General features: G+C 52.6%; 1 protein-coding gene across 1 annotated transcript; it reads right to left on the bottom strand.

The window, feature by feature from the left end:
- Positions 1-12,942: 12,942 nt before the first annotated feature.
- Positions 12,943-43,393, bottom strand: LOC309806873 (death-inducer obliterator 1-like; the record flags this gene model as incomplete). Its single annotated transcript, XM_082625887.1, is given in 24 exon segments — positions 12,943-13,175; positions 13,178-13,231; positions 13,234-13,591; positions 13,593-13,724; positions 13,726-13,897; positions 13,899-14,002; positions 14,006-14,383; positions 14,387-14,462; positions 14,464-15,049; positions 21,202-21,397; positions 22,204-22,293; positions 23,019-23,172; positions 23,620-24,148; positions 24,372-24,507; positions 24,771-24,875; positions 25,035-25,151; positions 25,681-25,840; positions 26,088-26,565; positions 36,811-37,024; positions 37,813-38,025; positions 39,961-40,282; positions 40,946-41,382; positions 41,386-41,783; positions 43,217-43,393. Coding segments are annotated over 23 exon segments (5,640 nt in total). The 5' UTR covers positions 41,782-41,783; positions 43,217-43,393.
- Positions 43,394-50,933: the final 7,540 nt, after the last annotated feature.

Below are 50,933 nucleotides of genomic sequence, written 5' to 3'. Positions count from 1 at the left end.
GTGGTGATGTGCATTCCCGAGGTACCGTACAAAGCCAAACCCTCTACGGTGGAAGAATCACTTAACACACATTTCAGAATGGTGATAACTTCTCAAAAGACATAGAGAGGAATTCACAAGTATTGGTAATATTTTGGTTCCTCAGCTGAGTAGTCAGTACAGGGACTATTTTAATTTTAACCTTTATACCTTACAAATGCTCACATATACTTTCACGAGCAATGTCATAAGAACAATGGAAAATTAATCACTGGCGTGGGAGAAAGAAGGAGAGCTCCATCCCTACCCTGTCTTTATCAGCTCTTGAAAAGCTGAGTGTAAGCTGTGTTATTGTTGGATAACTCGAAAAAGAATGTTTTCCAGGAAAAACGGATTGAGGGTTAACATCAGGGGTAAGCAAAGTTTGCCTTCAGAAGTTTCTTTCTTTCTAAGACTTTCTGTATCACCTTGTGGCCTCTTGCTCCCAACTCAATCCTTTGCCCATCTGCAGATGGTCCCCTAAAGCTCTGAGCGGATTTCAGACTCCTGCCTCACTCATGAAGTATGAAATAAGAAACAAACAAAAAAACCCTAAATTTGCTGTCAGTATCGAAAATGTACCTAAGTCTATCATGTTTCTGTTTAAGGAGGTTACTGTTAAGAAAAAGCAGCCCCTAAACTCAACGTTTCCAGGCCAAGGATAAAAGTGATGTTCAAACTTCGCAAGGATGTTCCAAGTGAGGTGACTGGGCAGAGGGACAGAAGGATTCCTAAGATGCAAGCAGGCTTCCCAGATCCTTTCATTGGTTTATAAACCACCGCTCTCCCCTCCCCCACCAGTGGCCAAAAAAAAAAAAAGGGGGGGGCAGAGACATCAGGCAGGAGGAGAAAGCACCTGCCAACTTCTGTTTTATCGCTTACCTCCTACTTTAATCCGAACCTGCTCAGGCAAAGCTTTGTTTCTACTACCCAAAGTCTGTTTAGTGGATTCAATTTACTTCTGATAACAGAAAGAAAATGCTCTCGGCAATCCAATATCCTGATGCTTGGTAGCTTCAAGTACAGAACGTGAGTTACTAGAACTCTGGAAAACAATGAAGCAACAGCAACGTTATCAACAGGTGACAATCTCCTCTCTACGCACAAATAAAAGGCACTTTAACAGAAGTAACGTCAAAGTTATTCACATGAACTTGAAGAACTTTAGGTGCACGAAGGATTTTTAAATATCCCCGAACCACATAAATACTCTCGATTTTAACAAGTTATCGAGCTCAATGAAAGAAAGAAACATCCTTGGGACCTAACTAAAATACAATTTCTCCATTTAACACAAAAGAGCAAAGCTTCGCAAATCTTTCTCCCTACCTGTGTTTGTGAAAGATTACAATTTCCACTAGTAGAGCAACTCTTTGCAGTAAACAGAGGGCATGTAGATTGAAGAGCAGTAGCTGCAGCAGCGGTTTTGTTGTTCACTAATGTTCTACAGTTGTTTTGTGGCTGATGAAGTGGAACATTCATTAATTCGGAGGGATGGCGAGTAAGAGTTACCAAACTGCCAAGACAAGAGAAACCCAGAAACACATGAAGAGTATGTGGCAGGTAAGTTTCCTGAAACACCACAATCACTAACACTTGATTTTCTGGAATGGAACTCGAAGCTGTTACCACGAATGCCCCCCATCACGGAAATCTCTACAAAACAATTATCAGCTAGTGTTGTAGGGGACAAGTTCAAACTTTCTTCCTCACATTGGAAGGTGTGGCTGTGTGTCATCTTTTAGTTACACCTCCCTTCCCATTACACTTCTGACACCCATCTCTGCTTTTTTTTGGCCATCCTCCAAAATCTGACGACTATGGGCAAAGTGGGGAAAACTACAGGGTGGGGACACACAGAAAGCTGAGGAGACACCCTAGCAGACAGGCTCCTCCTCCCCGATAGTTGTTGCTGCGAGATCACTTATGGGCTGGCAGTCTGGCTCAAGGATGAAGCTGCATTTTACACTCAAAGCCTCACAACATGACGTCTGTCCTCCCAGGGGATGCATCTGTGCAAGATCAGGTCAGCCTCAACCTGAGTCAACAGACCGGGAAGCAGAGGTCTCTCCTGACATTTAGGTGGGTGATTTGGGGACAAAACCTTTCTTCCTCAGGAACATGTGTGCACTTACCTCAACTCCTCTCTCTTCCACATGCACACGCAGAGCGCACGCCGCAAAGGTAATGCTGCAGGCTGTGCACTTGATATCTGCTTGCTGTGCCTGCACAGAGCACACAAACTTTCAGCTCAGCCTCCAGACCCACTGAGGTCTGCTCCCTGTTAAGATGCAAGCTGCAGTGAGGCCGCTGGCCTCTGCAGAAAACCCTGGTCTACATCCACACCGAGGCTGGTGCTTCTCTGCACAGGACCCTGGTCTACACCCTGATCCAGCCGGGCTCGCTCCCTGGGGGATGCACCCACTGGTTGAGCGCCATGCCAGGCTCGGGGGGATCCGCACCGCGCGGGGCTGGCGGGGGCTCGGCTGCTATGCTGTTGAAGCCGTCCTCCAGGCGGACGCGCACCGCCGACTTGGCCCGCACCTCGGTCGCGCCCTCCACGTTCTCCTTGCCGGCGCCGTCGGGCGCCTTGGGCCGGGGTGCGCCGGCGCCCGGCCCGTCGGCGCCCGGCGTCTTCTCGGCGGCGCGGGGCGCGCCCGCCTCGCTCAGCAGCATCATGCGCAGCTCCTGGAAGTCGATGTGGCCCAGGCACTGGTTGGCGCCCGCGAAGCCACCATCGGCCAGCGCAGGCGGCACAGCACCGGGTACACGGGCGGCGCGACCCCGCCGCCGCGCCCACGGCCGCAGCGAAGCCCCCCGCCGCTGCGCCCGGCGCCGCCGCCGCCAGGAAGCAAGAGTTGACGCGCGTCTCAGGCTCGCCGGCGGCCGCCGCCGCCTCCATGTGCGAGTAGAGGATGTGCTGCAGCTGCATGTACTCGATCTCCGTCATCTCCACAAGGCTCAGGTCGCTGGTCCTGAAACTCAGCCCCGCCTCGCCGAGCGCCGCGTCCGCGCCCTCGGGGCCCGCCGGCCCGCCCGCCTGCGGCGCCTCCTGCTGCCCGGGGCCCGACAGGCCTGCGCCAAAGGCGTGTGGCGCGCGGGCGGGCCGGCTGGGCCAGGCCGGGCCAGGCCGGGCGGCCGGGTACGCAGACACCGACGGCCGCGGCGGGCCTGCGCCGCCCGCCCGCAATGGCGGACCCTCCCCGGCCCCACCTCGCCCCGCCCCGCCCCGCCCGGAGGCCCCACCCCGAGGGCGGCCCACACCCACCGCCCGCCCCGCCCCCGCCGCGGCGCCCCGTCCCGAGCTGCGCGCACATGTAGGGGGCGCGGCGTTCTGCTGGCGGGGGCGCGGCGCGCGGGTCCAGGCCGTCCAAGTCCAGTGCCTGAGGGGCCAGACCACCCGGGTCGAGTGTCCGCAGGGCCGGGCCGCCCGGATCCCAATGTCCAAGGGGCCAGACGCCCGAGTCCAGTGTCCGAGGGTCAGACACACCTGGGTCGAGTGTCCGCGGGGCCGCCCGGGGCCTGGCCGGGTATCAGGGCGCACGCAAGAGACACCTCTCTAGGTAACGCTTCACCACCAGTCCACGTATCCACGGGGTGCCCTGCGGTCCCCCCCTTCTCGGGACACGAGGCCTGCAGTAAGCCCGAACAGTAGACAGCTGAGACAGCGGCCCCAAATACAGGTGTGACAAGGCAGGCTGTACGGAGGTGAAAACTCAGGCAGGTAAATCAATACACGTGGTGCACGGTTCCTCCTAGAACCGGCAGGGCTCGTGTAATCAATGCACTGGACAAACACTGGCCACTGATGAGCTGGAATGCACGTGCCATGTGGGTTCATCCTTTTAAAGTGCGCTCTTCAGTGGTAGTGTGTTCACATGCCATCACCACAACCAGTTTTCGAACATTTTCATCACCCCAAAGAATCCCATACCCATTAGCACTCCCTAAACACTAACCTTCTTTTTGTCCCTATGGGTTTGCCAACCCTGGGTACGTCCTATAAATGGTAGCATAGAAGAGGTGGTCTGTAGAAGAATTATTTTTGCAGGCTCAAAATGATGACTGTACCCACCTCTCACCCTTACCCCCATCTCAACCACTGGCTGTTTTCTGTATGGGAACCACGTGCTTTAAAGAAAGGCCTGTGATTTAGGCACAGTTTTCTTCCATCAGGCTCTGAATCGCTCATTCTGTCAGAGCTCAGACATCTATGGAGTGCTATTCATTTCTTCTGCAGTATCTTTTCTTTGAACAATGTAAGATCATCCTGCACTTCCCTGGAGGACCAGTGGTTAAGACTCCGTGCTTCCGCTGCAGGGGGTGCAGGTTCAATCCCTGGTAGGGGAACGAAGATCTCACGTGCCACGTGGCACAGCCAAAAAACTTTCAAAAAAAAAAAGTAAAAAGACAAAATATATATAAATTTGCTTTTCTTTTTGTCGACTTAATATGTCCCCAGTAGGATAACGATGGACCACTTACTCAAGAAAAGGTATCAGGTGTGGGGGGGGGAAAAAAGAGCACTTTTTCTCACACCTAACATAAAAAGTAGTTTCAGGTCATCGAAATACCTACATTTAAAAAGAAAATTATACAACTACTAAATATATAGAATGATATCGATAAAATCTTTGAGAAGATTCTAAGCGTGACATCAACACAGACCGTAATGTGCACAGGCTCGCCCTGGGGATCTTGTTTAAAAGCAGATTCTAATTCAGCAGGTCTAGGTGGGACCCGGAATGCCACCTTTCTAAGGAGGCCCCAGCTGACGTGTGTGCAGCTGATCAGTTGACCCCACTTTGAGCAGCAAAATCACGCAGTATGGTGAAATTTACAATGTTTCCAAAAGAAAATAAAATCAAGATTATATGCGACTTGGTTTTTCGCTTATTGGAAATAAAGACCTTTGGCACCTACATTGTTTTCTGTGTTTCTTGATTTGGGCGGATCCCTTGCAGATAACAGTTTTTGAGCCCTCTTTTATTTAGACATGAAACGTGAGAATGATCTGGCTTTAGTGGGACTTATTTTATAAATAAAATGTGAAGAAAATATAAAACATGTTTTTTTCAAACTCTAAACGTGGCTCCAAGTGGTTCTGGTGTAGCCCTCCAGGGGTAGCCCTCCTTAGCTGAGGACCCTGGCTGTAGGGTCAGGCAGAGCCCGGCGGAGCAGGTCAGGGCGGGAGAAAGGCCCCACCGGGGCTCCCCTGAGCTAAGAACTAAACATGCAGAACAATAAATCAATGAATAAGTAAACAGCATCATGGACCGATGCGAAGGGCTGGCTTTCGAGAACAGGAGGAGCTGCTCTGTGGACAGGCCATCGTGCAGGGGGAGACCCCCAGTGGGTGGCAAAGTCAGTTTAGTGGCTCCGGACTAACGGCCAGAGACCCAAGCACAGCATCCATGTGAGCCTCAAGGAATGTGGGCAAGCGTCGGACATGACACCGCTGTACAAATACATGCATTCGGTGGAACCAGCAGGGCTGGATAGCAAAACCAGATAGAGAATAGAGACCTTACAGGAAATTAAAACTACAGGCAATATTGGACATGAACAGATAGGCACACATTCTTAACAAAAGCTTAGCAAATTGAATCCAACAAGATTTCTTAAAAGGAATAACTCATCGTAACCAAGTGGTGTTTATTCCAGGGATGCAAGTTTTGTTTACATTGGAAAATCAACCAATGTAAATTACGATATTCATAGAGCAAAGTGAAAACCCATATGATTACCTCAAAAATGAAAACAAAAAAGTGGCTGGCAAATCTAACATCCTTTCCCGATAAAAATTCGGCAAACCAAGCATGGAGGGCAAGTTCCTCAACCTGATAAAGGGCGTACATGAAATTACCACACTTCACATCATACTTAAATGGCAAAAGACGGAATGTTTTCCCTCTCGATGAGGAAAAAGGAAAGATACCCACTGTCGCCACTTCTATTCAGCCTTGTGCTGGAGGGTCTGCTCGGCGTGACAGGGCAAGAGAAAGAAGAGCATGCAGGTGGGAAGACCAGAAGTGGAACTGTCTACTTTCTCCCTAGGCAGCACGATGACCTAGGGAGAAACTCCTACAGCACCTACACAAAAGCCAGTGAGTTCAGCGAGGTCGGAGAACATAACAACATCCTAATACCAGTCATGTTCCTATACAATAGCGGTGGACATGCAGACCCTGCAATTAAAGTACAGTAGCGCCTACCATCACTCAAGCGCACACCGAGGTGTGAGTTTCACAGAATACGTATAGGACATGCATGTTGAATAGCATACGGGGTGCTTTCACTGCCCTAAAAATCCCGTGCTCTGCCTACCCAACCCTCTGCCCCTTTGCCCCCTGGCAGCTACCGATCCTCTTACTGTCTCCATAGTTCTGCCTTTTCCAGAGTGTCATAGAGGTGGCATCATGAGGCCTTTTCTGATTGGCTTCTTTCACTTAGTTAAATGCATTTCAGGTTCCTCTGTGTCTTTTCGTGGTTTGATAGCTGATTTCACTTAGTGCTGAATCACATTCCATTGTCTGTGTGGGACACCGTTTATTTATCCGTCACCTGCTGAAGGACATCTTGGTTGCTTCCAAGTTTTGGCAACTATGAATACAGCTGCTGTAAACATCCCTGTGCAGGCTTTTGTGTGGACATGGGTTTTAGCTCCTTTGGGTAGGTACCAGGGAGTGTGCTCCTGGAGCGTATGGTAAGCGGATGCTTAGTTTTGTAAGAAATAATCAAACCATCTTCCAAAGAGGCTGCACCATTCTGAATTCCCACTGGCGTGAACGAGAGCTCCTGTCATTCCGCATCCCCAGCCCCATCTGGTGTTGTCAGGGCTGCATGCTTTGGGCAGTCTACGAGGTGTGCTTGACGGCCTTTGGAAGACTCAGTTACTGTGCCGGCTAGGTGGCAACCCCGTGCGGGCCAGGGCGGGGGCGATGTCTCCCGGGACACGGTCTGGGCTCCGCAACCAGTGGTGCTCTTGCTCCAGGATTGCTGGATCTGGAATCAAGGGGTGCGAAGGGGGTGGCCCCTCTCCCTATTACCTCTCCTGATGCCCCGCAGAATCTGTGCTTCCTGTCCTGTGACTCTCGGTTCTACAGGGCTCAGTCCCGAGGGGAAGAGAGCTTCCTCGCGGGCACGCAGTGAGGCTTCCTGGGGCTGTCGGTGGAGGCTGTGGCCTGGCCACTTGGGACTCTTCAGGCCCAAAGCAGGGGTGGCAGTGCCCGACTGTCCAGCGTGAGGAGCCGGAGAACCCAGTTCCTCTTCGTCCTCCAGGCTGGTGGACTGCCACACCGATGCCCTCGGGCCCGACGGCTGAGGCTCAGACCCGGCAGAAGCAAAGGTTTGGGTCACCCACCAGGCCACGAACTCCCAGCAGCTGCTCGGGGGCCCAGGGAGCGTGGACGGGTTCATGGAGGAGGGTCGTGGAGTGACGGCTGTGACAGCCGCGCCTCGTCCTGCTTCTGATGGAAATGTGCCTGCGTGTTTATCCACCGCACGCTTTTGTTTTCTCCTCCTTGCTCATCCGTGGTCGAGTAGGATGCGACGAGAATGGCCGGCCTTATTCCCATGGTCTGCAGGACCGGGCAGCCCACCCTGAAGTGACGGGAGGTCCGGTCCCCTCTTCTGGGGGCGGGGACAGTGGCGATGGGGGCGCCGCGTTGGGTGGGAGGTGAGTTTGTGCCTGTCTTCCTTTAGGAATTTGGCTCAAAGGGCGGCTGTAAGCAAGGCATGCAGGCGCACGGGGGCCGAGATGATGGGCGCGGGGCGGCTAACTGGGCCCCTTTTGTGAGAAGCCCCTCTGCTGTGTGTTCGCGGTTGAGGGGATCAGCAGAGACAGTTCTGCACGAGATCTGGAGACCAGAAGGGGAGGAACAGCCACACCGATATTTCAACTCGGACGGTCGACCTGGGGTCACACGCGTAGCATTCGCCTTGTTGGGGGCAGTGTCCCCACTGGCCACGCCACCTCCCGGGCCCGCTCAGCCTCCCTCGGGCCAGGTGTGCCTGTAACCTCTATGACAGATTGTGCCAGCTTCTCAGGCCGGCTGTCTGCATCGTCCAGGCTGGAGGTAGAGAGAAACACGTGAGAGTGGCTAGTCCATCCTCGTGGGGCCCGGCCTGGCCTCACCTCGCCCTCCACGCCCTCCCCTCTGCCCATCCTTCCCGTCCAGCTCTGGCTGCAGCAGCTCCCACAGCTGGGGCTAAGCCTGCAGACCAGGCCCTGATGCGTCCCCCCATCCCTGTCTCCCTCTTCTCTCCCTCACTCTCCTCTTCTCTCCCTCCCTCTCCTCTTCTCTCTGTCTCTCTCTGATCCAGATAACGAAGAGACGGTGAAACCCACGGCACCGGCGTCTCTAAACCATTTGCTGCGCATCGTGTTATTGCTGTGATTTGTGAGTTTTGTTCGCTCCTTAAGGAGTAAAAGAAACGGAGAAACCTTTGTTAGAGATGTGATTTCAATCAGCGGCTTAGGAGAATTCGATAAAATACCTTTGTGACCGATTTCTAAATATTTGGAAAAATTGTTCAGTATTTAATTTGGTGTTTAAGTGTTCGATATTGTGTTTAAATATCTCTAAAAGTATTGTTTAATAGATTTATAGGACTGAGAAATAGGACATTGAACAAAATACAAGTTTCCTGCTGCTTGCTCGAAAGTTCCTCAGCTAATAAAGTATTGATTAATCACACACACACACACTCACGCAACGCACAGAAGGAAAGACAAACTAAAGGAAAGTTTGAGCAACTGCTTTTGAACTCCAAAGGAAATTAACGTGAGTTTGAGCTCGTGGGGTCAAGAGATGAACACTCCAGCGACGAGGGGCAGGGCAGCAGGAGTCAGAGGCCAGCAGAGGCAGGGAAGGGTCGAGTCTTCAGTTAAAACTGCAAAATCACAACACAGTAAGAGCAGCAAGTGGTGGAGCCAGTGCTGGAGAGAATCGGGTCCGAATGCCCAGCAGGATGGAGGGATTCCAGGACTGGCCTAGAATAAGGCACGATGCAGCAGGATGCCATAGCCAGGGATGCACAGGGCTGTCTTGAGGGGGGTGATAGCGTGACTGAGAAAAGCAGCAGCAGAGGGACCCGAGGCCGCTGCACGGGGCTCCTCTCCTTCCCTCTGCCCTCCTCCTCCCTCCCTACTCCTTGTTTTCCAAAGAAAAGGAAAGCTTTCCTTTACCACTTGATTACACGGGTGGGGATCTTTTCTGAAAACAAAGAGTGCGCCACTACAGATGAAAGGTGCACATCGTCCAGGGAGAGAAGCGTGACCGCGGCCGGTTCGCCTTCCACACTTGAGCTGCTTTCTTTTCGTTCCTGACACGTGTGTGTGTGTGTGCCAGTGTGTGCACACGTGTGTGAAAAAGTCTCTGTGCTTCCTTGGTGACCCCCTCACCTGAACACCAGCAACATGGGTACAGGAAAAGTGGGCCAGAAACACCATTAAGAACAGTTGTCTCCAGATGGCGGCATTTGGGAGATCTTGATTTTCTTCGTATACCTCTTTCATTTCCCACATTCTGGGAACACACAGGACCCCACAAATCTCCAGGGAGCCCACATTCTCTGGAAAGTAGAAGTTAGAAACTTTTGAACGATGTGAAAAATGTAAATGATGCCTTTTTTAATATACAAATATATTTATATATTTTTATTTTTGGCCGCGTTGGGTCTTCGTTGCTGCGCGCGGGCTTTCTCTAGTTGAGGAGAGTGGGGGCTACTCTTCGTTGCGGTGCGCGGGCTTCTCATTGCGGTGGCTCCTCTTGTTGCGGAGCACGGGCTCTAGGGCTCTAGAGTGCAGCCTCAGTAGTGGTGGCTCACGGGCTTCGTTGCTCCGCGGCCCGTGGGATCTTCCTGGACCAGGGCTCGAACCCGTATTCCCTACATTGGCATGTGGATTCTTTTCTTTTTTCTTTTTCTTTTTTTTTTTTTTTTTTTTTTGCGGTACGCAGGCCTCTCAGTGTTGTGGCCTCTCCCGCTGCGGAGCACAGGCTCCAGACGCGCAGGCTCAGCGGCCATAGCTCACGGGCCCAGCCGCTCCACGGCATGTGGGATCATCCCAGACCGGGGCACGAACCTATGTCCCCTGCATCGGCAGGCAGACTCTCAACCACTGTGCCACCAGGGAAGCCCAGCAGGGGGATTCTTAACCACTGAAACACGAAGGAAGTCCTAAATGATGCTTTTGATGAATACTTGATAACTTTGGGAATTGCCCTGGTTATGAGAAGTGAAGAAAAGATACAAGAATGTATAGAATCCCAATTTTGTAAAAGAAAAATAGAGGGGAAAAAAGATTACGGGAAAAGATACAGATGACTGCCCTTGGTGACCGCTGGGTGGAAAGTGTGGGTGGTGTTGGAGGGCCTCCCCTGTCCTAAATGTCTGATGGGAAGCAGGCGTCAGAGCCATCCCAAGCCAGGAGCTCCCACCCCCACCCTGAGGGGCCTCCCCAAGCCTTGCTCAGGCCCCTTCAAGGGCACAGCCAGTTGGTCCCCGTCGCCGTGCCCTCGCCCTGCTGTCTCCCTGGCCCTGGCCCTGCTGGTGCGGCGGTGGGGAGGGTCCGGCCCCTGGGGTGCGATCCTCCCTTGGAGGCTGATTCCATCCTCCCCGACGGTTGCCTCTGCGGAGCTGGATGGGATACGGGGCCCTGCCAGGCACCGTGGCCCTCGAGGCCTCCAGCGGGAGGGAGTCCTCATGCCAGGTTTCCGGACAGCCAAGCTCTGCACAGCGCACCTGATTGCGTGTGAGTGACTTTGGCTAAATGGGGTCACGGGTTGGAGCCATCAGGGCTGGTCCTGGAAGAGAGCAGGTGAAGCTGGCTGCGTGAGGACAGAGCTGCGGGCGCCGCGGGAGTATATTCTCTGCAGCAGATAAAGCAGGGGTTGGGGAGGATGCAAATGTCCCAGCTGTACTCCAGGGATGGAGGATTTTAAAACTTGGGCATACTTTCCCCGACGTTTTGGGAAAACTGCTTGGACAGCAGCCTGCAGGCCGGAGGGACTCACGCGTTTTGGAGCCGGGCACCGTGCCCAGCCCTGCTCGGCGTCTATCCTGCAGGATTCGGGATTTCCTCTTTCGCAGGACCTCGCCGTAGGGCGGTCTTCACCAAGGTCAGGCTAGCGCGGTGGGTTCTCCGTAGATGAGCGGCCACCCTCCAGGCCTCGCCTGGCCCGACGCCTTTCTGAGACGGCAGTGATGGCGGCGTCCCCTCGCGGGACCCCCGCTTTGCGGCACTTTCCCCTGGTTTGTGCGCTCAGCCAAGTAAACCAGACCATAAGCTACTGACTCTCCAGCCCACAGGGGTAGAGCCTGTCCTGCCCGAGGGATGTATTCTGGCTGTCTGGGCTCACGGTGGGCATTGGGTGCACAAACCTGTTGAGAAGCTAAATGCTGGCACAAGGGCCACCACGTTGGGGCCAGTCACTGGTGGCCCTGAAGTTCAAGGGCAAGGCCCACACCTTTCTCTTCTCCTCCCAGCGGCGGCCGCTTCCCTGACCTGAAGGCACCGCATCTGCTGGTCCAGCCCCTGCCCCTTATTCCACCCGCCAAGGCGCCTGGGCCACCAGCTCTGCCTCACCACACGCTCGTGACCAGCCCGGTGCTCCTTTAAGGCCCGAGTCAGCGGCCGGGACTTTTGGGTGCCTGCCGACCCTGTCGGTACCTTTGTCGACCGCCAGCCCCACCCCCACCCGGGCCCACGTCTCTGTCATCCCCTGACCGTGCGCTTCTCCGTCCTTCCCTTCGTGGCCTCGGGCTTCCTGCTCGACATAGGGTCCTGTGCTGGAACCATCCCGGGAACGGGGTGCATCCGGCAGGCGTCTTCAGGCCAAAGGGCACCGATGCCCACACCACGCCGACTGCCAAGAAGCGGGAGCTGAGGCATCCCTCTCCAGACCCGACTTTCCAACGCGATGCCACACGAGACAGAAAACCTTCTGTAGGTGCTTATTCTACTTCAAGTAACAAAGCTATGAAGCTCCAGGTTTTAATGTACAGTGATATAATACTTTGCAATATAAAATACAATTTACAGAAATTTCTATCAAGTAAACCTAAACAAACACACTTGATTTTTTACATTTGTTGTATTTAAATTAGAAAAATTTTGTTTTACACCTAAAAAAGCCTTCACATGTCGTTAGATGTCGGAACTCGTCGCCACTTTAACGTAACCTAATGACAGGGTCTCTAACACCAATCACTCCAAATTGCTAAGTTCTCGATGTTCTCATAACTTAAACGTTTGTGCTAGAAACTGAAAAATCTGTAGTGATGTTCAATGGAACAGACTCCAAAGAAAAAATGGAATTCTCTAATTTTATGTTTGCAAAAGTAACTTTATGAAAATATAAAAAAATTACACCTTTCAGAATAAATTGTTCTTTAATATTCCACAATTTCTATTCAGATGTTGCTTTTAATCCTGTTTGGGGGTGAGGGGAACATGTAACGCCATACCTAAACACTGAGCAAAACCAAGAAATGTGTTTTTGTTTCCTGGTTGAAATTTGTAATTCAAATTTCTTCATGACAAGAGAAAGATGAACCTGTTAAGTCTGGTGTTTCTCAACATTCCAGAGACGAGCTGACACAGCCATGCACAGAAACACACGGCCGGCTGCCCCAAACCCTGTGAAGTTAGCTTCTGGAAACAGGTATCACAGATGAGATGTCAGGAAAGATATGGCTCTGAAGTCCACTAAACTCCCTTAAAATTATAGTCAAGTTATTAGAAAAGATAACTTTATAATCTGAAAAAGCAATATGCTTTTGTAGGTACTTTCCCATTTCAGTACATTCAAATGGACATATTAAAGAGTTCTTAGTTTTTTGTTTTTATTTTAAAAGGATCAGAATTGTAAAGGTGCCAAGACCACCTGCTTAGCACTTGAGCGCGGCTTCAGGGCGGCCCTAGGTCTGGGCGGCGGGGGCGGCGGCGCGAGGTGCCTCGGCCTTGGGGTCCCGGGGTCTCTCTGGGCTCCGACTGCGGTCCCTGCAGTGCTCCTGCTCGCGGGCCTTGTCGCGTTCGTGGTCCCTGCTGCAGGACCTCTCCCGGTCGCGTCTGCGGTCGCGGTTGCAGCTCCCTTCTCGGGCCCAGGGCCACTCGTGACGCTTGTCCCTGCCCGCGTTGCGCTCGCGGCCCCGTCCCACTCGCGGCCAGTGTCCTTGTAGCGGTGTCGGTCCCACTCGCGGCTTCGGTCCAGTCCTGCTCGCAGCTCCAGGTTCGGCCGCGTTCCTGCTCCCAGGGCTTCCCACGCTCCCGCTCGCGCCGCGGCTCCTCGAGGGCCTGGCCCGGGTGGCTGTTTGGCGGCGGGGCCTCGGGCTCCTCCGGGGCCTTGTCTCGGGGCCGCCCCTCGAAGCCTGGGCCTCTGTACTCGTGGCCTCTGCCCTCGTGGAATTCGGCCGCGGGGCCTGGGACCGCCGCGGCGGGTGGTGCGGGCGGTTGGCTGGGCAGCTCCAACAGCGGCCGGGGCGCCGGCTTGGCCCCGGGGGTGGCCGGGCCCTGGAAGTGGAAGCGCGGAGGCGCTGACTCGCTCTTCTCAGGGAAGGGAGTGACCCCCCCGGGGCCCCCCAAAGGGCAAGGGCGCCGGTGCCCTCTGGCCGGTGAACCTGAGCGGCGAGTGGACCCTCTGCTCTTCGAACCGCTGAGGCTGCCTCCCCCTGGGTCCCGGCACGAATCCAGGAGCTTGGCTGGCCCCGGGGGCCTTCAAACTGTCCAGGGTGTGGCCCCCTCGGGCCCAAAAAGTGGCTGGCGGGGGGGTCACTCTGACCTCTGAACTGAGAGGGAGGAGGGCCACCTCGGGGTCCTTTAAATTGCGACAGCAGAGGCTTCCTCTGGACCCCGAACTGGAAAGGCGTGGTGCCCGCTTCCCAGGAACGGGGCCTGCTCGGGCCCCTCGCACTGCCCAGGCGGGCCCGAGGCCTCACCGTACGGGGACTCCGGAAACTCCCTCTTTGCCCTGTGGGGGTCCTAGTGGTCTTCAAATGGAGGCGGCCCTGCTCCCTTGGGCGGCGGTGGCGACATGAGCGCGTCCGACACGGAGAAGTGGGCCATGGAGGCCCCGACGGCCACCCTCTGTTGCCTGAGCACCTCCTCCTGCTCCTCCACCTGCTTCTGCTGCTCCTCGATCTGCTTGGTGAGCTCCTCTATCATCTGCTGCCGCTCGGCCAGGGAGGGCGCCAGCGGGACAGGCCCGCCGTGCGCGTCCACACACATTCTGGTGGGCAGGTCGTCGACCGTCACTTTGGCTTCTTCTAGGATCGTCTCGTCCTCCGGGTCATAGGCCACCTCCTCCCGCTCAGCTGCCTCCGCGGCCTTGTCCGCGTCCTGGCGTCTCCCGCGTTCTCCGAGCTAAGTGTTCAAGGCTCTCTCAGGACCGTACTCTTCCTCGGGGTCATACGGCCTGTCGTCTTCCTCCTCCTCCAGAGCTGTCTTTTGAGAACTGACCAAACTGCTGGACAATTGGGTCCAGCAGAGGCGCCGCCGGCAGCTCGCCGCCGGCTTTGGCTCTCGAGTCCTGGTGGGGGGCTGGGGTCGACTCGGCAGGCTCTTTGGTGGGGGGATCAAACGCCTTCTTCTTCCCAAAGAGAGTCTGCAGGATATATTCTAGGGGTGAAGCTGTTTTTGAAGAAGAGGAAACGGCCACCGCAACCGTCACTGACGCGGGTGACGCTCTGACAGTGTTCGTGGCTCCTGGTTTGAGCGACGACAGTATCTGTAACCCGGAAGATGAGGCCGGCGCACCTGGTGCTTCTGGAGGAGGCGTTGAGGGTAGGGGAGACCCCGGGGGTGTGCTGCTGACAGCCGCGTTCCCTGGGCGCAGCGGGTACTTGCGGGACTGCTTCTCAGGGAGCAGGGCTGCTGGCATTCTGGGGTGGACGGCATCCATTTCTTCTTGTGTCTGAATATGGGGCCGCTTCTCCTCTGTCTTGTCTGATTCGCCAGCATTTGAAGGCCGCTGTAATTTTTGGCAGATTACTAACCCCAGTATTATGTTTGGACGCGGTGACTCAAGACCTAAAAAGCAAAACAGTTGTGCAAATTTTAGAATCGAATTGTAGCTTTTGTCCTTCAGGGGTCAACTCTGGGTGTGAAGGGCAGCGGGGGGATGGTTTCCAGAGGGAGGAGGAGGGGGAAATTCTGTGGCAAAATAGAACCAAGTGTTCGAAGACCGGCTGCAAAAGACGCAGACTGCACCGCGCACCTGCCCAGCCTGACGGGCCCACAAACCACAAAACCAAGGGCCCAATGCACACGCGCATTCGCCCAGTGCTAAAATTATTACAGATTTTCAATTATACACAACGCTAGGGTAGAGGCGCGCTGGGGGAGGTGGGGAAGGCCAGCACGCACACACTCCAGGACGTTCACCTACTGGGAAGGAAGCCTGTATGTACCAGGATGTTTTCTAAACAAACTCTTAGCTGTGTTCCTTCATTTGCCTCTTGCTACAAATCAGGAAGGCAGCACCCCCTTTCGACTTTAACTTATGAGCTGCAATATGTAAATTAAGCTATTCATACTAAAATTAAAGGTTCAATTAAGGACCAATTCTACAACTCAATTGTAATGATCAACAAAATTATACGGATCGATATAGCACACGTCCTTCGATAAGTTCATGAGTCACTGGTGTCAAAATGGCAATTGATGTGAAAAGTGATGCTGACCAAAATGCCTAAAACAAATGTTCTTGCAGGTTTAGAAAGACATTCAATGACCAGTAACTTCTCAAAAGCTACCGAACGCTCAGGTCTCTGTCAACACAGGACGTGCGGCTTAAAGCCCAAAGGTGTTCAGGACAGGGGCAACAGAGGTCAGACCACGCGCACAACACGCTGGGAATTTCAGAACATTGCACAGTTCTTAAAACATCATGATTTCTTAACACATTCTTGGTCCACACATTCTGGATTGTGGTGCACTGGACCAGGAATGCTACTGTTTCTGTACGGCTCCGCCACCCTCACAGTAATAACAAACCTGGAATACCAACAGGGGAACAGAGAAGCCCACGTCACAGATCAGTAAGTTAGGGAGAAACGATAAACACGGCACCAAAATTTTGTTTCAACAGCATATTTTAAATTAATCAAATTGTATAAACTCAATTTACACGTAAATCACTATCGTGTAAAAGACATTCATGCTATATATTTTTGGTTGACTCACTAAAAAAGAAAATCAGCACTGTTTTTCCTATTCTTTCTGTGATTTGAAGTTGATCACAGATCAAAGAGTTGTCCCTAGACACCCATTGTGTAGTTCTGAGCGCCTGTCACCCTTCCTAAATTCCAACAGAGATGGGGTGACATGCCGAGCACGAGGGTGGCGGATGTCCCATCCCGCCCCCGAGGAGGAGGAAGACCTGGCATGCCAGAGTGAGCTGGGCTGGCCCAGCATCCGCATGGATCGGCAAGGTACTGCTGGCCCCCCTCCCCACTGTGCTCAGCGCCTCGTTTCACAGGCTGACATTCAAGGGCTGAGGTGCCCATGAAGACACCCACTCATGATAAGAGGAATGGCTTCCAGAATGTCCTCTGCCTGCCCTTCTAATGACAGTGGTGACTCAGGGGAAGGAGGAGCTGGGCAAAGGAGGGCGTGGACACAGGAAGGCCAGGCCCACTGCACTGAGCATGGCATCCAGATGGTTCTGCTCAGATGTGAAAGATACTCTATCAAGTTCGCTTTCTAATCAAAATGAATTATTTTAACTTAAAATAGTAAATCTCTCACTCGCTGTAACAGCCACTTACTGAATAATTCACAGCTCACTAATATCCAGTCTGGGGCATAGTCAATAGCTCAGCTGGCTCTCGTGGCCCTCTCTGTACCGACTGTCACCGACACGGCCCCAGAGCTGGCAGAACAGGTCCCCAGCCGAGCCACAAGCTGGAGCGTTGGCCAGCCCCGTGAGCAGGAGCAGCAGAAGAATGTGCTCGGCCACGCGGGTGGGGGCGGGGAGGGCTGGGGAGCCCTGGCCGGGGGCGTCCTCTCAGCAGCCCAGGGCCCACGACTGTCCTCACTGTCCTCAATGCAGATGGGCTATGCTACCTGTGAAGAGCTTAACCTCTAAGGTGCCAACACCAGGGCTTGCGGCATGAATCACGTTTCAGGTCAAAGATGCTGTGTGTGGAGGCTAAGGCACTGCGTTAAATCCAGGGAGATGGGGTCCTGTCCTCGGGAGGTGTGCCAGCCCTACAACTTGCAACAGCTTTATATGCCTCCTAACAAAAATGATACACCCCCGACTTGGCAAAATTCTCTAGACTCTACCCTTTGCGGTCACAGGCATCACAGGTGAGGGTAGGATTCAATTACTTAACATTTACATTTGTTTCGAAAACAGTAAACTCCCTGGAGACCAGCATCTAACTAAGCAGCTAGTATTTTTAAATGCTTTCAGCTCTCAACTACTTCATCTACACACACCCGTAAGCGATCTAATAAAGCTCCAGAGTTGGAGGAGTGTTAGTTATGCATTTCCCCACTAATCTTCCCCAGGATTTTACATTTGAATTGGGCTGTTTTTGAAGCAGTCAAACCTTCTCTACTTCACCTGTGCATGTTATGGCTGCATGGAGACTTGAAATGTAACTAGCACCGTGGAGATGACTTACTCGTGGAAGAATATGATTCACTGTGCTACCGGGGTCTCGGCAGTGACCTTTAGGGAGGTGAGGGCACGTCTGGCTCCACCCCACTCCGCAACCTCACGACAGGCGCCTGGCAACGGCACGCTGGACACAGTCAAAGGGCTACTACCACTGGGGCGGTGGCGGGGGCAGCTTTCCCCCGAAGGCCCCATTTTCTGCCTGGGGCCCCTGTGGGCGTGCCCACTGTTGAGTGTGACCCCTGGAGAGGAAGGGGCGCCCCGAAAAGACGCAGCAGCAGTGAGCACGCTGCCTGCGTGCAGAGACAGGGCTCCCTCCGGGGGCCCAGGGCACCACACCGGCTCCGCACAGGGCCTCTGTCCCATGGTTACAAGGGGGGCGCTTACTTACCGACCTCCCTTTGAGGGTAGTGGTGAGGCTTATGACTCATCAAGTAGATGAGAACTAGGTGGGAGGCCACTGAACTATCATTTCCAGACAAGGGGTACTGGTCAGACTGAGCACCGGGGTGTCGGCACCCCTGCCCAACGCCCTCCAAATTGCGGGAGCAAACGTGTCCACAATGTCCCGTGTGGATGAAACGAGCCTTCCTAGCTGCATGTAGGTCCCTGAGTCTTCACGGTGAAAGAAAGGGTCAGCCCCAGACCACCCGTACAAAGAGAGAAGTGGACAAACCCAGGGACGAGGGACAGCTGAAAAGGTGTGTGTGGATTTCCTGAGCCAAGACCCAAACCAGGATCTGTGTCCGGGTGTGTCAGCAACAGGGCCGCGGGGGAAGCAGCCCCCATGCACCTTGGATGTGGCACGGCGGGAGACGAGGTTTAGTTTTAATTAAGAAACCAGCTGAAAGCTGCCCAACTATCAAATGAGGCTTTTACCCCTAAATCAACCTGGCATGCTCCACTATTCAGTATTTACAGTGAACACCTTCTTATGGTCTGAGTCCGACAAGACAAAACGTCCACCTCTGCGGTGACAGAAACTGTGCTGGAGTTAGCAGCAACCATCCTCAAAGAGGACTTGGGCAGAGACCCAGCAAATACAGGGAGAAGCAGCTGCCCGCCCGCCACACTCGGCTCCCATGCAGACTTCGCCCGCTCCCACTCTTGGGTCCCTAAGACCTGAGCAAAGCCAGGGCTCCGCGTCCCAGTGAGGAGAGCGTCGTCCATCCGTCCGTCCGCCCGCCCGTGTCCACGCGCCCCCAGCGCAGCACCGCCGCCTGCACAGCCAGAAGCACACTGGCGTCGGCTGAGGCAAAGCCAGGTGGAGACACTCCTCCGTCACAGTGCACCTGGATGGGCACCAAGAGCTACCAAATGGTTCAAATTCAGACAAACGATGGCCAGTTTCCATGAAATATTCATTGATTTCAAAGGAGAGAGAAGCACTTTCCATTCAGCACCATTTTGCCTTTGATTACAACATCTGTACACAGCTACGCAGGAAGAAACGCAGAAACTGAAGACGTGCTTTTATCTGACAATATTGCAAGTCACGGAAACGGTCTGCTATTCAGGAAGCAGTTAAGAGTGAGGACAGAAGGCAGACACCACGGATGGAGCCAGCCTAAGAGAATGGCCCTCTCCCGGCAGTGCCTTGGAAGGCAGGTCCCTGTCCTCCGCTCAGGGTGGTCCACACCTTAGATGCCCGAGGGCCCTAGACAGGCGCCCCCCACCCCCTCGGGAGGGCCGGGCACCCTGGCCTAGGCCCAGCGTCCCATCTGACTGCTCTTCCTTCCGTGAATAAAGCCCCTAGAATTAAAAACATATATACTAAATTGAACAAGCTGAGATTTAGAAGCCCTTCGATTGAAAAAAAAAGTCTTTAAACGTTTATGGTAAAATTTCCCGTACAATCACGTTTCCAAAACCCCACCTACTTCTTTATTTTAATGAAACATTCGTTCTCTATTGTGGATGAACACCTGCAGGCTTTTGAGCATCCCCTTCAGGAAGTGACAGCCTTGGCAATGCAGGTGGAGGAGTGATGTCCACTCCGCTGGTCATCAAGTGTGGTCACTTAGCAGATGAGGTGGGCGCCCTGCCCAGCCTTCCTCGTCCCCGTGTCACCCCGGAACACCCAGCGCGGCCCCCTCCCTCTGCCAGCCGGGCCCCAACCCAGCACTGCACCAGCTCCCGCCGCGGCTCCGACTGGGGGATTCCTCGGTGGCCCGCACACCCCTGCCTCCTCACCACGCCTGACCTCGTCCACCTCTGCCCCCCTCAGGGTCTGTCTGTGGCCCCGAACCTGGCAGCCCCCTGCTCGTGTGACCAGGTGCACCGGGACGGTGTCAGGCAAGACCCCATCGCGGGCTCTGCAGGTGGAGCTGTGAGAGGGGCTCCAACACGGATGAAACAGGGCTTCGTCACCTCCCAGGTCCCGCTGCTACAGACACGCAGAGTGTGCGTGTCACAGGATCTACGCTCACACTAGGCCCCGCACAGGCTTCCGCCCTTGTGACTGACCAGAGGCTCTTCACGGTATCGGGAAGTCAGCTGCACCGTCGTCACCGCTGTGTCGGGAACACGGCGTCCAGGGAGCCGGCCGGCGCCCCAGGAGCTGCCCGCCAAGAACCTCGGCCACAGCCCTCCCTGCTGCCTGTCAGGCGGCACCGCTTTAGCGTGAGGAGTGGGACAGCCCCCCGGAGAGCTTGGCTTCTAACGTGTTTGGCACTGAGACAGTTCCGTGTGTTGTGTCAGGGGACACGAGCCCTGCGGTCACGGGGACCGACCAGGACGCTGGGCCCAGCCGCAGAGCCGCCGGGGCGCGTAAGTGCCTGGCCGCGGCAGGGGCGCTGGCCATGGACACGGAGGCGCCGCGCGCGGGCGTAGCTACTGCCTATAGAAGCAGGTGCTTCAAGAGCCCTCACCCCGGGTTACACTCAGCATCTTTTAGGCTTAGCCGTTTTGGGGGCGCCATGGACAAGGAGACGCTCCCATTTAGGCGAGACTTAAGTCCCGTCAACTTCTCAGGGTTAAGGGGAGTTGGGTCCCCAGAGACCACGCCCCCCCTTGGAATCACCCTTAGCTCCCTTGAGAAGCCTGAACTTTCTTTCTGGTCAGCCTGGAAATAATTCTTTAGAAGCAGCACTTTCTAAGGAATGAGTGAACAAAACGTGGTCTGCCAAAGACAAGAATTCGAGCAGCAGATTTCAAAGTGACTATTTCTAGAACTAGCTCCTGTCTCTCAACGCTATTTTTCGTTTCTCCTCAAAACGAATGCCTGCAGCGAAGAGGCTCTGCCTGACGCCTGCAAGGAGCCAAGCCCGCAGGCCAGGCCCAGGCCCCGCCCTCCCGGCACTGCCCAGCCCCTGCCAGCAACACCCTGCTCATGCCAGGCGGGCGGGCTCCGGACAGGGTTGTCCCTCTTCACAGGACTTTTCTAAGACAATGCACACCTTCCTCAGGGGACCTCCCGTGCCACCCTCCACTATCCGCTGCTTCACCCGTTCCCAAGTTCCGCTGCCAAAGGCCGGGTCTAGGTGAGGCACGCAGCTCGCTGGGACGGACTCCGCAGGGCGTGGGGGGGACGTGTGGGCGGAAGCCTGGGGCCTACCTGGTCCCTCAAAGGGCAGGAGTTTGGAGGGGACGGGGTCCGCGGCGCTCAGCGGGATCAGGTAGAAGTCCTTGACGTGCCTGCTGTTGTTTACCACGACGCCGAAGCGGCCGCGGCTACTGAAATAGGAGTACAGAGAGACGTAGGCCACCTCCTCCTCCTCCGTCGCGGGGTGGAAGCGGATCAGACACAGCTCCTGCAACAAACAGAGGGCGGGGAGCATTGACCTGCGGCCACTCGGAAAGGCAGCCACTTCTCCTTGCACCTAAGCCCCAAAAGCAGGAGGGAAGCGAGGAGAGAAGCGACCAGCCCTGATTCTGACTGTCACAGCCCTGCTGCCCAACACATCAGAACAATGAGCTGCTGAAGAGGACACAGGCCCGAGTCTCAAGACTGCTGGGTTTGATCTTGGTTTCGGAGGACCTGCTTTAAAACTACTTAGCCCCACTGTCCTCAACACAGAGCCCACCTCCTGGGGCTCTCGTACTGATGGGGTACTCTGTGTGCAGGGCCAGTCTGGGGCAGCGTCTGACACAGAGCTAAGTGACCACTAAGCGTGCGATGAGCTGCCCGCACCTCCGAAACGGGAGGGCTGAACTAGACCAGGGTCGTAACCCTTCTGTGACCCCAGTGAAAACCAGAGCCCCTCCCCCAAAGAGCACTGCATACGCAGACACACAGCTGCGTCCGCATCTCAGCGGTTCAGACTCCAGCCCAGCCGCCTCCCCCGACCTCTCCTCCATCAGCTCAGACAACAAGGGACACAGCATCTGTATTTCTAACTCTGAACCGCACATGCGCTCTCACAAAGCTTCCACCGTCGTGCTACTCAGACCCCCCTTCACAGGTTAGCCAGCTGTCAACTTCAACGTCCAGCTGCAAACATCTCACCAACTAGAGACAGTTCAAGTAGTAACGCGCAAGACGAGACGTCAAAGAAAGAGCCGTGTGTAAACAAACCCCTTCTCCCTTGGGTGCAGAGGTCAGACTGTGGGCAGGTACCTTAGACACCGAAGACCTGAGTTTGCCGACGTAATCCCAGACTGTCTTCGGGGCAATCCGTCCGCCGATGTGAATTGTGTCGGGCAGGTCCTAAGTGAAATGAGCTCTGATTCAATGGCCGGTGGAACCGTGGCCGTCACAGAGAGACACACCCCAAACTACCCGAGATTCACAACTAAGACAACTGCAACTATCCCAAACACAGCGGCAATAACTGTATCAAATGTTGCTTAGTTGACTAACATCCGGGATTATGAGTGACCAAACCCAAGGGTGGTAGGAGGATAACCTTCTGCTAAATAGGATGACATTTAGCAAAGTGTGTTACTGTTGTCTTTTATGAACATACACATACAGGAAAGATCCAGGTATGTCTCAGAAGAGACTGAGCACTCTTTGTTAAGTCTGAAACGCTAGTGCTGTTTCGTTAATTTTGAAAAATAAAAGACCTGTCATGTGCACCCCTCCACACCAGGGCAGGTCACCCGTGCCTGGCCACACCTGCAGTGGGCACATGCACACCCAGCTTTTGCACAAGCTCTAGCGGAACAGAGGGAGAAGGAAGACAAGCTTCAGCTTTTTCAGAAAAGAGGGAGGGTCTGATTTCTCATTTGAATTTTCGCCACTGTCCAAACTGCATAACCTGCTGACTCGGCCCGGCAACCCCTATTTTGCCTTCAGAGGTGCTTGTGCGTCCAGACACTCAGCAGGAAGGTGGTCACACGCCTGACTCCAGCGCGGGATTAGAGTGCCTTCGGAAAACGCGCGCACGCATGCACACGCACACACACACTCCTCTCCCTCCTGGTTCTAACCTCACTGAGATAATCAATATATCCAGAGATAGGAAACGCCTTAGTGACAAACTTCGCTACACTCTGCATGTTAATGAATCCTTTCCAAATGGTGCTGAGTTGAGACAAAAAGAGGGTGGTATCTCCTTCTGGAGGGGACTGGGACTCCGAGATGCTGTAAAACAAAACCACAGAAAATACGTGAATCTTTCTCTCTGCCCAAAGAATCCCCAAGATTTATTTATTTATTTATTTATTTAACGTGTTTATAAAAGCAAAGTGAATTCCTGCAAGTTTTGATAGCTTACTTTTTCAAATTAATTACCTTCATTATAATGATATGAACACATTCTGGTCAAAGAAATATAAACTATATAGGCAATAAACTGGATGGCTGTAAATTCAAATTCCAGTTTTCAACAACTATATGTCTAAGGCGATAATTAGTCATCCTAAAACTGAAGCTTTAAAAAAACGCCTTTCTAAAATAGAAAATTGAGGAGAGTTGTATATCTGGGTGGATTTCAGAGCCGAACGACTGAATCACTCATTACTGCTCCTTTGTTCATCTGAAGGAAAGGCCACAGCTCAGCTGCTCAGACCACACACACGGGGGCAGCACCTGATGCTTGGCGACAGCGGGACCGACAGGAGGTATCTGGGCTCGGGCAACGTGGACGGCTTGACCAAGATGGACTTGGGCACCGTCACGGAGGTCGGCAGAGGCTTCGGGACATCCTGTCGGGGCTCTGCTGGGTGGGCGCTGCCTGGGCGGGCTGCCGAGGGAGCCGTGCCCGTGCTCGGCCTGCCTGGTGCAGTCCTGGGGTCTCGGCCGGACACCGTGACTGTGGTGAGCACTGCGCCGCCACCAGGGGCCGGGCAGGGGGCGCCTTCCAGGGCGGAGGGCTCGGGGTGGCCGTCCGCTGGAGGCACCGGGAGGGACTTTCCCTCCAAATGGGCGCGAGCAGCGCTTTCCAGGTCTGGCTCCAAGGTGTTTTCAGGCAGAGTTTCTGGGGCCGCATCATCGGCTGAGCTGAGAGCGGGCTCAGAGGCAGAGCTGTCACGCTTGGACCTTGAGTCCTCCTTCTTGGCAGAAGTTGACCACTTTCGTCTTTGCGGAGCTGGCTCATCTTCCGACGATGGAACCTGACCTGGAGAACAGAAGGCAGGCCTTCGTGAGAAGTCCCACACATTCGAGAGCAAAGCCTTCCCATGGGCAGACAGACGATCACTGCTTTAAAACAACAACACTATAAAGGTAGGGGCTCACTTCCTAAGCTTGAAGAAACAATTCTAGCCTTTCCACTGTGTAACTTGGTATGAATGCAGCCGTCCTGAGAAGGGTCTCCACAGTCTCCCCCCGGATCTGCTCACCTGTGCAGATCTTACAGTTCCGGTCAAAGAGGTGTGTGCGGTGCTGCCCGGTCGTGTCCTGCAGCATGCCGCCGCCAAGGCCCAGCAGCGGTACCGCGCTCCTCTCGGGGGCCGCCCGCACCGATTCTTGCTGTTCCTAAAGCACAAGAAGCAGAGGAGGTCATCTCTTTCCCACCCCCTCTCCAAATTAGCAGCACCCATGGAAAAAACATCTCACGTGATGAAGAACCACTGAAAAAAGAGGAAAAGGACTACTGAATACAAGTACTTGAGAAGCAATACAACTACACACACTTGTGTCAGCTCAGTGTCTTGCCCAGTAATTCAGGCACCTAACAACGTCTGGAACGGGATCATCTTTGTCAATTCTCGTGAGCACTGGAAATCCTAAACGCTTACATCACAATCTGATACTGGCGGAGAATCTTCCATATCGGGAATAGTTTCCGGTTTAACGGTCGGCTTCTTAGTCTCATTATGCAAGTTAGTTCCGGACTCCATCACCTAAGATGAAAAAGACAGACAAACGTGAACCCTTAGCCCTTCTTTCCCAAGGGGACTCTCTCATGCCAATAGGCTATTAATTCACTCGGGGGTGGGGTTGGGGGCAGCGTTGGTGTCAGGCTTCTGGCATCCGCAGCCGCCTCTCCCGTCGGCACACACAGGATTTGACGATCTCTCTTTCCACATGGAAAGCCCTTTGGAGACAAGTTCTTCTGGCTTCATTCTCACAAGTTTTGCCAAAGAGATTTCTTCACGCAGAACACGATGGAAGAGCCCCTGTAAACAAACATCTCTTGTTCACTCGTTCAAAACCCTCTAAGATACTGGAGAGGATGTGGGCAGCAAGGCAAGCCCCTGCCCCGCGGCAGGACGAGGGCCCAGAGCCTCCCATCGAAGCTTGGAGAACAAGGGCCCTGAATTCGGGCAGCTGATCTCCAGTATCCCACCGCACTAACCCTGCTACAAAGACCACTTCACAGAAAACACAATTGACTGAAGAAGGTACAGTGTTAGGGACAAAGGTAGAAGAAATCCCTTCTGCCAGCGGGTTAACAAGGCGAAATGGAAAGTCAGAGTATGTGCCCTGCTTCTAAACACAGGCAAGAGGTCAAGAGGATGGTCCAGACAGCGTGGGCCCCGGCAGGCACACAGGCGCGCAGGTGGCAAGAACCTCAGCTGGCGAGCGCCTGGCCCCACGGGAACAGCATGCCACTCACCCGCAGCCGCAGGGGGACCCAGTGCCCTAACCCAGGCCTGGGCAGCCCCTGGCCAGGACTGCCCCCATTCCCGACGGTCGGACACGCACCTGGTCGTTGGGGTCCTTGAGGCTGAACATGAGGCTGCGGTACTTGCTCTTGTACCGACTGTCTGTGACTCGGAACAAGTTAAACATCTCCTTCTCGAGGTGCAGTGCAATTTTTCCTACTTCATTTTCTGTCATGATTAAGTCATCGCTGTCAGTGACTCTAGATGGAATGAAAAAAGCCCCACGGTAACTGCTGCACTTACCATGCCACATGGGATCTCAGCTCCCCAACCAGGGATGGAACCCCGGTGCCCCCTGCAGTGGAAGCACGGAGTCTTAACCACTGGACGCCAGGGAAGTCCCACATGTGACATTTTTCTTAAACAGCAGGGCCATCGTGAAACAACCACCCTTTACGTGGAAAATTTTCCACTTCAACAGATAAGAAACAAAGTGGAACAGCCCACCTTTTCCACAAGATCTCCTTCAAGGAGCGTCGTACGTTTTGCCGAATTTGAGAATTTGGCTGTGACGAGGCGGGGCGCGCGGGGCCCAGGCGTCCCGGGGCTGCAGAGGCCAGGGGAACCGAGGTGGTCCCAGGCTTCCTGATGGCGCCCACCGAAGCAGCGGAGCTGGGGAACTTTCTGGAAGCAGACGTGGCAGCAACAGGCGCCAGCCTTGCCTGCTTGGCCGAGGGAGTGCTGCCCGAGGGGGAGGGGGCAGCCGAGAGCCACGGCCTCTTGGGGATGGTGCCCTTGAACCCCGGTGGCAACTTTTTGATGGCCGGTTTGGCTGCCGCCGCATTTGCAAAAGGAGGGGACTTCTTTGGAAGGAGACTTCTGGGCGAGGGTTGCTTGAGGCCCCCCGAGGAGCCTGGAGGAGCCACCTTCTTCGGCACCGCCGCCACCGCCGCCTTGGCCTCTGCGCGTCTGTCCTCCTTCACGGCTGAAAGGAGAGGGGCCGCTTAGTGAGGCAGGGGTGCAGGGGACCCCACACAGCATGTGCACCCGAAACCAGCAAAGCTAGTAACCAGGCATCACTGTGAGACAGATTTAAAGAGGATTTTTAAAGTAACTGTTAAATTCAGAAAAGGAGTGTAAACAGGGCTACCAGCAACATTTACGATACTGAATATACTTTGTTTCAGAGAGAAATGCGTTAGTATTAAAACTTTTACTTCAACCGATAAACCAGTAAGCGATCAAAGGCTTGATGTGAACCGTTAGCTTAGCTTGGAACTCCAAGGCCAAATTTCGCTGTATCAAGAGAAGGCATAGATTTCAAAGACCACTCGCATGGAGAGTCCCAGTGCAGTTTTTGGTGAACAGGGGCTTAGAAACTCTTTCCAGGGTGGATCAGACACATTCTCTTCGAATGCATATCCAAGCCCCACCTCGGGGGCCCTTGGGGCACTGGAAGGACTAGCGAGAGTCCACCCTGGGGTTAGGGGCTCACAGGTGCTCATCGTCCTCTTGGACAAGAGTCAACTGGACACGGTTAATAAATATATAGAATGTTGGCAGAAAACTGCAACATGGGGGGAGACCAGTTACTTTTACACTAGGAGCTGGGTGGCAGGAACGCCACCTGCGGTCATTCACGTTCCCATTCACACCCCTCTAGTAGTAGCTCGCTATGGGGTAAGACAGTAGGTTAGCACTTTTAATGCAAACAAGGATTACAGCCCAAAGCTAAAATGAGAATCTTTATGCCAGTACTTCGCATGGACTGATTCCGCTTAATCCTGTATCAGACCATCAGAATTACAGTCAGAGGCAAGCAAGGAGGTTCATCCTAAGACCAGTCCCTCGGTCTTAGGGGCGAGCGGCCCAGCAGACGTCCATGGGGAGCCGTGACGGAGAGCTGGGGCGTGTTCCCAGATGGCCCCGCTCAGGCCCACCGCCCAGAACGTCTGGGACCCAGGGCAGAACGGGGTGCGGGGGGGGCAGGCAGGTCCAGGGAGCAAGCCAGGAGAGCACAGGGACACCACCTAGGGCCACGTCACACAGGATCGACGGAGAAGCCGCCTCCCCAGGCGCAGGCTTTTCTCAAACTACCCACAGCGCAATGAGCCCCCACATGCTAAACAGGAGACTTCGAGATGCTCTAGCAGCCTTCCGATTTTACGCAGGGGTTGAACACCCACCAATGCCAGTCGGCTGCCGGTGCTTCTTGCAACTGTCCTAGTGAAGCAGGGAGAAAATCTGAAGTCCGGGGACAGAGGTGAGACCCTGTCTACAAATAAGGCCTGACCCCACAAGAGCCCCCAAGGCGTTCACAGCCTACACCCTGCGTGACCATCCTGGCGAAGGGCCGAGCGCTGCCCTCAGGACTGCCTTCCTCCAGCACTGGTCAGGCCAGTTCAGCCACAGGTGTTAAAAGCCCAGGGACCGCAAGATTTTTCCATTGCATAGTACAGGTGAAATTACCTATTTTTAGAAACTTTGCAACAGCGCTACACACATCCAAAACTTAGAACCCTGTCAGAAGTACTTCATTGTCATCAAGCAACAATCCTGACTGCAAATCTCCTATTTTCATCTCACAGAGCACCCCCCCAACCTTATGTCCCCTTGTCCACGGTGTCCCAATCACTGGCCCCACGTGTGCCGGCACCCCCGGGCTATGCTGTTCAGGCTTTCCCAAGACCACCCGCTCCCCGCTGAGCAGCACGCTTGTGCTCTACATCCACCCTGCTGGCTGTCACCCACGTCCCGTCAGCAAGTCACAGCTGTCTGACAAAGGAGGAACTGGCCACGTCATAGGAGCTAAGAACTATGTTTCTACGTACATTATTCATCAGCTCAAATCCATATTCCTAAGGCGCTACCATACCTCAGTACATGGAAACTTATCTTTACCAGCTCAGCCTCGGCTAACGGGGTCCACAGCACCTCATCTAGGCGGGGGGTGGGGGGAGAGACTGCTAGAGCTTAAGTTAAATGAAATGGACAGAGGCCCCTCTTCTTGGGGGAAGGAACGAGAGTGGAGTGGAGCGGGACGCGGTGCCAGCTGTGACTGCCAGCAGGGGATGAAGGAACAAACCCGTCAGGATTAAAATCGAGTCCTAAAACCAGCTCACTCACTGACTTTATACAAACTTTGCTGCGATTATTTTAGTAGCACACTTTTAAGCAACTCTAAAAAGCTGGCCTAAGGTGCTTCCAGAATTCTCAATGAGGCACCCATGATGGGGCCTCAAACACATCTTACCATGTGACATTTACATTGTTTCAAGTGAGAATTCCTGTTGACTCCGAACACATTCACTCCCTAAGATCAACGCTCCTACTGGTCTAACCGGTGTTTTGTCTCATTCAGGGAAAACAGAAGCCAGGAGCTTAATTTTAGGACATTCACAGTACAGGTGATTAAAGTGACCTGCTATCCAAGAGTGGTAACGGCAAATGAACGTACTCTATTTAAAAAGCAGGGGATGGCTTTCCTTAACCATTGTGCTGCTCTTCTAGAAGATTAGCTGCTTCTGGCTTTTAAAAGTCAACTTTCATTATCCCTCACCTGCGTCTCAGAGCGTATGTAAGTATGATTACATAAATAAAAAGTTAGTAAAATGTGGAAACTGGTGGACCCCAAACTGGTGGTCAGCTCTATCCCTCTTCTACTTTGAGGAAAAATGCTCAAAACAGAAAACAGGTGCATGTGGTCCCACCGTCAGCTGGATGCGGGTTAGCTGCTGCTGGAATGGCAGTGACACCATGTCGTGCCAAAGCGTCTGACAGCGACAGAAGCATTACTTCTGAGTAGAGCTAAAATCACATCTGCAAATTCTTCATCCAAATTCCCTTTTAACTGTATTATGTGTATACATTCACAGAAGAGCAAGGCGTAACCAACCGACCTCGAAGCGCCAGTTCTAGAACAGGACAGCAGCCCACCCACCCCCGGCAGAGTGGCTCCAGCAGTGGCAGGGCCCCCAGTGCTGCCAGCTCGAGGCAGGGTGACCACCTGCCCACGTGCCGGACAGAGACGGCCTCCTCGGAATGTACACCCAGTCTGGGCCATCCCGGGGGCTGCCGATGGGGAAAAGAGTGGCCCAAGTTCCAGGCCAGGTGCTGTCTCGGGGAGCAGATACAGGAGGAAAGGCTGGCCGGTGGCCAGGCCACCGCCCCAGATGACGTCGTTTCTGCTGCGTCTGGCCATTGGTTTCTACTGGAAACGAGTTGTTTGTGGTGAAGCCCGGCAGGAACCAGGCAGGCCGGTGCGCTCAGGGACCAGCAACAATCTAATTGGCTAACTTCCCAGGAAGCATGAAACTGGGGGCCTTGCCACACGGCAAGGTGGGCCATGCTGCTATGGCATTGCTGGCCACTGGGTGGCACTGGTGGGCCTTCGAGGGGACAGGAGGAAAAGGGAGTGGAAGCTGTGTTACTGGGAGCAGCCAGTGCTGTGCAGCAGCACAAGGAACCGGCGCCTGGCAAGAGCCGAGTCGCACCGCACAGCACAGCATCGCGTGGCTCCCGCCCAGTCACAGCTCAGGGACAGCCGTTGCCGGGGTGGGCCCTCACAGGGACCAGTGAGAAACCCTGAGGGACGGTCACTGCTTTATACCTTTCGTCCTGCCCCAAAGAGGTGCCAAGTTACCCTAAAAATCCCCAGATATGAGGCTTTCAGTCACACTGACACGGTGGGGGGCAGGGGGGGAGACACTACTCAGAATGATTGGCTGTAAATGCCAAAGGAATCGAAGAGCTTCGGATGTGACCAGGTGCCAAGCAAGCCCACGTGGTGCAGGTCGGAGCGTCCCCTCCCCCCCGCCATTCCCACAGGGCCCCAGATCCACCCAGGCTCAGTGGTGAGGCCGAGGCAGCTACCGCCACAAGGCCCGGGTAACGTAACGGGACCAGCCAGGGCTCAGAGGACACAGTGGACCAGCGGCAGGGGTTGGGGGGAGTGGACTCTGCTCACTGTGACATCAGTTCTAATTTCAGCTCAGCCTGACACGTGTACGAAGACGTTTCTCATTACAACTTTGTTTCTTGGCTGTCAAGACTTTAGTGTGAAAAGTCAAGTAGCAAGAGAGAACCATTTTACTTTTGTGCCTTTGCTTAAATAGTTTGCAGTGAATTATTCCTGTAGAAGTTATGCTTACACAGAAACAGAGACAATCCCCACCGAAGACTTGGGAGGCCTGATCTCCATCTCTGGGGCCCTCACGCCAGCTGCCCTCCATCGCTAGGGGTCTGTATGTGGGTCCACAGCCAAACTGCCATGATCTGGGGCTACACAAAGCTTGTCCAGATTGACTTCTTCTTACTGATGTGCAGTATGTGAGCGACTTACACCTCAAGAGAGGTGCACAGAACTGGCCGTAACAAGCTTGCAAAAAACCAAGTACGCCTCCGGAGGCAAATGGACCCTTCCTTCTTTTCAGAGTTTCACAGATTTTGAAAACCAAAACCCAATTCACGCTGGACTGGTAATATATGAAAAAAATGGTCACATCATCCTCCAGCACGAACCACGAGAAGGAAACGGGGCCGAGGCTGTGTGTGAGGCAGGCGTTCCGCTCTCCTGTCTACGCCAACTGCACTGGCGGGGACTGGCCGCCAGACCTGACGCTCAGCTGCAAGTAGAGCTGCTGCTTTCCCTCATCTCCAAAACCCGCCAACAGGCACTGTCACCACTTTGACAAGGTTCAACTGTAACTGTTATCTGTGCCTGCGCCATCTGCTACTTCAAGCAACATGATGGGGTCGAGGGCGTGATAAGACTCTGGGGCACAGAGCCCGCGGCACCTGCTGACCCTGGCGGGTTTAGCGGCCGTTACCTTTGTGCTCGTCTTGCTGTCGCCCCCAGGTGCATGGCAACGCCCCGACCTTCGTTGACAGAAATCAAAGTGGAAACCCTTCTTATCGATCTTCCAGGTTTACTTCTTTAACTTTCAGAAGGTAAGACTATGACTACGTGCACGGTGAGGTGCAACATGCAAAAAATCAAAAACATTACTTTACAGCTTCAAGTATACCTGAGACTCCTACACCGTGTGGGAGGGTTTACAGCTGCATCTTCAGAAAGATCCCTTGGGACTCGATGCCACCTAAGGGACTCTGCCACGGGACCGTCTGTGAACAGTGCCACAGGAGATGCAGAGCCCCAGAGGCCACATGAAGGCCAAAGGGCAGGTGAGGTGAGCAGGACCAATCCTGCTAGAAACTTCTACCCCGACCCCCCGCTAAAGCACAAGAACTAAGGGGGGCAGCCAGGATACATCTGAGGGACTCTGTCAGAAAAAGTACATGTACATGCAAAACCTTCCCTGCACTAATTTTCTGAACAGTTGGCTATTAAAAAAAAAAAAAACCTGTAAAAAGTAAAACACTTAAAAATACGAGAGAATGCCAATGATCAAGAAAATTCCAGGTATTTGGATAACATTAAAAACAGCTGTCAAGGTAAATCCTTATCAGGACAAGTTTTGGTTCTCTCTCCAAATGGGGGGAGGAAATTGGTGAGATGTACAAGGCTGCTTTGTCCCCACCCACATTTTTTTGCCACTGCAGATCTGGAAGAGACAGAGAAAAACAGCTCGTGTAGCTGATAAAACATGCCTCTCCCACCGTTCCATTCCTACCAAACACCCCTTGGTCCAGGCAGCGCCCCCCATCTATGTCACCATGGGGACCTGTCTTCTCTTACTACCTGTGAAGCGTGCTCCCGGAACTCACACCACCGATCCCTGTGAAACCCGCGCCCCCAGATCCACTTCGCCACAGCACAGGAACCGGACGTGTGGCACACGGAGACCACGGGGCAACACTTACGTCAGGGCAGGATGCTAACACATCACTGGACCTGGGTGCACAGGTTCTGCCAGGGGTCCCCACTTCAATTCTCAAACCTACATGGAACTGCAGAAATCTGATTTTCTAGTCAAAATTTATTCAGGTCCCCAGAGTTTCAAGTCATCTCGGAGCCATTTAGGGAGCCCCAAACATGGGAACATGTGCCTATGCCTAACACAATTCCACTTCCAAACCCTAAGCAACCAGGGCCACTTTAGAAGAACATCTTCAGCCCTCTTCGTGCCTGTGCCTGGACATTAACGAGAGGCGATGAAGAGGAAATGAAGAGAAACCATGAGGAGGACTACGAGACACAGGGACCTGGGGGGAAATACAATGGCAACTGTTTCCCTAAGTTACGCTGTTTTTGTTTTCAGAAAGTCTGAAAAACAATTTAAAAAACTCATCAGAGAACAAGTGGGTGTTAATCCCATCACTGTGAGGACCTTAGGATCTACTGACTGCGCCACGAGAGAAGCAGGTCAGAGCCTCTGTGTAGCAAGGTCTTGCCCACGATGCTCATGCAAGGCTGCCCTGAACCCACAACCCAAGGCCAGTGCCAATGGCCTGGGAGAAGTGGGGTGGGGGCAGAGCACCTCCAGGGGCCGCACACTGGCTGCCTAAGGATCCACCCAAGCCCTGACCCGAGTCCAGGGCAACATGGGAAACGCCCCCTCCGAAGAGCGGTCCCGGCATCACCTGCACCCAGAAACATATCACGCTCTGCAGCTAGGGAGGTGGGTGGGGACGTGGTGGGGATGCAGGGCTCTGCTGAGTGTGTGCGGGGGGCCCCCTCCCATTGTGCCTGTGTGTGGGGACCCGTGGAAGGTCCACAGCCACTGCCACTGTCAAGTAATGGTTTGGGGAAGAGGCAGAGGCACAGCTGCTGCTCACCGAGGTTCAAGTCGGGTGTTTACCTTCGACCTTTTACACTCCTCCCAATCATCTTTTGGGAAGATGACATTTCTGGGATAACAGAAAATGATCAGAAGCAACTAGCTCAACAGCATGTCCCTTATGCAGGCTACAAGCTGTGGCTATCCATCCACGTACTTCTGAGACGTAAATGTGCTACAGTCATCAAGACAGTGTGGTACTGGCACAAAAACAAAGATAGATCAATGGAACAGGATAGAAAGCCCAGAGATAAACCCACGCACATATGGTCACCTTATCTTTGATAAAGGAGGCAGGAATGTACAGTGGAGAAAGGACAGCGTCTTCAGTAAGTGGTGCTGGGAAAACTGGACAGGTCCATGTAAAAGTATGAGATTAGATCACTCCCTAACACCATACACAAAAATAAGCTCAAAATGGATTAAAGACCTAAATGTAAGGCCAGAAACTATCAAACTCTTAGAGGAAAACATAGGCAGAACACTCTATGACATAAATCACAGCAAGATCCTTTTGGACCCACCTCCTAGAGAAATGGAAATAAAGACAAAAATAAACACATGGGACCTAATGAAACTTCAAAGCTTTTGCACAGCAAAGGAAACCATAAACAAGACCAAAACACAACCCTCAGAATGGGAGAAAATATTTGCAAATGAAGCAACTGACAAAGGATTCATCTCCAAAATTTATAAGCAGCTCATGCAGCTCAATAACAAAAAAACAAACAACCCAATCCAAAAATGGGCAGAAGACCTAAATAGACATTTCTCCACAGAAGATATACAGACTGCCAACAAACACATGAAAGGATGCTCAACATCTTTACTCATTAGAGACATGCAAATCAAAACTACAATGAGATATCATCTCACACCAGTCAGAATGGCCATCATCCAAAAACCTAGAAACAATACATGCTGGAGAGGGTGTGGAGAAAAGGGAACACTCTTGCACTGCTGGTGGGAATGTGAATTGGTACAGCCACTATGGGGAACAGTATGGAGGTTCCTTAAAAAACTACAAATAGAACTACCAGATGACCCAGCAATCCCACTACTGGGCATATACCCTGAGAAAACCATAATTCAAAAGGAGTCACGTACCAAAATGTTCATTGCAGCTCTACAATAGCCCGGAGATGGAAACAACCTAAGTGTCCATCATCCAATGAATGGATAAAGAAGATGCGGCACATATATACAATGGAATACTACTCGGCTATAAAAAGAAATGAAATTGAGCTATTTGTCATGAGGTGGATGGACCTAGAGTCTGTCATACAGAGTGACGTAAGTCAGAAAGAGAAAGACAAATACCGTATGCTAACACATATATATGGAGTTTAAGAAAAGAAAACGTCATGAAGAACCTAGGGGTAAAACAGGAATAAAGACACAGACCTACTTGAGAATGGACTTGAGGATATGGGGAGGGGGAAGGGTAAGCTGTGACAAGGCGAGAGAGAGGCATGGACACATATACACTACCGAACGTAAGGTAGATAGCTAGTGGGAAGCAGCCACATAGCAAAGGGAGATCAGCTCGGTGCTCTGTGACCACCTAGATGGGAGGGATAGGAAGGGTGGGAGGCAGGGAGACGCAAGAGGGAAGGGATATGGGAACAGACGTATATGTATAACTGATACGCTTTGTTATAAAGCAGAAACTAATTAAAAAAATGCGCTGGGAAGGTGGTCAGTGAGAAGGTGATGTGCAGAGGAGGGGGGTGGGGCAGAGGGAAGAGAAACCCGGCCTGTGAGCAGAGCCACCACCTCCTTGAGGCCGGGCTCCCCGCCCCTCCACCCCAATCTTCCCTCAAAAACCGGGAAGTCAGAACTGGGGATAAGTAAGCACCCACCCCTCCCCCAAACCCCGCCAGCTTTCCTTTCTCACTGTGCGCCCTACATCTGACTCCACACTCCGAGCCTGGGGGCAGTCTCCCGATTCTGGTCGACAGAGATGGAAATCAACTGAATTGAAATCAATCACCCAGGGTTTTGTGGCTACACCTCGGTTTCCCTTTCATTCTGTCACGGGCCTATAACCGACTGAGAACATTCAGCCCAGGATTCCAACATGACGGCTCCCCACCCATTCACAGCTGGGCGATGCTTATATTTAGGTCCACTCGTAACCCCTGTAGAGGCGCTACGGTGTAGAGGTGCTATAACTTGATGGATGTTTGCGACACGTTGTTAGCATGAAGTTCTTGGTTCAAACAACCTGAGGTGTATTGAGACTCATTTTAATAGAGCAACTGGTTAATTCTATATTTAACCACTCACTCCAAAAATCCAAAAATAAATACACAAATAAATCTGTATATAGACATATACACACACAGTATTGCTTGGCAGTTTACTTGCAACGCCATTTCTTAGGTCTTGGGTCATTTACATTCTCAAAATGCATCTAGTTATGCAGTCTTCTAACCACACTACATCCATGAGGCCTTCCCTTAGGCCACTGGCCTAAACAGCCAGCTGAGAGGAGGAAGCAGCACGTGGCTATAATCCTGGAATTTAGGGCCATTTAACCTCTTGTGCTTTTTAAAAAAGTTGCAAGAGTATAAAAGATAGCATAAATAAAAACACAAAATGACCTTAATCATAGAAAAATAAGAATAAGATGTGCCCCAGAGCAATTTAAGTTTCTAAAATTTAATTTTGGAGAATGAGCTGAGAAAAAGAAGAAAGAGAAAAGATTCAAGCTGCATGATCTCATCTGGGATTGCAAAGGTCTGTCTGAACTTGAAGCCTGGGTGGCATGACCCAGCAGTGCACGCCAAGACTCCTGGTCTGGGTGCTGCTCAGAGTGGAGAGACATTGTGCTCACTTACTTTCAAGCACGGGAAGCAGGGTAAACAGCCTTCAAGACTGGCATGTGTGTTTATGTTGTGTGTAGTATGTGAATTGGACATAAAAAAAATTCCGGTTCGGTCAAGAATAATATAACTCCTGCAAATCATGCTTCAGTTGAAAATCAGCTACAACCCTACTGTGCTGATAGTAATAGGCTCCCACAATATACAAAGAAGTGAGGGTCACGTGTGCTGGGAGCAGACTGTGTGGAAAGGCCCCCGCGTGGAGAGCCCACGGCGGTGACGGCGCAGTGGTGAACACCTGGATGACGGCGGACCCTGAGTGCCGGGCAGCGCACCGCCTTGTCAGGTTCTGCTGAAGATACTACACATACTTACCAGAGCCTGATAATAAAGAAAAGCGATTAAAGACATCAGTCGTCGGAGGTGAGACATTCAGCAACGGGGCTGGTACAGCTTTTTGGAAACACGGACAGGAAGTCCCGACAGACTAAGGATGGGCACGCGGGGCTCAGGAGACCTCCTGGACTTGGGCAAGGGCTTTGATCTCTGCAGGTGCAGCAGAAAACACGGCTAGAACTCCTAGCTCTGGACAGGCCCGAGTGCACGGCCGTCCAGAAAGACCGGGAAGGGTCCAGAGCTCCCCACACCCCGGGTGATACATACATTTATACAACAGTGGCGGCCAGGGGGCGGCAGTCTTTTCTGGCTTTACTGCATTGTAATTGTGGTCGCTGGCCCAGGACGGCGTGCTGCTGTCACAGGGTGGCTCCTTAGCGAGGACCTCACTCCTTGGAGGCACCACCGCCACCTTCCTCGCTGTGTTCTCCTTCTTGTCTGGAGCCGGTCTCTTGTGCACAGAAGAGATTTTAATGCCTGCCTGGATAATCAGTAAAGCCCCAATCATGAACGAGGTCAGAAATTAACCTTTGTGCATTTCACTCTGCAGTGAGGGTCACGACTCAATCAGCTCCTGGACCATCCTAAGCCCAATGCACTGCATCTGCTCAGCAGAGGGCTTGGCTACTCCCCCACATCCAGCAGGCCCGCATCAACATCCGAACGATGAGAAGGTCCCTGACACAACAACCCGTCAACCTAGCATCCTGATGAGGCGCTAGGCCGCCAGGATATCCGAGGGGCCGTGGAGTGAGGCAGTGAAGCAAGGCGGAGAGCACGGCAGACCGGGGCCCCGTGTGAGAACGCGCCCAAGCAGCACGGACAGGCAGGAGCTGCAGACACAACAGCACGTGGAGAAAGGACAGGCGTACAAACGACATCCCTGTACCCCACCACTCAGTGCGGTGCCCCCAGAACCCACTGGCCACCCCGCTGACTGTGTGTCAACTCCCCGCACAGACTCCAGCAGGGACCACTCTCCTCCCAGAGGGGCTGGCGTGTGGGTGGAGAGCTATTCCACGCAGCAGCCGGTTCCCACGTTTCTATCAGTTAATCCCTCGGCAGGAGGCGGAGAAGGAAAACATGAGAACACGTGCCTATTTGTCATTTCGACAAGAACACTGGTGGGCAAGGCGGAGGGCAGTGTGAAGGTGCCTGCATCCCGTCCGGGCCTGTGTGCCCTACACTCTCCAAGTCAACCCACCGAGCCTGTAACCTCCAGACGCTCATGGTTTGAACTACACAAATGGTTGGTTTCAGTCAACTTACCTGAACGCTCCATTTCTGAAGAATGATTTTTTCTGGCTTTGTCTTGGGTTTCTCTTTAGGTTTTGGTTTCTCCTCTTTCCCTGCGCTCAGGAAGCGCATGGTGGCCGCGGCGTGTTTCCGGATACACTCGCTGCTGCAGTAGACAGAGTCGGGCTGCGCCACGCTCGAGCACCCGGGGCCAACGCATCTGGCGGCACCAGGCGCCTCTAGGACCTGCAGGATCAGACGTGGCTTCAGTGTACTCACCCACTAGGTGGGTATGGCACTTTGTAACATAACTATTTATGGTACCGAGATGACTGCTTTTAATCATGTATGAAAAAACTATGAATAAACATGTACCTTTGTTTATTCAAAACACACAAATCTACCTCCCCTGAGGAAGGCCCTCGGGTTCTTACCTGCCCTTCAGCCACGCAAGAAGGGCGGAACCCTAAGCGGACCCGGCGCTCACGCTGCGCACTTCTGAACACAATGGGGTTTCACACCACAAGTAGGTTCCCTTATCGGGCAAATGGGCAGGGATTTTACCAACGAATTAAGATCCCAAGTGAGAGGATTCTGAGTTAGTCCAAAGGGTCCAACTTCATCAACTGAAAACCCTTCAAAGAGGAACTGAGCCTCCAGAAGATAGAGGATTCCACTGCTGCCTCTGCTGAGAGGGCACCCATGCCTAGGCTCGGCGGGCAAGGTTGGGAGACGACACCCAGGACACCCAGTTAAACGTGGCTCTCAGAAACAACAGATCACTTTTTGCTATTATCAGGCCACAAAAATTGCCCGGGATATATTTTTCATGCTAAACCAAGTCAGAGCTTTTGGAAGTGGATCTTTCCCCAGCCGAGCCTCTGATACCTCAGGCCCCACAGACACCTGGAGGGCAGTCTTGGAAGACCCAGAGCAGAGGGGGCCCAGCTAAGCCAGGCCTGGATTTCGGAGCTAATAAATGTGTGTTGTTTAAGCTGCTGAACAAGTCTGTGGTTGCCTGCCGTGCGGTAGGAACCTGGTTCACTACAAGGGCTGAACACAGCTGTCCATGATCACTAGAGCATGTTCTGGTGGTCGAGACTAATAACATACATGAACATACCCCTCCAATGTACTGGAGCAAAATCTTAAATCTCAAATTATGCACTTAATTGTTTTTCCTCCACAGAATCCAAGTTTTACTCAGAGAAATGCTTAAGTTTCTGGGTAGTCTCAAACACATCAGCAATCACAGGACGTTTCCTACTGACTTCCATTTCCATTCATTCTCTTCCTTACCAGTTCTCATCATACTTCCACTCGATGCCTCCTCATACGCCCATGACAGGTAAAATTTAAACGGTCCAGCCCTCGAGGCTACCTCAGTGCAAGGGGGAGACGGCGGGAAGCTAGGACACGGCCACCGCAAGGTCGTCTGCATGCCCAACACTGGCTAGAGCACGGGCTGTGGGGGCGGCATGGGCCCCCAATTCAAGGAAGGCCTGGGGTGAAAACATGCTCTGAGTAGGACGATCATGAGAGCCTCAGACAGCTCTCAAGATCCACGGAATCCATGACAAAAAATCCTGCCCTTGGGCAGGAGACACGAGTGAACAGAGTTGGGAAAGGAGAAAACACAGCTGCACAAGCACTGGTGAGTGGGAGAACACCATAACAGAGGGCGTGCCAGCCGCAGCTGTCTTGTCAGCCTGGGGACCCGTGCGGTCACCACCGCTGGCCTTGGCATCTTGCTGCGAGGAAGGGACTAGACCACTGGTTCTCTCAAGGCGCTGACGGGTACTATAGGTGCACACGTGCCCCTGTGACTCAAAAATAATTTTGTTTGTTCACATATGTACTTCAAACTCCGGATCCATTCATGAGAAAACTTAAGGGAAGACTTACAAAAGTGAGTCCACTTATGGAAAATGTTAAGTCAGTAATAACAGCATAGGAGATAGATATGATTAACAAACATAGAGAAAGAATAGACAGGCGTGCCAGCCTTAAGCAGGTGCATGGACCTGGGAGCTCGCAGAGCCCAGCCCCGCGCCCAATGCCACTCCTGGGAAGAGCTAACTTATCTCAGGAAACAAACGCTTCTGTCTTGATGTTTCTGCCAACGGCAGCTGAGGGCTCCACAGTCACCTCTACCGCTGACCTTGGGAGACAGGTACTTACGGGCTGGAGTATCTTGAGTTTTTTCTTGCAACTTGGGTTGGCAGCTTTCTCAATTCTAACCTTAATTCCTTGGTCTTCATTCGATTTCTGCTCCACGATTCCTATACTTGTACAGTCCATGCCGTCGGCATCTGCAGGTCTCGACCTCGAGTCCTGCGTGCCTGTGGTCTCGGAGCTGGGCTCGTCCTGCACTTGCAGGATGGTGCAGTTTGGGCAGATGTAATCCTGCCCGTTCCTTTCCAAGAGCCTCCCTCGAGCCTCAGAAATGCCCACACAGTCGCCATGAAACCATTCTTCACATCGGTCACAGCAAATCATAAACCTGGAATGATAAAATAAGGAATGGAGATTATTATTAGTATTACGAATGGAAAGTGAGAGACCAACTCAATTTTAAACACAAGTCAAATTTCAACATTCTATTATGAAAAAAACAAAAATATTACAGACACGTGGACGGAACAGAATAAAGAGCATCCACGTGCCCCTCTCAATTTTACTAACATTCAATCAAATTTGCTTCCTCTTTTCTTTCAGGGGAGCACTCTGCCCTGGACACCACAGTTCTTGTCCACAGGAGGGCAGCCATGCCTTTACCCGCCCCCTCCCTGAGCTGCCCCAACGTCCACACCACAGCCCAGTCGCAGCCGCTCTGGAGCAGCGTCACCCAGCGAGCTCTCTGGGACAGCAGATCCTCTCTGGTCCAGGCCGCCCTGTCCGTGGCTGCTGGGACCGAGGCAGCCAATGTCCCACGCCAGCCCCCACCTCGGTGGAGGGTGTGGCTCTTGGCAGTGCCCACCCATGCCATATTTGTTTTTGTTTTTTGACAATGACTTGCTCGTCTTTCCCAAGAGAACAAGTCCCTCATTCAGGCCACCCTGGGACTCTCTAAACTAAGACGAATGGAAAACCCTCTCTGGCACTTTCCACACCTCGGACTCCCCCCCGGAAGCCTGGGCAGCCACTTCATCCCCCCACGACCCACCTGTTGTTGTGAGGCTGGCGGCACAGGCAGTACAGGGCATTGGGGTCGTACACCTCACATGCGGGCTTGTGTCGGACTGCGTCTCCGGGTTCCTCTGCATTCCCCCCTGGGGCCGCCCTCCCTTCCAGCTGGCTCTCTCTGTCCATTTTCACCGCCTCTGATGCAGCCCCCAGGTCGGCCTCCGGCTCCTGCGGGACGGACCGCGAACCCTCCATCGCATCGCCTGCCTCAACGTCCACGGTCTCCACCGGGTCCTCCTCCCGATGCTTCTTCCTCAGGCGGTTCTGGATGCCCTTTGGGGGCCTGTCGGTGGGCTCCTGCTCGCGCTTTCTCCGCAGGCCATTCTGGAGTTCTTTCAAAGTCAAACTGTCACTGTGGCTATCAGAGGTGTCAATCTCGTCGCCACGCCCTCTGGCCTTTGACGAGGAGACCGTTCGTTACTTAGCACCCGTGGAGCCAGACCTGGGACCGCTATTCCCGTCTGAGGTGCTCTCCACGCTCCCCTTGGAGGTGCTCTCTGCTTCTGTCACTGGACAGGACGCCGGCTCCCCTGAGGCCTCTAGGGACATGTGGGTGCCCCTCCGGCCCCGGCGCCAGACTGTGGTCGGGAACCCCTCCACCCGCTCCGTACACTTCGGCTGCCTTCCGCTGCGACTCAGCCACGGGCTCCGCTGCTGCCCGGGCAGCGGCTCCAGGGCATCCACCTCCGCATCCCCGGCGCCCTCGCGCTTGCCGATGGTGCTCCTCCGGAACCTCCACGTCTTCCTGAACACTTTGCTGGTGGGCTTGATGGCCTTGGGCGCGTCCTCACCACTCGGGTCATCCTCCTCGTCCATACCTAACAGGGAAATGCAACCAAACCACGCCAGGCGTCAGCCAGGGCCGCGGTCCAGGCCCAGGACCGGCACCCACCAGCCACGAGAGCGCACGAGAAGTGGCACCGCCCGCACGGAAGAAACCCAGACACAGTGAATCGCAAGAATTCTCCACCTACAAAAACCGAAGGCTTTTCCTAAAGTGCGCGGAGAGGATTCAAGGTGATCTCTGAAGAAAAGTGTAACAGTTACGGAGCTAATGTTCAGTAGAAACACACAGCTAGCAAACCAAATCTGTGCATCTGTCAACTGCTGAGGACGAGGATTTGGACAAGAGGTAGCGGGGAAAGAGGAAGCGAGCAGCAGTGCTGCCAGGACAGGACAGGGTGGCGGGTGCCTCGGCCTCGCCCGCACAGAGACGCGGGGCCCACCTGGCTCTGCCCGCAGAGCTCGGTGGACAAAACACCGTGCTGGCTCTGGGCCTAGTGCTTGGAAGCCCCGAGCTGCGTGTGAGACGTCTGACCACGCTGCTGGAGGGATCACGTGGAGATGGGGGATTCGGACCCTGAACACCCACACCCAGCCCCCGCTGAGCCCTGCCCAGATTCCCGAGCCACGACTGTGTTGACACAAGATGGGCCCATCCAGCTCTGCATGCAGGGTCTGCAGCAGCAGATGATCGGGATACTGAGAAAATACTGAGCCACTCGGCACCTGTGGTGTCTATTTCTTCTCTCCTCTTTCTAACAGACTGTTTAAAGGGTTGTGTTTGTGAAAACTTCATTCCTGTTTAAAATGAAAAAGCCTGAAAAAGGCATTATATACTTTGAGAATTTTTTCTCAAGATGCGCAGGCTTCAATTACATTTAAATGCTCACGATGATTCAGGTTTTATGCCATGAGCCATCCCAGGGGAAGGACTAGTACAGAATGGAAACCTTCAAACAGAAAATATACAAAATTAAAAATCACACGTAACTGAACTCTCTTTTTGGTTCCCACTAAGTATGGTCACCTCCCATTTCCATGTCCAGGTCTGCAACTGCCCCACCCTGGGCCTAGGTCCAAACTCTCCCAGGCCACTTGGAAGCTTGCAGGAGTAGCTGTGACATCAGCACCTGTGCCACCAAGGACCACGCCACTGTCCTGGTCACCCAAGTCTTTCTGCAGGAAGGACTCTCCTCTACAAAACACAGTTCTCACCAGAGACAACATACAACGTCATCGTAAATGCACTAAAGAAACCACCCATGTAAAAATGAAGTAGTGCTCTGAAGCAGATTCTTAACACACAATTAGACACACTTCAAGAAATCTTGGGCTAAAGCTTAAACCATTGCAAACAAATACTAATGTCACATCAGTTTCTTTACATATAATGCCGCTTTTGAAATAGAAAACATGACATCAAAACTTAAAATTGTGTTGCTGGCGTTTAACACTATTGCCACGTTACCTGCCCCACACGGAAGCTTGGGCGCTTCTTCCGACTTCCCAGAAACAATGAAAACCTGGCCGATGCAACTGTGGGGTCCAAGGGAAGCGCCAAGCCCCGAAACCCTGCTGCTGCCGGTCACTATTCACAGATTACAATGCAGATTATCTCGAGACAGTCACCACGGAGTAAGCTCCTAAAAGAAGACAACAAAACCGCTTAAAGATTTAAAGCAACTATAACTAAAATCATGTTTAAGAAAAAAAAGGCATGAAGCTTTCCAAACAATCTCTTATTTGAATGTACATTACATGACCCACAAAGACACTGGGCGAGTCGACAAACAATATCCACAAAACAAAGTCCCCTGCTTCCTTAAGGACTTTTAAAGAAGGGAAGATACTTTGACTACACTCTGAAAGCAGGGGGCCGGAAAGGCCTCCGCTTGCGCACTGGTGGGGAGGAAGCTGGTGGGCAGAGGGCAGAGGCCTCAGTGGGAAGGAGGGTTTCAAAACTGATCATTGGTACCAGCTGCTTTCCAATTACAATCGTACTTTTAAGACGGACCCAGGTCAGTAAAAACCCAGAGACAGAGAGAAAGGAACAAAACATGAAAAGATGAACAAAAAAATTACACATGAAAGTCATTATTTAGAAATTCTTTTCTTTTTAAATCTATTTATTTAAGTTTTGGCTGTGTTGGTCTCTGTTGCTGTGCGTGGGTTTTCTCTAGTTGCAGTGAGCGGGGGCTACTCTTCATTGTGGTGCATGGGCTTCTCATTGCGGTGGCTGCTCTTGTTGTGGAGCACGGGCTCTAGGCGCATGGCTTCAGTAGTTGTGGCACGCGGGCTCAGTAGTTGTGGCTCGTGGGCTCTAGAGCACAGGCTCAGTAGTTGTCGTACACGGGCTTAGTTGCTCTGCTGCATGTGGGATCTTAAGTTCCCTGACCAGGGATCAAACTCGTGTCCCCTGCCTCGGCAGGCGGATTCTGAACCACTGTGCCACCAGGGAAGCCCTAGAACACTATACCTATGTCAGCCTTTTAGTTAAAAATCTAAGGAAGATTTCAGAGGACTAATGTGATGATGATTGAACATCACCAGGGTACAGCTCATCTATGTGTATTGACATATTTAAAGAACGTTTCTCCTCCTGTGCCCTCATTCAATCACGAAACCTAGTTTGCTCCACAAATGTGTCTCTGTTTCTAGGTAAGTCCGCAGTGTTAACATTTTAACACATTTTGCTTTCTAGACCCAGGACTCCCTGCCCGCAACTCACCTCTTCCTCACCTCACACCAACTGCCTCCCCTGTAACTGTGGTCTCCTTGGGTGACCTCAGAGCAAACATTCCGTCCCACCTCCTTTTAAAGAGATAGCGACCATCTCACTCTGGTCACCCCCGGCCCCCCATGGCCGGCCACCACCTCTCTCACATATGGTCAACCCATCTCAAAATGAGAAACTTCTCAGGAGAAACTGTTCAAAACAGTGAACATTTATAAAAGCAAAGAAAGTACGATGGTCTCAGGAATTTACAAGTTTTTAAGGTTTGTGTTAATCTGAACCACCCACCCAAGAAGAAACCCATGCCTCTGGATTTGACTTCTGAATCGTCAGAAAAGGAAACTCCAGCTATCTCTGTTAAGTGGAATGAAGTACTTTATTCAGAATAGATCATATCATTTTAGATCATCTGGTTCGTTTTGGTTCTTTTTTTTGATTTTACATTTGCAAGATCGCTTCCATAATTTCTTCCCAGAAATTCTAAGGTAAAATTTCACGTCACGAAACAAAAACAAACCCCTATGATCAAGGCAAAAGTTAAAAGAGAAGAATTGTGTTCTGTTCCTAACACAACTTAAAATGTGGGTCCACACACAACGGCAGGTCACCAAACGGTGGTCACACCGTACTAGTAACAACTTTTCCCCAGAGGAAAAGAACGGTGGGCGGTCATCCCTGAAACTGGGAAAAAGAAAACCTGGAGGCGAACATGATGCACTGAGATAGTTTTGTATCTTTACATTTCTAAGTGCAAATGTCCTCTCAGCTGAAAACGGCTCCACTTCCTAAGCAGACCTAGGAACACCAACACGAAACCTTAGGTTCCCCCAGGCCACCCAAGGGCAGGAAGCAGCCCACCACCTCCCAGGCAGCTCTCCAACGTTTTGCTGTCAAGGTCCCTTTATACCCCTAAAAACTGAGGACCCCAAAGAGCGGTTGCTCATGTGGGATATGTATGTCCAAAATTAATCCTGAGAAAGGCTTTCAGAATTGTGGATGTTCCCTGATACCACATCAAACCTCGACGGGCCGCAGTGCCATGAAAACCACTTGTGACACGAATCTGCAACCACAGCCATGAATGCTCCGCACCTTCCTGCGTCGTAACGCACTCTGAAAACATCTTTTGCCTATGTGCACGGTGGCCAGTTGGACACATGCAGAGTCCACACGCTGGCACATTTCATTAGACGACGTGAGACGCATCTCTTAATGTGAGCGCCCATCTCCTGAAATGTCTTTCATTACTGGGAAGCCATCAAGCTCAGGGTGGCAGATAAAAGCTTTTCCAAATGCTAATTTTCCTTTAACACCGGAATTTTGTCATCAGTAACAAATATAGTCAGCTGATTTCCTCGAGTCTCACACTGTGCATCTTCGAGGTAACGCCTGACACACACCACCTGAAAAATGCAGTCCATCGGCACTGCTCTGCGGCCCCTGGCTGCGGGCGCCTCTGGCCCCTCAGGGGCACTACCGGGAACCTCTGTGCCAGCAGTGCAAACGCCGACCCGGCAGGGCTGGCTCACGAGGCCGACTGTGACCCTGGACAGGGCTTCTGAGCTCTTCGCCTCCAAAGGGTTTCAAAACACCCCATTTCCGGTAGCTCAAGAACATTCTGGATACACGCCAAGCACTCACACGAATCCGCACTCCAGTGTCCGAGGAGAGGAAACATTTGCTTCCACAAAACTGTTCTAAAGCCCCACTTCGTCTTCCCTTCAGACTATACAACCCTTGGAAAACGTTAAGCTGCCAGAAGTGATTTTCTTTCGAGCAAAACCCAAAATACGCTCCCCAAACAAACAACGTGGGTGCTGCCCGACTCTACAAGCACGTAAATCTGAAGGCTCCACTACTACAAAGCTCGCCACAGGTAAGTAACCGCATCTTACCCCTCTGAAGATGCTTAGTTCTATGGACTGGAGACTCATTTCTCTGAGATACTTTAAAATGTCATATAGAACCACAATGAAGCTCCTATTTTCACAGCACAACAAACACGAGAAAACAGTTGCGGCTTCTCAAAAACATAACACACAAGCGTGCACCTGCCCTGCCCACCCAGCGGCAAAACAAGGTGGTCCTCCGAATCTCACACCTCGAAACAACATTCAAGGCTAACACTTTTAATTTTGAAACAATTCTAACCTGCGGGTCACAAATTATATCCAGTGCTACAACAGAACCTCATTATTTCGGTCACAAATTATATCCAATGCTACAACGTAACCTCATTATTTCGGACTCTGCTAACTCAACTTATGGTTCTAACAGGCTGGGCCAAAGTTCACAGTTACTGATATTTCACGTTAAGAGTCGTCCGTCTCATGACGAATCCTTTGCTGGGGATGAGGAGGCATTGAGAAGGTGCTGAAAGTTCTATGAAGTACTGAAAACAGCAAGCTTTCACAAGTTCACAAGCCTGTTTCACAATTCCGTTTTTATTAATGGGACAGTCACTAACGAGGCCACGCCCAGGAATTTGAGAGGACATGCGACATCCTGCCGCCCTGGCAGCGGTCCCTCTCAGCGACCCCACGCTCATCCTGACTCGACTGCCCTAGTGGCACTGCAGTCCTTTAGGTGGCCAATCCAAAGTCTGCTGCTTGCCAAGTAACACTGTCATTCAAATTCCACTGAAGCAAAAGGACCCACAGCACGATAAGCTTCTCAAGCGGTAACTACAGAGAGAAATCTAGGAACCACCTGCTGTCCAAAATTTCTTAGATGTTTTTGCTTCACGGGTCTGTGCAGACAAAAAGTCAACCTTGTGGCTGAAAAGCTCGCCACGACTGGTGCCTCGGCAAAGCTCTGGTGAGGCCGGGACCCCAGCTCCCCCTTGGCGGGCGGGCAGCGGGCACTCTGGTTTCTCTCTATCCACTTCCTAGTGAAAACACAGGCTTGTGACCTCGGTGGGCAGCTCTCCAAAAGCGCTTCAGGAACAACCAGCAGAGCCACCTGAATCCGGCAAGGTTAAGGTGGAGGAAACGAGGCTTTCCCTGTCCTCTACGGAACCGCTTGCTACCTTGGATGGACTCCTGCTGTGGTCTGCACGTTTGTGCCCCCGGAGCCCACCTGAATGGGATATCTGCCCTGGAAAAGAGGCCCCAGAGCCCACCTGGCCCTGCCACCGGGACCCAACTGCCCCGGCATCTTGACCTCGGGCCTCCCGCCTTCAGAGCTGCAAGAAATCAAGTCCACTGTATCAAAGCTCCCAGCCTGTGGTCCTTGCCATGGCAGCCCGAGTGCACTGAGGCAGCTCCCTCTTGTCTCTCAAGGAACAAGAAGACATGGCTTCAAACACTGGCAAGGGACTCTCTGAATCCTACACCCTGGGGGTTGGTGCTTATAAGACAAGGCCCCCGCCAGGGTCTTAGGGACCCTCTGAACTGCACAGGCTCCTGTCCTCACCGAGTCTGCAAGATGGGGCAGGTCTGGCTAAATGCCCAGGACAACACTGGGATGGGCCCCCAAACGGGAGCCTCGCCTCTCCTTCCCCAACCAAGACAGTGGGTGTGACAGTGAGGGGGGAGGGGTGAGGGTCACAGACGGGACCTGGGCACAGTAAGTCGCTCCCCAGGACAGTCAGCCCTGCTGGGCACCTCAGGGGTTGCTTCCTAGGGACCCTGATCCTCCAGCTCCGCCCCCCTAACCACCCACCCTACCGCTTTCATGTCCGCAGTGGTCTGTCTGGGCCCCGAGTGCACCCGGGCTGGCTACTCCCTTCCAGCACCCACGGGGGCACTGCTGCCAGATCCCCGTGTCACCCGTAGCACCCAGTGCAGGCCCGGTGCACCGTGTCTCGCTGCGGCAAGAGCTCTTGGTAAGGATCCGGTGAGAGGCTGTGGGTGAGGACAGCCTACGGTAAAGGCAAAATGCCACCGTTCCCTCAGGCCCAAAGACCCCTGGGGCCTCCTCACCCACAGCGCACCCCGGCTGTACTCTGGGGCTCTGGTTCCCGCCGGTCCACTTTGAGGGGGACGTGTGCACTGAACCCTCTTCACTGGGGACCACAAACTAGCCAGATAGTCCACGCTTTTCCCAAAAAGCGAGAACGTGGTGGAGGGCCCCCTGAAAACATTGCCTATCTTCTTAAAGGTAACCCATTTCCCCAGGTGTTAAAGTTCAGAGTCAACTGCCTTTTGAAATTCCCATTTCTCAACAACAAGAGCATTTCTAACCATGACCTACAGCAGAGGTTCTCAAAGTGTGGCCCCCGGGCCTTTCAGGAGGGCCCCCCCAAGGTCAAACTATTTGCACAACACTAAGGGCACAGACGTGGTGGTTTCTCAGAAGCCAAATGACAGAGATAGGACGAAGGAGACCAGAGAATCCGGCTACTGTCGCTTAAGCCAGACGTTCAGGAGGCCTGCAAAACCCTAGGACAACACTACCTTCCCCATTAAATTGTTTTTCTTTTGGAACATAGTTGCCATAAAGTGTTATTTACGTTATTATTTTTAAGTATATTTAAATGTCTCATTTTTAATGCCAAATATGGAGAATATCAATAGACACAACATAAACAAAAGCCCTCTGGGGTCCTTGTTAATTTTAGGTGTAAAGGGGTCAGTCTGAGTATGGCCAACGGCACAGACTTGACACTACTGGCTACTTCAAAGGGCTGCTCTTGATGGGCCAGTGAGACGGAAGGGCCGTGACAGTGACGCTCCAGGAGGCTGCTCTCCCAGACCCTCCCCACCTCTCCTCGGATGACTGAGAAGCCACCGGTTATGAAACGGCAGCATTCAGAGGGACGGCCACCCAAGTCCAAAGAGAAAATGGCTGGAGGAAGAAACCAAAGGCCTGCTGCTTCTCACAAGTACGTGCTTCATGAGTGGAGCTGCATCTCATGCCACAGGCCAAGGGGCAAAAGTAATGCTTGGAGACCGTGGAAATGCAAACGTCAAGAATTCAACTGTATACTTGAGCCGGAATCTTCCTTTCTTTCTCTGAGATTAGAAGAGGCCAATGTCTACCTTTGGGGGGCAGTGGGGAAGGTCCAAGCTTAAATAAAGCAGTTATTAAATAAAAACAGGATTTTACAGATCCACGCAGAGCTCAACTTGAGGCAACTTCTCCGACTCCTGCCACCACTGCCCGGGTCGCGAAAGTGCAGAAGAAAGCCACCTTACTACTAAAAACACAAATACTGTTTAAATTACAATCTAACAAACCGAAAGAGTCAATGGCTAGCACTGACCTAGCCCTGTCTCCATGGGGCACTGGGGGGCATTTCAGGGGGACCACTCCTTGTGCCGGCTCAGCATGCCAAGTCCGGACCCAGGCAGCCCCCAGTGTCCTCCTCCGCTGACCACAGCATGACCACACCCACACACTAACAAGTAGGGTAAGTCCTCTGATAAGCAGAGAGGGGGCTGGGAGGCTCAAGGGGCAGCACCACGGAAGAAGGCAGGCTTCACACCAGGGTGTCCCTTCCTTCAACCCCAACTGCAAACCTAACAGCTAGGTGTGCTGCCCAGGGAAATGGGGACAACTGTGAAACTCCATCGTGTCAAGTGCCAGTCAGTGCATGATCCATAACCTGTGTCATTTATCAGGGTGCTCCCAGCATGCCTTTTTTTTTTTTTAAATTAAGGGACACAAACCAATGTCCATCACCAGGAGACCAGTTTGAGAAAAACCCAGAAACAGCCATATGATGCAATTCTTTAAGACTGTAATTAAAGGATGATGAACTCCACAGCCCCTGCCATGGAAAGAGCCCCACACCCTTGAGCGAAGCCAGCAGGTAACAGTTCCCAGCACATCTTGACCCCTACCCCCACCCCGCCCCAACCAAGTTCACAAACACATCCACAGCTGTAACTGGGCTTCCAAATGGTGCCATTTCTGGGGTTTGTGCTTTCTTTATATCCTTTCATATTTTATATCCTTTCTTTATATCCTAATTTTCTCTCTATATAAACTTATCTTTGCAACCCAAACACAGTACAGCTCTCTTTACATTGGGGGAGAACCTCATTTCCCTTCCTGTTGTAAAGGTGTATTAAATACTCTAGAGTGTCTCTATCAGCATATGAAAAACAAAACCATAGCACCTAAGTTTGACACTCAAGAGAAAAACATCTGCTTTACAAATTACAAACAAGATAATCACACCTACTAAGTAGGCTTTACAATCACTGCTACAACAAATTCTTATTAAAATGTGTACAATTACCTATTTAACTTCACGGAACAACTTACCCTCAAAATTAGTGGTGACCTTTTTTTTTTTTTTTTTTTTTTTTTTTAATTTCTTTTATTTTTTTGCTTTATAACAAATTTAATCAGTTATACATATACATATGTTTCCAAATCCCCTCCCTTTTGCGTCTCCCTCCCACCCTCCCTATCCCACCCCTCCAGGCGGTCACAAAGTACCGAGCTGATCTCCCTGTGCTATGCGGCTGCTTCCCACTAGCTATCTACCTGACGTTTGGTA

Source organism: Mesoplodon mirus (assembly GCF_964341445.2).
Source record: "Mesoplodon mirus genome assembly, chromosome: 6".
NCBI classification, from domain to species: Eukaryota; Metazoa; Chordata; class Mammalia; order Artiodactyla; family Ziphiidae; genus Mesoplodon; species Mesoplodon mirus.
This window is presented reverse-complemented; position numbering and strand designations above follow the sequence as displayed.